Source organism: Hesperophylax consimilis, chromosome 19, assembly GCF_061612785.1.
Source record: "Hesperophylax consimilis isolate HC1 chromosome 19, BYU_Hcon_1.0, whole genome shotgun sequence".
NCBI classification, from domain to species: Eukaryota; Metazoa; Arthropoda; class Insecta; order Trichoptera; family Limnephilidae; genus Hesperophylax; species Hesperophylax consimilis.
Window position 1 is genome coordinate 712,877 of NC_142854.1, and position 51,491 is coordinate 764,367.

At 39.0% G+C, this 51,491-nt stretch overlaps 3 protein-coding genes across 7 annotated transcripts; 1 reads left to right on the forward strand and 2 right to left on the reverse strand.

Annotated features, from left to right (window-relative positions):
• Positions 1 to 1,445: 1,445 nt before the first annotated feature.
• Positions 1,446 to 3,649, reverse strand: GlyRS (glycine--tRNA ligase). The gene has a single exon (XM_089643248.1). The coding sequence runs from the start codon at positions 3,594 to 3,596 to the stop codon at positions 1,572 to 1,574; it is 2,025 nt and encodes a 674-aa protein (XP_089499374.1). The 5' UTR covers positions 3,597 to 3,649; the 3' UTR covers positions 1,446 to 1,571.
• Positions 3,650 to 5,235: 1,586 nt separating this feature from the next.
• exd (PBX homeobox extradenticle) lies at positions 5,236 to 12,631 on the forward strand. 5 transcript variants are annotated; one of them, XM_089643242.1, is made up of 6 exons: positions 5,236 to 5,760; positions 6,460 to 6,621; positions 7,960 to 8,138; positions 8,226 to 8,477; positions 8,660 to 8,756; positions 11,508 to 12,631. In XM_089643242.1, the coding sequence occupies exons 1-6, from the start codon at positions 5,502 to 5,504 to the stop codon at positions 11,675 to 11,677; spliced, it is 1,119 nt and encodes a 372-aa protein (XP_089499368.1). In that variant the 5' UTR covers positions 5,236 to 5,501; the 3' UTR covers positions 11,678 to 12,631. The 5 variants fall into 5 exon arrangements, with proteins under 5 accessions (XP_089499368.1, XP_089499370.1, XP_089499373.1 ...); XM_089643244.1 differs by having other exon boundaries at positions 6,460 to 6,615; XM_089643247.1 differs by having other exon boundaries at positions 5,238 to 5,760; positions 8,660 to 8,787; positions 11,508 to 11,648.
• A 3,040-nt stretch (positions 12,632 to 15,671) lies between these two features.
• Positions 15,672 to 42,951, reverse strand: Nup205 (nuclear pore complex protein Nup205). Its single transcript, XM_089642868.1, has 17 exons — positions 42,818 to 42,951; positions 42,478 to 42,629; positions 41,284 to 41,499; positions 40,659 to 40,829; positions 40,014 to 40,312; positions 32,792 to 33,014; positions 31,946 to 32,082; positions 31,424 to 31,606; positions 28,896 to 29,111; positions 28,248 to 28,435; positions 26,562 to 28,060; positions 25,434 to 25,676; positions 24,542 to 24,745; positions 23,277 to 23,882; positions 19,565 to 20,723; positions 19,325 to 19,449; positions 15,672 to 15,890 (listed from the first exon to the last, which is right to left on the reverse strand). The coding sequence occupies exons 1-17, from the start codon at positions 42,831 to 42,833 to the stop codon at positions 15,807 to 15,809; spliced, it is 5,721 nt and encodes a 1,906-aa protein (XP_089498994.1). The 5' UTR covers positions 42,834 to 42,951; the 3' UTR covers positions 15,672 to 15,806.
• Between the last annotated feature and the right edge of the window lie 8,540 nt (positions 42,952 to 51,491).

Consider the following 51,491-nt stretch of genomic DNA (forward strand, 5'->3'; position numbering starts at 1 on the left):
GTGTAGAGATATCCATTGGAAGGTGGGGTGTAGCAGAAAAAAAAAGTTATGACTCTTTAACTAATGCTTTGGGGAGTTTTCACCATATGTACGAGCAAATGCGCAAATTTTGAACATCTGTCGCAATTGCAGTTCATAATTTGACATACCCAAAGAGAGTATTGTAGCGCCCTTCGTGGCAACCGGACGAGTCTTAACGTGTCCTAAGCGTCAACCGCTTTGTGTTTTTTTAGTATTTTCAAGGGAAATGAGGCAACATCCCTTTGAAATTATTTTAAAATCAATCAATCAACATTTTAAATAAACTTATCAACCATTTATTAGATCTTTACAATATTTGATTTGAGTGCAGTGTATATAGTGAATATTTGGATATTTTGCATGAAATATTCGACATTCAAAACGAACGTCGATCGGTAAATGCACCCCAGATGTTTTCAACGGAATTCTCGGAACTCTGAAGGGCCTAGCAAGTGTTAGCAAGCTAAGCCCAGGGTAATTTATTATCCCGACCGTCGCTTTTTATTGCGGGCAGAATGCACTGCTTCAATAATCACCAGGATGGACTCGCCGAACGTCTATGTGAGGTGTCAGCGCTTTATTAGCAGCAGACACATACCTGGACGGATGACGAACCTCGTGCTGGCACTGTCGGTGGACGCGGTGCACTCTCGCTGCAGCAGCTGGTCCAGTTTCTTCACCACCTAGGATTCGTGCTGCAGAGTGTCCATCTTCTATCTTCGTTGAACGTCACAGCGGTGCTGCCGAGGTCTGGTATCTGTGAGATGATATTCTGTCAGCACTTTATCAGCAGCAGACACATACCCGGACGGATGACGAACCTCGTGCTGGCACTGTTGGTGGACTCTTTCGCTGCAGCAGCTGGTCCAGTTTCCTCAGCACCTAGGATTCTTGCTGCAGAGTTGCCATCTTCTATCTCCGTGTCACCTGTTCCTGTACTTACATTGCATTTTACTTAACTTCACCTCACTTTATTATTGTAATACCTGCATCAACTGAGGTGATATCTAAAGCGCCCCTGAGGTGACATCTCACAAAAGCAGCAATTTCTTTAGCTGTGTTAAGTGACAGGGCCTGAATATTCAGGTTATCCCAAACTTCCTAACCCCTTATCACAACCATCTACGAGAAACCCTAATATAGGGGCGTCATGAGTGCTTGTAAATTGAGGAGCGTTTTCACAAAGAGAAATATCTACCTCAAATGGTTTTTATTCTTATTCTCTATATAGGAGTAGGTGTTTACGAAAAGGGTAATTCAGATTTTCAGAAATAAACATGTACCTGCATTTAAAGAATATCATAAAATATTTAGTCCCGACTGATTATTCACTTAAAACTGGCTAAAAAAGTTTTTTTTAAACGAGTTTTCATATGTATTTCTCTTTGTGAAAACACTCCTCAATTAGAGAAATTAAAAATATGTTGGTTTTATTATATAATTTATTTAGTACACAAATAAGCTAAGCATGTGAAAGTGAAAATGCAATATTCAGTATTGATGGTGCCTTAATATTATTGTATAAGTCTTGTAGGCAAGCTGGTGGAGAATCACTGGGTGGCTTCTTGCTGCAGGAAGGCTGGATACTGAGCAGACACTTCTTCCCACGTCAAACGAGCTTCTCCCAGTTCTAACAGTACCATGGCGCACTTGTCCAACTCGAGACGGACTTGTGTCATGCTGTCTCGCTCCCTCAGGGTGACTGTTGCCGGGGCCTTGAGAGAATCAAAGTCAATGGTGACGGCGTACGGGACGCCGAGTTCGTCCGTACGTGCGTATCTCCGTCCAACGGAACCCGAGGAATCGTCCACCTTGTGCGACACTCCCTGCCCCGTCAGGAGCTTGCCCAACTGTCGCGCCAGACCCACCAGCTCCGGAGCGCCGCTCAATGGAAGTACGGCGCATTTAATCGGCGCCACTAACGCGGGAAGCGAGAAGTACGTTCGCTGTTCGTCTCTAATCTTAAAGTTCTGTTCGAGTAAGCAATACATGATGCGACCGATTCCGAACGACGGTTCGATCACGTTCGGAATGATTTCTTCGACATGCATCATCTTTTTGGTTTTCTTGATTGATAATAGTTCGAAAGCCAAAGAAAATTCCCGATCTTCCGCTTTGAGTACGTAGGCCTCCTTTTTATCGAGCGCGTTTTGTACATCTTCCAATTCGCTAGCAGTAAGCGTGGATAGAGATTCGTTGATGATCTTTGCGTCTTTCTTGAACGCTTTACCGATGGCCGCTTTGTCCGCTACGGCTTCTACGATCTCGACCTCGCGCGGTTCCGGGAGTTTCTTCTCGGCCGCCAGTCGCACCTTGGTGGCTTTAGCGTGTTGCGTGAGATCATATGCAGAGCGATCGGCGCAACCCACGCACTCTACCCAGCCGTAACTGCTCAGGCACTCGGCGTCCCAGCAATCACAGGCGTAGTGAGCCATCTCGTTGGCCATGTGTTGGCGGAATCGCAGCTTTCCGGGTCTGATTCCGACACTCAGCAAGAACATCTGGATCCTAGCCATGAAGTAGCCCAGAGTCTCGTTGTTGACAATTCCTTTGCTGACTGCGTCCCCTATGGAGACAAGGCTTGCGGAGCGACCGCCTTCCTGATCGTCGGCAGAATACAGGAGCAGTTGTGTGTCTTTTACGTCCTCAAACTTGGGGTGTTCTTTTCCATCGCAGAAATGTTCAATTTCGCACATTGTAAATTCTCTGACGCGCAATAAACCGGATCGAGGGGAAATTTCATTCCGGAAGGAGTTGCCGATCTGTGCGGCGGCGAAAGGAAGGCGGCCCTGGTTGAATTCCAGCAGACGCTTGAAGTTGACAAAGATCCCTTGAGCCGTTTCGGGACGCAGAAAGCCCTTGTTCAGGCCAGTGGGTCCTATCTGGGTGGAAAACATCAGGTTAAACTCGACAGGAGGGCTGAGGTCGTTGCCGCTGACGGGAGACTTCATGGCGAAGCGTTCCATCACGGCGGCCATCTCCGCCGCCGTCATGCCATCCAGGCGTACCGTGATATCAGTGCACTCGGCGCGGAATTCGGGAGTCGCCTTGGGATCGGACGCCGCCTTCTCCAAGTGAGCCTTGATGAGATGATCCAGTCGGAAACATTCTCCGGTCTTGGTGTCCTTGGTCATGAGGTCGGCGAAGCGCTCGACGTGACCCGAAGCCCTCAGGACCGGTTCGGGAGTCAGGATGGAGCAATCCACTTCCAACATCTGTTCTTCCATCACGAACATGCGTCTCCAGAGCTGAATCATGTTACTCTTGAGTGCGCAGCCCACGGGCCCGAAATCATACTGGCCAGTCGCTCCGCCGTAAATCGCAAATGACATGTCGTAGAAAAAGCGGCGCTTGAGCAGGTCTTCCATACGCGCGCGATCGAAACTCTCTTCTTGAGGGGAAAGACGCAGTTCTTCGTCTTCCAGAACCTTCTTACGCGCCTTCAGTTCCATGACAGCTTTCTTCACGTCGATAGCGGGAGCTCCGCCTTCCTTCAATTTGCGCAACAAGTCGCCTTGTTCCTTCACGTGAGCCCTCAGAGGAGCCAGTTTGGCTTCCATGGCGGGGTCCGCCATCGTGAACGTTTGCAGTTTTACTTTTCTATGTTTCTTATTACTCCCCCACTTTTCTCGTTCGGTAGCGAGAACACTAAAGTACCTGGGATTGTAGGTTACTTTTGGTGAAAGGACACTACGTAGACTAACTAAACGTAGTAATAATTTCATCCAACTGTTGTAATGAACCGCCTTGTTGACAGCTGTGTTCACAGTAATATGTACCGAGCTGGCTGTCACTGTTGACACATGACAAGCCGCATGCCACGAGAACTGATGATGCAAGATTGCAAGCGCGGCGAAGTTTGCATTCGTCGAATAGTCAATTAAAAGTATATTATTCCACGTCCCTATTGGTCGGAACAATATTAGACGTCACGCCAAAGCGTCAAAACTCTAATCTTATGAAAGTATGCTACCGCATTTCCACCGTTTTCAGCTCTCCATTCTCCACTGCTCCACTTCCACCGAAAACTTGAAAAATGAAAAAGTGAAAAGAAATGCACCATAAATCCACTCTCCAGAAATCCTGAGAAAAAATATGTAGAAAATTGCTCAACAACTAGTGATGGGCAGGATCGAAACATTAAGATGATCGAAATATTTTAATCCAAACATCAAAAGAATCGGAGTTGTCTCGGACTGCGTGATGATTTTTGACAGAATCGATTTGTCCATGTGAATGAATCGAAATATTTCTATAATCAAAAAGGTCGAGTAAATCATCGATGATTCATCGATTGTGCCCATCGCTATCAGCAACCAACGACAATTCACTTGTTCATCGTTGTTGGTTAAATTTGGTTAAGTTTTTGTATAGTGAAAAGCCGAAGAAAGTTTTATTTACTTTTTATTATTATTTTTTTTGAGTTTGTTCATATTACGTGGTTACAGGTTGCAGTCTGAAGGTTAAAGAAAAAAAACTTGGTAAATAAAAAAGAGTGCCACTAACTTAAATGAAATAAGTACCTCATTATTTCAACAGTATACAAAATTAGATTTGAAATACTTTTGGAGGTTGGAGGAAGGAAATCATAGCTACATAATTTTATTATAAGAAACATCTTTACTAACTACCCTCCGTACATATAGACAGCCAACATAAAATATTGTGTTCCAATTTTATTGAAATGTAGAAAAATTGCTGGAGAAGACTAAATAATACAGGCTGTCCGGGGGTAAAGTGCACTAACTTCGAGAGGTTATTCTGCATGATGGTAGAAATAAAAAAGACAAATAACTTAGAAATCCTTTAATCCGAAGAATTTTTAAACTAACAATTAAACTTTTTTACTTGAAAACTGACTAATTTCGAAAAAGGTTATTTCATTTTTTTACTTGCTCTTATATAGAATCACCTCCTGGAGTAAGTGCACTTTATCTCCGGACACCTCGAATTAGTGGATCTTAGCTTGAAAGTCTTAACTTTTCAACATAACGACGAAAATTATATATTTTGGGTTAATTTTATTAATAGGTTGTTTATTTTGTAGTTAGCTGTATCCCCGTTGATCATGTATATTGATAGTTGGAATTGGAAGTAATAATCATTTTCGCCAACGTGGGTAGGCTCAGAAAATCTTATTTTTTTCACCGGTAGGTACTGACATAATATTCAGTCCCATAATTCATTATTTATGGTGTTTGATGGAAACACTAAAATTGTACATACATCATAATTATTGGGTGCGGCAGTGAATTACGTTCGGTCTCTTTTTAGCACCGTAATAGTGCTACGATTTATCTGAGTTAGAACGAGAAGACGACATTTAATTATTTGTTTTCTTTTTTTGTAGTTTTGATTTGACAGCACAAAGAGTCGGCGACAGCGGCGGCCATCTTGACTCGAAGGACGCTGAGAGAAGAGGCGCTACTGTTTTCGATATTGCCGTTTTGTTTTGAGCGCGATTTGTAGTAGGTGTATGGATGGACGACCCCAGTAGAATGATGGCGCACGGTGGGGGGCTGATGGGGCCCCAGGGCTACGGGCTGGCCGACACGGGCGGCGGGGAGGCCGAGGCCCGCAAGCAGGATATCGGGGAGATCCTGCAGCAGATCATGAACATCACGGACCAGAGTCTGGACGAGGCTCAGGCGAGAAAGCACACGCTGAACTGCCACCGCATGAAGCCCGCGCTGTTCTCGGTGCTGTGTGAGATTAAGGAGAAGACAGGTATGTGTACGTGTAAGTGAAACCCTCCGCCCCGATGAGCTGAGAGCTCCCCCCGCCATGTCTGTATGAAGGTTCTCCACTGGAACGTCCGACCGTTGCTTGCGGGTTATTGCGCTGCGGCATCTCATTCTTTATTCGGCTTTTGGCCGGCGGAAGAGAGAGCGTAATATCCCCATTACAACAGCCGAATATTCCCCCATGCCTATATTTAGCATGGAGGTATCGTAGATAGTTGCAGACGTAAGCTTCTGTAGCCATTAACCTAAATGGCCACACAAACGATTCATATAACACTCTTTCTAAAAGGTTGTCTTAAGGTGAATGTCGAATACTGGTTATGAAGGTAGAAAAAGCGAGTCCTCAGTCATGGTATGCTGCCTCCATGGTATTAGGGCTTGCATGTACAGTTTAATGTTCATCAATTGGTTTTCGTCTCTGTTTCATTTCCGACTTGTGCTATTCTCTCATAACTGAAACAACTGTGACGCCAACTGGTGATCATACCCTTGTCATGTCTGAATTTTACTTATAACTATTTGTTAAATATTAGAAACACTAATCATTCAGCTGTGCATTCAAACAAATCCAATCCTTTAGGATATTTGATTAAATAATAATATAAAGGACTTATTGCCAGGTGGCAATTTCTTCCAACTTACCAAATTTTATATGAAGCGAGCAATACTAAATATTTATTGTGTCTATTTGCAGTCCTCTCTCTTCGCAACACACAAGAAGAGGAGCCCCCGGATCCGCAGCTGATGCGACTGGACAACATGCTGATAGCGGAGGGGGTGGCTGGGCCCGAAAAGGGTGGCGGGGCGGGGGCTGCAGCCTCGGCTAGCGCTGCGGCGCAAGCCGACTGGGGTGAGTGTACGTTCCATCATGCATTCCTTTCTTAGATTAAGACGTAACGTATGGCTGCCTACAATGCAGCGTTCTCCAGACACCCAACGCCGACGAGATTTTCTTTTGGTGCTGGACTTTTACAGTGCTTTCCTTTCAAAGATTTAAGGCTAGGAGACGTGTCTCTTGAATTTCTACCTTATTTTCATTCTTAGATTGAGATCTCTAGGCTGCCTAAAGCGCCACTCTTGTCCAGGACTGCTGATAGATGAAGCAATCTAACTGAGGGATGTCATGTCATAAATTGGCAAACCACAATACTATGCCAAATTTATTTTAGGAAAAATTCCTTACATGATTTTTCTTTTTTTTTTAACATTAACTCCACACAGGTGGCCCTGAGGAAAATAATTTCCCTCAGGGCCTATGTCATCTTTGGGGATGCTGTGTGGAGCGTCTTTTGAGGAGAGGAAGGAGTGAACATAGGTCTTGAAGAGGCCCATGTGTTAGGAGGGAGGAAACACAGGCCGGCTTATACTTCACAAATATGTAACCTTATATTTGTGAAGAAGTATAGGTTACCTAGCCTAGTTATATAAACATATTTTGTTGTTAATTTAATACAATATGATAAACCACATACATATTTTTTCACAAACCCGGTTGGACGAGCTCGTAAGTCAGGTTAAGGAAAATGCTGTAGAAAGGGTTTTGTTAAGACTCCTTTGATGTAAATACCTGTGATGTAATACAATGTTACCATAGGATTTGTGCATATTATTACACACTTCTATGTAGGAATATATTTATGTTACAAATAATTTTTATTCAAAAAGCATTGCAAATTTCATACAAAATATTGTATCATTGTGAAACGAAATTACCCGCTTTACGGAGTGGAGTTATAAAAAACCACATGTGAACATTGTGTTAATTGAACTTTATGCAACCATTTTAAAATTGTGTGCAGCACATTAGAGTTTTTATAATTTTATCAATATCCATTGGTTGTTTTCTAGATAACTTTTTTTTAATAATTGACTGTGACTATGCATGAGATATTTTTGTTACAAAAATTGTGACTTGTAGAGGTGAAAATCAATTTGAAAAAACTTGTCATAAAATTAAAACTGGCAGAGAATTATTGCCCTTGGATTGCAAATTTGGTTGACTTTTCTTAACCAGAGCAGAGCGTGAGTTGCCTCTGTAGTAAGATTATACCTCTACCTCATGCACAGTTCAGTCTTGTTTGATGGTTCAGTACTTCTGCTGAACGGGCGACTCAAAGCTATTGTATCCATTTGTTGCTTTCATCTCTGAGTGGTGTATTGTATGTGTAATGTGTGTTTGGTTGTGTGGTTGCAGGCGGTGCTGGGCAAGCGGACAACGCCATTGAGCACTCGGACTACCGAGCAAAGCTAGCGCAGATCCGACAGATCTACCACCAGGAGCTGGAAAAGTACGAGAACGCCTGCAATGAATTTACCACGCACGTCATGAACCTGCTGCGCGAGCAGAGCCGCACCCGGCCCATCACCCCCAAGGTAACACACCTAAAACAGACATATTCATGAACCTAGTCCCTATATACAACAATGTGCTATAATATACTGTGTTGTTTTGTCGTGCAGGAGATCGAGCGCATGGTCCAGATCATCCACAAGAAGTTCAGTTCCATCCAGATGCAGCTGAAACAGTCCACCTGCGAGGCCGTCATGATCCTGCGTTCTCGCTTCCTGGATGCGCGGCGCAAGCGCAGGAACTTCAGCAAACAGGCCTCGGAGATCCTCAACGAGTACTTCTACTCGCACCTCTCAAACCCGTACCCCAGCGAGGAAGCCAAGGAAGAGCTGGCCAGGAAGTGCGGGATCACCGTGTCTCAGGTTGGTTGTCTGTATTGAAACCGGTTAACGAAGCGATGACTATTCACCAACAAGTGACTAGTGAATTCGACTCGTTGGCTTGCCGACCCCGCAGTGTTGCCAGGTGGAATGCTATGCTCCCAGTCTCATTACATTATTTAAGTACCTCTGTGCGCAATGTACTAATGTGCCTGTATGTTTAGGTGTCCAACTGGTTTGGCAACAAGCGCATCCGCTACAAGAAGAACATTGGCAAGGCGCAGGAGGAGGCAAACCTGTACGCCGCCAAGAAGGCCGCCGGTAATGATGATTTTCATATGTTCGACTAAATGTGAGGATACCACAACATACATACTACATCTATCAATCTAACTTCACTAACCGATCAGTTGTCTATTGTCTACCGCTAACCCACCAACCAACTAACCGTCTAATCGTCTAACCGCCCGGGCTGACTGATAGTCTGTCAAATATTGCAACAACTGGAATATACTAATCCTTAGGCCTATCATACACAGGGATACTTGCAAGCTATTTGAGTTTTGTATGTTTCACTTGTCAGGATCCGCCATACTATTTGCAATGCAATAAGTCGACTACTTGTTTGACATCAGTTGCACGCTACTGACAGTGCTGGCAGCAAGCTACGCGAGTTGCATACGCATCTACTACTCGTTGTCAGAAATGAAGTCCGAACATGATTTGAACATTAAATTTGTCCTGGAGATGGGGAAATATCAATGTTTATATAACTGTATAATTTACCGGAATATCCAAGAAAGGATTTAGCTGATGAGGTGTAGATTGAATAAAAAAAGTCAATTTATAATAATTATCACGTAGTTTCTTGGAAGCGACGAATGCCATACAGTTAATATTTCTTTCATTGTATAGTATCATATCGGCAGACGACTTGTGGTTGCACCGCAGTCACGTAGCTTGTAAGTATCTCTGTACGATGGGCCGTAACGTCCTTCAGTATTTCGTGTCAAGTACCAGTCAGCCTGTGTCACTTTTAGTCTTGTCTTCCCACTGCTGTTGTAAAATGTTTTATATTTCTGTTAACTTCATTTACATCCACAATGAATGAGATTGTCAAATATTGCCATCTTAATTTAGTAAGCAGTTTTTAGTTTGCTGTTGTGATTGGCTACAAAAAGAAGCGGAGCTTTTTACTCCTAATGTGAATGGCGCATATATATCCAAAGTAGCTCCTGTAACAGTTTATAATAATTGTATTTCCGGAGAAGTAACATTATCAAAACTTGTTTGAGAATGACAATGCTCTGTTACTGGTGGCGCACAGTGGGCTGAAAATCGGCTTTCATAGACATAGAGACTTGAATTTTCAAGGGTATTTTTTTTGGCTAGAAATGGATTCTGCTGATCATTGCTATGCTATAAAATGTCGTACGAAGCAATTGCGTGTACAAATGAAGGAGTTATAATTTTTTTAAGAAAAATTTGTATGGCGCTGACATTAAAAATGAGGCTATCTCTGGAATCATAAGGTTGGCCGTTCTATCCTTACATACAGATAATACTACTATTTATTTGTATTTTTTTGACATACTTCATATTGTGGCGCAAGGTGCGATTTTTTTTTTAAAAATCCTCAAAGTTGAAAAAACCCTTTTTAATGTTGATGATTCATTTTAATGCTTAAATGCTTTTGGGCTTGCAGTGTAAATAAAATATTGTAAACTAGACAAAGCATACTCATATGTAAAGCATTTAAGCATTAAAATGAATCTTCAACATAAAAAAGTTTTTTTTTCAACTTTGAGGATTTAAAAAAAAAAAATCACAAGTTTCGCCACAATACGAAGTATGTCAAAAAAATACAAATAAATAGTAGTATATTTGTGTGTAAGGATATAATGGTCAACTTTATGATTCCAGAGATAGCCTCATTTTTAATGTCAGTTCCATACAAATTTTTCTTAAAAAAATGATGACTCCTTCATTTGTACACGCAATTGCTTCATACAAATTTTTATAGCATAGTAATGATCAGCAGAATCCATTTCTAGCCAAAAAAAATACACTTGAAAATTCAAGTCACTATGTCTATAAAAGGCGATTTTCAGCTCACTGTGCACAGTTTTTTGGCTTGGAGTGTAAATAAAATATTGTAAACTAGACAAAGCATACTCATATGTAAAGCATTTAAGCATTAAAATGAATCATCAACAAAAAAAAGATTTTTTTTCCACTTTAGGATTTTAAAAAAAAAAATCGCACCTTGCGCCACAATATGAAGTATGTCAAAAAAATACAAATAAATAGTAGTATTATCTGTGTGTAAGGATAGAACGGCCAACCTTATGATTCCAGAGATAGCCTCATTTTTAATGTCAGCGCCATACAAATTTTTCTTAAAAAAATTATAACTCCTTCATTTGTACACGCAATTGCTTCGTACGACATTTTATAGCATAGTAATGATCAGCAGAATCCATTTCTAGCCAAAAAAAATACCCTTGAAGATTCAAGTTTCTATGTCTATGAGAGCCGATTTTCAGCCCACCGTGCGGCGGTTTAATTTTAAAAGAGTGGTTGGTAATAAAATGATCAATTAATATGCGCATAATCGTAATACTTTACCATTTCTATGAACCAAACAAATTTGTTTCTTTCCAATCAATAAACGTATTCACTATGGAAATATCACAGGAAGGCAATACCGCTGTAATTGTCAAAACTATCATTTTACATTTGATTTGAAATTTAAAACCAGCGGTTGAACTAGTGTTTAGACGGGCGCGCAAATATATTTTTCCACTAAATGGTGGCCGCTACAGAAGTATCACTTTCCTGTTATAAAATAGTCATTCAGAGACTGAACTTGCGATTGGTCAGAGATCTAAATCACTATTTTCAGTTTGGAAACATTAATTTGTTTCTAATACTATGTATTATAATATTGCTCTGCCATTGGAAACAATTGATCATTTAATATAATTCAATCTTTACGTGCAGTGAAACACTGCAGTAGGAGTTAGGTTAGGTCGTCTGACTGTGCCCCGTGCGTGTGTTTGCCTGTTGCAGGAGCGTCCCCTTACAGCATGGGCGGTGCCTCGGGGGCCGCCACGCCCCTCATGTCCCCCGCGCCCCAGGACTCCATGGGCTACTCCCTCGGGGGGCCCTACGAGCCGCCCCCGCAGCCCTACGATTCGCAGCTCGCCTATGACCCTATGCACCAGGACCTGTCTCCCTAGGCACTGCCAGCTGTCCTCGGACTGTTGTACTTAATTATGAATACTGTCTTCTATTGTATTGTATCGTATCGTATCGTAAGAGAGGAGCGTCGGTTAGGTTAGGTTAAGTTAAGACGACAAGGTGGATCCTCGCCACTGGCAGTAATCATCAGTAGGACTCTAGAGATTCTATTGGATGTATTTCCGCTTGAGGAGTGCTGCCTTGAGAATAAGAATGATTCCGTGTTGTATTTGTTTGATAAGCTAGTTAAGTATTCCCGCGCTGACTTCACGGAGCCGCTTGAAAATATTATTAAAACAAATAACCATTTATTTATATACAAACTTACAAGAATAAGGAGGACTTGTAAATATTGTAATGCGGGAATGGCAATATTTAGATCTAACTAAAGTTATAGCGGCGCTTTGAACAAACTGTTCAAACCTTGACTTCGGTCGGTTGACTTGCGTTCGACTATTACGTAGACGTGGTGATATCGGACCACGCACAGATCGCCAACTCCAATGTATTATATTACCTATATGTCATGTAAGCCCTAATTGAAGAAGATTGTAAGCACCATTTTGTCAAAAATGTGAATATGTAGCACATTTTGTCACCATTTCTGCCAATAAATGTTCATTATTTTTCACAAGAACAAAACATTGCCCAAAACAAAATAATTGCCTGCGATGTATTTACCCGTTGCTGAAACGCGGAACCATGGATCTTTATGTGTTTGGCGTCACAGTACAGTCTTTTGTAAATTAGCCTTCCATATTGAATATGGCACCCCTATCCATAGATGTGAAATGGCAGCTAAAGATGCGTGCTGCGGTGTCTGGTATTCCCAGATATGTGATGTATATCTCCCCTGTATACGAACGGAGGTGTTTTGCGTGTGTCTGTCTGTCACTGTATTGTATACGAAGTCTCAACTGAGATACCAATAAAGCATTTTATTATTCATCTAATTATGGTTTTATTTCATTCATATGTAAAACTTTCTCAAAGTGGGCGATGATCCCCCTTGTGGGCGCTGGAGGACAGTAGAAGACTCAAAGAAAATCTAGCTGAATTAAATAATAATAGTTTGTTTTACTTAAAACTATATCCTGGGTTATGGTCGGTTTGATAGCATTCCCATCGTCGTATTTGACTGAAAGTGCATTTAGCGCTGCAGCATCGTTGCTAACTAAAAAGAGAATCAGCTACAAGTTACTCAACGCGGCGGCTTACGGCTGTGTTTAGTAAATTTGTGTCTGATTTATAAACAAACTCGTCGAAATGCATCAGTTTTAAATTCAAAGCCTTCTTTAATATTAATAAAAAAATACTTCTAAATATGATTGAGTATGAGTTTTATTTCCTTTCATTGAAATATTTTTGCATCTCAGAAATAGGAAACGGGTCACACCCCATCTATCCTATCCATAGTATAAGTGGGCACTTTTAAACAAGTTGTGTGTTATACTTTTAACCTTTCAGCGGGCGCGCTGTCGTAAAATTTACGACAGACGCGCCTTATGGCTTCCCCCACTCTTACCACTTAGTCGTAAGCATCGAGCTTTGAGCTATGCTATAGTCAAATCAAATGTCAAACATTTACCGCAAGGTAGAAGTGCTTTTCTCAAAGTGAATTACGGTCGGGAAGTTGAACCGATAACAGAAGAAGAAAACAGAAGCCTTCTAAAACGTGTTTGTCGGTTATGTGCACTGGATAAGAAAAGATCCTCAGCATCAATGAAATGTTGCCGTTGCTAGTCCTTTACATGCAAGAACCATTCTTCAGTTGAGGTGGTTTGTAACAATTGTAAGGATGAGAATATTGATTCTGACTAAATAGGTCGATAAAATAGTTTGTTTTGAAATATTAACATGTTTACCAGTGTTGCTTCGTTTAGAGAAAGTTTTAAAAAACTTTAAAGAAATTCCCTAACATTTATATAAAGAAAACACCACTTACATGGAGAAAACTCGATGACGTAAAATTTACGACAAGCGCCCACTCAATGCGCCCGCTGGAAGGTTAAGAAACAACAACTCTCAAAAAGTAATGGTCGGTGATGTTTCCGGCTGGGATTCAGGAGAGAGAAGAGAGCGCGAGAAACGGATAGGCAGTCTAGCCCCCTTCCAGGCCGCTTCAAGGTGGCCACCCGCAGTGAATTGTTGCGGTGTGTCCGGGATTGGTTGTTCTCCACACTTGTTACGTATGTTTAAATTTTTTTGCAATAACTGTTTTTAAGATACACAACAGATGGTAATGTAAAAAAGTAAGTTCAAAAATACAGGGCACTATATTTTTTTGTTAATCTCAAGTGGGCGGTGGTCGAAATAAGTTTGAGAACCTGTGGTTTAGATGATTGATGAATTTCAATATGTATAAGGTAAGGAATTGGAAGTTTTATTTTAAAATAACAAATAGTTCAGATGTTGTACAACATCATTTGCAGGGTAAGGACGAGTTGTTTCGGAGAATAACAACTCTTAAGTAATTCAAGTTAATTTTCAAGTTCTGTAATTATTTCAGTTCTGTCAAGCAACTAGCCGCCTATAATGATATATGTAATAACAGAACTTGAATAGGACTTTCACAAAACCAGAAAATGAACATTGAAATTAGATGAATTGTTCAAATTCTACAAAACAACCTGTCTGTTTTCGGTGTGGGTTGGTGAAAAAATGCCTGTTTCGCTCACGTGGTGCAAGCAGATGTGAATTAGTACAAGAAATATAACCATGCATAATCCAATGTGTTGGAATGATTGCACACCTAAAGAGGTTTTCCAAATACTTGCACATTCAGAAAGGGAAGAACTAAAATGATAAAAAAATAGATTAATTTTCTCCTATTCCGCTTCACTCTTAATACGCAATATTTCACTTTCAAATAAATGGATTTAGCTTTATTAATTCAAAACATGATTTATTATGTCGGGGGAGACGGAAATATAAGCACTTTTAATTTTAATTTCGTTTAGTCACTTACGCAATATGTCAATTAGTATGCGGCGCCTCCGACGGCGACTATATTCATATCAAGAGTTGGATTATATTCATAATATTGTAATTCATACCTACAAAATATTTCATAGACACTGCTGCCAACCAAAAAAAATTTAGTATTGCCATATAAAATAAATAATATCATCGTGTATAATTAATCCATATTAATATGTAAGTCAATGTATTATTTATAACAAATAATCAACATATAATTAAATTAAATAACCCGAATAACAAACAAATAGAATAAAATGTGATTAAACGTATTCCGTTTAGGTAGTTTAGGTTAGGTTAGGTTAGAACATTGTAAATAGGTATTAGAATTAAATCACAAACCAGTCTATACAAACCTAGCGTAGCCCACAAACTACTTGAAAACTGGGATATAACTCTAAAGGGGACGCGAGCAGGCGTTATCAAAGGGGCAATTTTTTGCTATAGAAAATCAGTTAGATTAGGTTAGGTTATAAATATTAATTTAATATTTTCAAGATTTTATTTTCTTTAACTGAATTAGTTCCGTAGGTAGGTACTGTACCTAACCCGCGCACTGGCTAGGTAAATAACTAGTTGTGGTAATTCCGGCAAATGTCACATTATTTTGTTTCTTTGAAATCTCGTGTGACATATCGCGTAAGTGACTTAATAAACGAAATTAAAATTAAAAGTGCGTATTTTTCCGTCTCCCCCGACATAATAAATCATGTTTTGAATTAATAAAGCTAAATCCATTTATTTGAAAGTGAAATATTGCGTATTTACCGTGAAGCGGAATTCGTAACCTTTACCAAAAATAGAATCCATGATTAAGTACTGGGATTTGGAAGTTAATATTCAAGTTCTGTAAAACAACCTGTCCATGAACAAAATAAAAAGAACTTGAATTTTAACTTTGAAATTTGCTGAATAAAATTCTGTGAAACCACCCGTCCTACATTGTTGTCAGTACTTGTTTAAAATTAAAATCTCGCAATGTTTTAAAAATATAATTTTAATTGAATACTAGATATACACAAGTTGTTAATATTAAATTTAATATATTTAATAACAAAACAGGGACATTTGACCAAAAGTTCCAACAAGTTGTAACAACTGGATTTGACCTTCCGGTCTGCCGGTCGCAGTAGAATAATTATTTACATTTTAATCTACGGGAACAAATTGCAGCAGGCATTTAACTTTCCTAAGGAGGGCTTCTGTGAAGGTTTTCTGGGCTGCGGGTTTGTCCTGAAACAGAAAAAAAAATTAACTTTCCGATGGAGGGCTGATGATGGCTACGCTGGGGTGCTGAGAATCTGCAGCCAATCAATAGGCTCCCAGAAGCGTGCAAAGCATGAGCTAGACGAAGTACGAACAAGTTTCAAGCAATATTTTAATATATTTTCTAAAACAAATTAAAATTGAATGCATCTAAGAAATTTCATAACATATTTATTATTTATTTCCAAAAAAAAAAATATTTACAAATATTAAAAAAAGAACAAATTTCACAAAAAATTCAGGCAGTGGTGATGACAGAACTTCAAGAACCAACAGGGTTTCCCTTTTGAATCTCTTCTCGTTCAATATCGGAAGAGATTTGGTTTAGGAGCAATATACTCCTCCCCACCCGGAGAACGATTGGCAGGTTGGTCCTATAGGCAGGCAGGTAGATAGAATAATCTACGATGACGCTGTCTAAGATAGTCATCAGGAACATAGAGACTTGCGCGCTCCAAAATAGCCGAGTTCTCGATATAGCCTTCGCAGCAGTCTGATTGATAAGTGGGTGGCGGCATACCCTATCTTATGGGCTGCAAGGAGTGAGGACCGAGCATGCCCAGTAATAGGCCTGGGTAAAACTGTTCTTTTGCGGTATTTCCAATACTGATATATTGGTCTGCCGGTATTAAGATATTTTCAGTGATCCCAGATATGGGTTTATTATATAAACATTCTGGAAGCGAGTCGCGGACTAAAGTGGTGCCATCTTTTGTCGACGTTTTCACAGTACATAAATCAAAATGTTTGGGTAGGTGTCGTAGGTACTTATTGTAGTGATATAATTATTGTTTAATTGTTAATATTTCCGAAACTTCTAAAAGTTTCCCGTAATTACTTTTCGACTCTAAAGTCAATCAATTATAGTACCTATCTAATGTACATAACAGTTTCAGATCTCACAGCGTATTGTGCAGAACAGGAGTTGAAACTTGGAATGATACAATACAGCGCTGACAGAAGATATCAAATATTGTACCAATACCGGCAATTCTAAATATTTCGTAATGTCAGATATTATATGAATACCCAAAGAATACTAAACCCTGAATGCTATTAATATTCCAGTGATATCAATATTTATTAATTTATTGTTTGAAACATTTACAGACTGTTAACAATTATTACATTTGTATTATTTGCGTGGGAATGTGCACAGATAACACCCCAATTAAAAATGTTCACAGCATGCGTAAACAAGGTTTAGTTGATATTAGGCGGAGATGCTAGTAGTGAAAAAAAAAAAAAAAACATAAATAATAATAATTTTTCGAAGAAAACTTCTTCTAACTGCTTTTCACTTTGTGATGGCATTATTTATTTTTTATTAAAACACAAATAACTTTGTTTACATCACTTTATTTCGATACAAAATCTCAACATGTTTCATGAACCAAGTTCACTTCATCAGGAGTATACTTGTGCTCCTGATGAAGTGAACTTGGTTCATGAAACATGTTGAGATTTTGTATCGAAATAAAGTGATGTAAACAAAGTTATTTGTGTTTTAATAAAAAATAAATAATAATAATTAAAAATAAATATAAAACATGAACATTTTTATAAATCCCAACCAGGAATTATTAGATTCCTGGTCAAATAAAATTTTACACGCAAAACACTTCAATTATCTCAACTAAACGTATGTTGACAAATTTTCGTCAAACAAATGGTTGAGTATTGGAGAGTTGAGCGCAGAAATAGAAGGATTTATGCTTGCCATTCAGGATAGAGTCATTAATACTAAAAATTATAGGAAGCATATAATCAAAGATACAAATCAAATTGATGATTTATGTAGAAAATGTTTGGCTTTTCCGGAAACTATAGATTATATTATATCGGGATGTTCTATATTAGCACCGTCCGAGTATACATTTAGGCACAATCAAGTTTTAAAAATAATTCACCAAAGTTTGGTAATTAAACATAACTTGATTGACTGCCGTAATATAATACCATATTATGAATACGAAACAAATTCATTTTTAGAAAACGAATTTTATAAAATATATTATGATAAAACTATACTAACAGACCTAACGATTAGACATAATAGACCCGATATAGTTTTACATGACAAAATTAAAAAAATAACTTATATCATTGATGTCGGTATTCCAAATTCCTGTAATATTCAAAAATCTGTTAATGAAAAAATAAGAAAATACACAGATTTAGGAAATGAGATTAAAAGAATTTGGCATTCTCAGACTATAAAAATATTACCGTTCGTTATTTCGGCTACTGGCATTATACCTAGCTCTCTCATTAAAAATTTAGGCGTATTTTTTTTTTTTCTTATTATTTCTGGCTTTCACCCTTCAAGGGTGTTCTTGGCTATCATTTAAAATTATTGAGAAATGAAAGGTGAATTTAAATATTAATTTTATTTAAATAGGCAAATTTCAAAATTATAATGAAAATTGGAGTATTAGATCTATCAAAAAATTTATATATAAAGATGCAAAAGTCGGTCATTTTGAATACATGTAGGATAACGAAAGATTTTTTAAATATTTATGTTGAGGGATCAGTAGGATTTATAGGCCCTGTTAGAAGTTCTACCAAGCCGAACCCTCTGATATGAAAATATCTGGAGTCGGTGAATTTTTTTTCCCATTTGATCTCTGGTGAGTTGACGTGTTGTTGTTCTTGTATTGTTTTGTATTTATTTTACTTATATAATGCACTTGCATAGTGTTGATTGACTAGCTGATCATTTGTGGAAAAGTGAGTGGAAGGGTTTAGTTTTTCCTATGGGGAAGATTTAACCCGGACAACAAAATCGGAAGCATTAAAAAAAAAAAAAGAAAAAGAAATATAGTAAATGTACAGAGAAAGGATAAGGAAGAAAAGTAAAGAAAATAATAAAGTATCAGAACATTATTCGATAAGCAACAACGCCAACAACACATACTTGTTCCTTTCGCCCCCGTTGTACGTACTACCCGTGGCAAGGAAGCATCGGTTCTCCCACTCTAACACTCAGAAATCTTTTGCACATCACAAAATATGTTTGTCTCTTTCGCTCCCGCGACATTTGGCAATGGAGCATCGGCTCTTCCGCTTCCACACTCTGATCGTATTCCGTAACACTGATATCTGTGAATAGCGTATTGAGATATCTTGAATATATGTTGAACCGTCTCCAATACAAGGGGAAACCTTACCTAACTAAACTCTGATCGAACGGCCTAAATATGCTATATATTTGTTAGTTGGGAATGTGCCTTGTGTGGACTTTGGATGAAGCTAATAAGATGCGACACGGTAGCAACACTGGTAACATCGTGCTGCCTGCATTCACCTCAAGTTCCCGTTTCTGCATCATAATACACGCAGTGATTCTGGTTTAGTCCCAGTGTAGTTTAGTTGGTGTGGTACACAGCAGTACTTACAGCGGAGATGTGGGCCAGTTGCAGACAGAAGGTGTCGTTGAACACGGAGACCAGGCCGTGCTTCAAGTCCGAGATGTCCTGCACCGATGACTGGAAACCAGCTTCCGTCGAGGTTATCACCGCAGCTGGAATATTAAAACAGTCAACTCACACTGATGTCACTCATATTACTCACAAAGGTTGCGCGGTCAAAACATCAGTCAAGTTATTATAATATTCTCCAATGAATGGATAACTCACATTTATTAGTAGTTGCATTTTGGTTAAAGTTCCCTCCGTTGACGGGCACCACTCTGAGCATGTAAAAGTCCAGGTGCGCCCAGATCAGGTAGAGGCAGTGGTCCACCACAAACCTGATGTCCTCCATCTCCCTCTTCTTGTCCTTGACCCTTGAGGCCAGCCTCTCACAGGTCACCAGCTTGCTCTCGTTGATGGAACCCTCCAGGATGTCTCTGGGCACAAGTTCTTCCAGTTCCATGGCACTCATATCTGGAACGCTCTTTAATTTTCTCGTCATTAATTCCAGCGCAAGTTTTTCTCGATTAAAATGCATTACAGAAGTGACCAGTTGCTGTATCAGGATTCCCAGATGCGGAGATGTGTCCGACGATTGGTTCGCCCACTGTCCTCGACGATCCAGACTGCCGGAACTTAAAACCGGACGGAATACCGCCCCGATGCTCCCGTGGTCTACTCCGTGACTGGCTGTGATTTTTCTAGCGTAACACGTTAGATTGCTCATGACTTTGAAATACAAAGAGACGCGGTTGATTCCCGACTCCGGATTGCTCTCATCGTCGTTTAGATTAAATATATTTTTGGAGTTTTCCGTCATATCTCTCAATAGTCCGTCGGACAGGGTGAATCTCGGGAACAGCGCTAACATCAGTTTTTGGATTCTGTAAACGGATACGACACTTTCTCGTAACGCCGTTTCGGAGCTTACGGAACTGAATACCTGTTGATTGGAAGAGCGTGCGATGACGCTGGTTAAAGATTCCAGTTCCAGGAGCAATCCGATGGAGACCATGGGTCCGCCGGCTCGTAAGATAGACTCCACTGTTTCCGAGTGACTGAGTAAGAACTGCGTTATCTGCAGCAGGCAACTGTGGTTCTGCGATCCTAGGCTAGTTATTAAAGCATCGCACAGTGCCAGGGCGGGTGTAAGGATCTGTCGATATCGGCTGGCAACTGACGGGATGAAGTCTCTGGTTGTTTGCGAGCCGCCCTGGATATCGGGATGACAGTCGAACACTTGCATATTGCCGAGACGAGCTAAAGTTCCGTGTTGGAGCAGTAGTTCTGCGCCGGATCGGGAGGAGGCGATTTGATTGATGAGGCTCATTTTAGACTCGTACACAAAGAGGGCTTTCATGGTCTTGGGGACAATTTGGAGAACCTGAAAATAAATTTGTTTCATGAAAGCTGTTGTTGTAAAAATGGTGCAAAATAATAAAAAGACACAAGATTAAAGCGAAATAAAATTTTGAATGTACAAGAATGGCAGCAATCATAAAATGAGATTATTTCATAGACGTCCAAATTGATAGACTTGCCCTAACATTAAATCGGAGTATGATTTCGACGAGCTGGAGGTAAATAACTTTGCTTGAATAAACTATGACATCAGTCACACACTGACCGCCGAAGAGCGCACATTGAAATAACGAGACCCAGCGCAGAAAAGTTCGCTAAAGTAAAGCAAGTTGTCAGGAAGAGAGTCCACTGTGGGAATTTTCTGAGCAGGGTCTGAATGTTCGTTTTTAAGCCAACCATTTCAAATCGGTTTGCGTAGGGCAGCAAAAGTGAGTGAATTGAGTAAATTATAACACATTTGAAAAGGTGTCTAACTAAATAGTGCAACAAAATATGCAATCGATTTTGGAAACAAGCCTAAACTTATTTTTACACCATATGGGATTTAAATTTATTTTTTATGTACCTCACAAGAGTGCCCCCGACTGTACAGTGTAAAGGCAGGGGAGCTATGTCGCCACCCAGTTGGGCAGTATTGTGAGGTAGAGGTGGGTCCTGTGAATACTTTTCGTTACTAGGTACAGTGAGTACAGGTACAAAAAAATACCGGTTACAAAATACTCAAAACTATTTTATACCGACCTGAGGATTATAGTATCTGGGGACAGAAAGTAATAAATACTCAGTCCTAGTATAAAATACTTGTGAGTATTTTGAAACCAGGTAAATAGGAGATTTGTCACAAGTACAAAGAACCACATGAAAATAAGGTACTTTTACTGGGTACGATAAATAAGCCTCTCCTCTATGGTGAGGCGGATTAAGGAAAGGCTATAGGGAGGGATTTATCAATGCGGGTCTTGAAGAGGTCCAGATCATATGAAGGAGGTAAAACAGATGACGGTAACTCGTTCCACATACAAGAGACATCTTACACAAAAACGAGTCGAAGAAGCGGCCCATTCTCATGAAGCCAACATCAACTGTGAACGGGTGTTCCGCTCGTGTGAGTCGAGTTTCGCTGCTAGCTCCTTAGAGCAGGCTCCATTAAAATACCCGTAGAACTGTCTCAGCATGCCCACACTGCGTCTGTACATTATAGATGGCAATCGGTCTGCTAACAATGGATTGTCAATCAGACGGACTACCCTCCTTTGCACAGTATCAAGTACTGTGGGGTATTTCATCTAGTTACTATTGAAGAATCTGTTAGCCCTTAGTTAGTTTTTGAGACATTGAAACTGACCAGGTTGGCTTTACCCCAGGCACCAACCTTCTCGAGATGGTGATCAATTTTTTGTCTCCAAACCTCCCGAGCTGTACGGACTTCAAGAGTGGAAGTGGGCTTGTCAAAAAGATAACCCTTGTGAACGGTGCTGTTGTCAGCGTAGTAATGAATTGGTGCACATTCAACGAGATTGTTGATGTGCAACATAAACAGCATCGGCGATAGCACAGATCCTTGTGGCACCCTTGATTTGGGGCGGAGTGGAAGAAGAGTCGTCAACTACGGTTTGAATTGTTATTCCTTTGAGAAAGTCCACAATCCAACTGTGCAAGGCTTTGAAGATATCCAACCTGACGGTTTGAGTTTCTCCAAAACACTCCAAGTACCGCCCCCAAATACGCGCTAAATACCCGAGCAGATCGTCACACGATCGGTTTCGATGAAATCCATATTACTGATGGCTTAGGATGTTGTTATTCTCGAGGTATGTGAGCAACTTGTTATTGAGAGTATTGAAGTGATGGCTATGGGGCGATGTGGTCGCTCTTAGCTATTAAAAGTTCTCTTGCCTTTTTTCCGGTGTGTATTATACGCCGTGTTTTTTAGTTTGACAGAGAAGGGAATGTAGTAATCCATCGCGTGATTACCTCTCCCACCTTGCGTACACAGATTGATGGGTCCTCTAAGCTAAAGCAGACCACACTCCAAGGAAAGGTGCTGAAGAATGACCGCATGCCGTCCCATTTCGCTGCTCTGTAGTGCGATACCTTCCTCTTTACATGATTGTCAGGTTGACTGTTCATGGAGGATGGGACAGAGGTGGTAATCAGGCAGCGGTCGGAGGATCCTAAAGGCGCTGTAACCTCCACTGTGTACCCGAGTGGCACACTGGTGTGAAACAGATTGAGCCAGTTGGCTCGATATGATGGGACGTCAGGTACTCAAGTTTTAATATAGTTTATAAAGTTAAGTTTTTTACGCAGCCGGCAATTTACGCGCCTTTGTAAAAATGACTAGTAATTCTTTATTTAGCAAATTTTATTTTGGAGGACTAAACAGTGATACATTCCTCCATGAGTGATACAATGAGAGTTGCCTGTATACTGTGAGATTAATTTATTGACAAATCGCAGAAAAGGGAGATGGTCACGCCACCTCCCGCACCGCTCCGCCCTTTCCCTATGGGCGAGACTATCAATTTGGATTATTTGAAAAGAATGCTTGAAATGGATATGCGTAAAGATTAACCTGTTTCAATGCGGCATCGTCCTTCAACAGCGAATCAATAAGATTACTCAGGTGCCCCGTGGTCATGAGCGCCTGTGTCCAGGGCTGCGTCTGTGTCCAGGGCTGCTCCTGCTCCAGGGCCACCAGCTCCTCCAGGCAAGCCAGGGCCATCACCCGACACACTTCATGGCTGGCTCCTGTCGCATCGCTGCTGATGCATTCCCTCAGCGCATTCCCACACTCGTTTACCGCTTCGATTACTGCCAACTTTATGGACATGGCTTCTTCATTACCACTCTTGACTCTGGCTATTGTAGAATCTAAACGGCTCACGTAAGTCGACTCAACGTCTGTTTTTACATCATCGTCTTCCGAGTATTTTCCATTGGCGATTCGCATGAAGTTAAGTAGTGCTCCGTAAAGATTGACTCGCGTCTTTTGCGAAGACGAGCCAGAGACGATCATCCAGTTGAGGATGCGTTGGAGGATGAACTTGTGGTTGAGGGTGTTGTGTGCCCCCACGGAGGACTGGATGAAGGAGGTGGTCTCCAGGGAGTTGGGAGAGAGGAGGGACTGGCGGCGTTCTGCGATGAAACTCTGACGCAGACTCAAGAGCAGGATGAGCACCTGGAAAATAAACATAAGGTAAATTATTACCATCACAAATACACATATTACCAGCTGGTTATGAAATGTTTTTCAGTCCGCCTATCGAATACTCATCAGTGCAAGCTGTATAGTTAGTTCAGTAGCTTGTCAAGTCAATATGTAGTGTGTAACAAGACTTGAGGAAGAGGTGAGACCTTCAGCAAGCATTTGAATCCACATCTCCCCCAATAAAACGTAAAAGTAAGACGACAGTTTGTTGGCAAGCACTCGATGCTAACCACGGTCAAAAAGGAAATGTCGAGTGCCAGTCTGGATTTCTCACCAAAAGATTCCAGGCAGCTCCCAAAAACTCATGTATCACTTACGCAAGAAGATCACCACACGAGCGGTATTATACAAAATAGTTCCAGAAGTTTTGAGGCCTCAGCACGGGTAAGCCATCCAGTGAGGCCAACATTATTAAATTGTACTAAGAAATGTAAAATATTGTACCAAAATAAAAAGAATGTTATAAACTCGGAAATCATGAATCCGGGCACCTGCTATATCATCGAACATAGCTTGCCGTTTGGGAAGACTTATTGCAGAGGAGTTTATTATCCAATGAATGAATCCCAGGATGGCGGAACCCATACTCGCCTCCTGACTAATAATAAACAGTTGTCTTGTATACTCACAGTGCCGGATGCGGTGTCGGCCAGGGGCGTGGGGGGTGCAGGCGGGAGTGCGGCGAGCAGCGCACGCAGAAGAGGCGAGGAAGCGTGCGGGGCACGCTGGCATACGCACAGGGACTCGGCTACGCAGCTCCAGGCTCGTGCCAGGTGCGCCGTGGCGGCCAGCGAGCGCTGGTAGCTATTCAGTGCCACCGTGTGGGCGAGAGCCTGGAACAAGGGGAGCGTTCACTGTGATCTATCCAATACATATTCCTATATTGACGCCGGGGCTGATTTCTAATGGGCGCTTTACACAACACTTATTTCTATACCAATCCTTTTGGAACGCCTTGCTCCCACTACCTAATACCTCTGTAGCGTGTCGAGAGTAAAAATTCCATAAAAATAACTTATTCTTTTTAACTTATTTTGAAGGGTATACCCATCAATGTAATATGTCATTGAAGAAGAAGATAATACTAATTAATCTAAATGATAACTGCCACAACTTCATATTTCAAATTCAGAATTAACAATATCATATTGCAACTAATTTTTGATAGCGTCTTTGTTTTATTCTATTTAGAGATACACCAATGAAAAACTCTGAAAGTTTATTCGATAGACTTCCAGAGTTTTTCATTGGTTGATTTTCAATCGGAGTTATACCCCCAGAACCATACTTTCATAATCAGTAATAAACACAGTCTAGTGTACTTATATCTTTTTACCTATTTCAATATAATATGAATACTGAAATAAACATTTCTACACAACATAGTTGATAATGTAAAACAATGTCAAAAAGAGAGCATGTCCTATTTTCCACACTGAAAGCATATGAACATAATATATAATGATTTGCGCCCATTAGAGCATGTGTTCCAAGTCCTAACAAATAGTTAGTCGCATTTACCTCTTCCAGCTCGGTCTGCAGGCGGGCGCGGTGGGGTGCTGCGGGACGCAGGGGCGCGGCCAGGTGTGAGGTGAGCAGCGCGCGCAGGCCCGCCACGCTGACGCCCTCATCCCCTCGCGCGCATGCCCGGCGCGCGTGGCCCAGCGCCACTCCGTCCAGCAGGCGCCACGTCGGCTCCACGGGCGGGGAAGGCGGCGTGCACAGCGACGGCAGCATGCGGATCAGCGCGCCGCCACCTTCTACCTGAGGGACGCAATAAGGTCAAACTATTAACAAAGCTGAAGCATGCCAGTAGTAAACATATATGTAAATTTGCTGGAACAGATCCTCTAATCCGTGGTTCATGCACCATATAGATTTAGCCTAGAAACCAGATGTTCTGCAAATCTTGCAATACAGTGAGACTCGCTTAAGAAGTTCCGGTCCCCTGAAAATCCATACAAAAACTAGTGGTGAAATATACTTGAAAATCACTTTATCACTTTGTTATTATTACCTGCCTCACGTTTAAGAGGTTTTAGAAGTTCGGCAGTAAAACCACCATAAACTGAAACTAGTGTCTAACATTGATGAAGCAGATTATGCGAGTTACACGGCAGTGGCAGCTCAAGATTTTTGTGATTGCTATGATTAAAAAAATACTGACTAAAAAAGTATTGATGTTGTTGTAGCCGGAAACTATAAAAGATTTTTAATTAATTTTCGTATATAATATAAAATACACATGTAATACAAATAACGAACTCCTGGAAAACTTCTTAAGAGAGTTTCACTGTACTTAGTTTTAATATAATGCATAATTCTATTGATAGCCCATTCCTCCTGGAATGCTATGGCTTATACGTGTCTGAAAACTTCAGCCGTAGTCGTCGCCACAACCTGTTCAAGATAACACAGGGCAGAATAGATGTTGTAGCAAAGCAAAACACGACAACAGGAATGGTGCTATTGAATGAAATTTAATTACTCTTTAAATAACCTTAAAACTTCCCAAATGTCTTGTACTGTAAATGGATAAATAATCATTGAAGAATTATAAATATGTGTTATCCATTCCATCTGCACTGAGAAATATTGACAATGTTCCCAAGCCAATTGACTACAAGTGCCAGTAATTCAATTATGTACCTTTTCTGGCGAATCCACCAGCATTCTCGCTACAGCCGCAAAGTGACTGGTCTGCCTTTCACACGCCGTGGCGTGCAGCTCCACTGCGCAAGTCTTCAACAGCCAGCTGGCAGCAGACAGGTAACTGGCGTCTTCCTCTGGCGGCGAGCGCAAAGCCCCAACATGCCTCGCTATGAACTCTCCACAAGCTCGAAGATACCGCAAAGTGGGGCCCATCGTACTCTGTTTTGAACACAGCATATACAACAGCTTGTAGCACGCCTCTTCCAGGTTTGTCGATTTGAAATCGTCGGATTCGGAGGATATGGAAGCGTCCAAAATGCCGATGATGGAATGCAGGCAAGTTCGTGGAAAACCCATTATACCGGGCTGGTGGAATGCCGTCTTTGTGATGTCTTTACTCAAATCGAACCCTAGTAAGTAATGTGATAAATTAGGTGGCGGGCTGTTTAAACAAGTCTGCAGCAAGTTGATGATAGATTCTTTCGTTTGTAACATAACCGTGCGTGTGGCGTCCTCTTCCGCAGTTGATTCTTCTACTTCCAAACATTCTACGAAACCGTGTCTTATCTCTGTTTGTATGGCAGTATCGAATGTTAGAATGCTGATTAATTGTTGGGAAGCGGAGGGTTGGGAGGCAACCATCGTCAGGACGATGACGGCGGCGCGAGAATGCTTCTGTAACCAAGAATTGTACGTCACAAACTTGGCGACGTTAAGCATGTGATCGGGTTTTCCACTTCTCGGGTTTATTCCTAATAGTAACTTATTCAAGCCGGTGACGAGAATTGAACAACCGGACTTTGTCAACTCGGACATAAAGCTATGCTGAGTGACGAGGGTGCGTTCGAGTATATTCAAACAGCTCAGAGCTGAGTTTTCCAAGAACTCTTTACCGGGGAACGGCTGGAAGCTATCGAGTAATGAAACGCTTTCATCCAAAATTTCCAAAACCAAACGCAAGAAGTCGGACTGTGTATTCATCTGCAAGGCGATGTGGAAACCTGGCGGGGGGTTCATTTCATCTTGTTGGTTGTGTTGCGGGAAATCAGCCACAGTGGGTTCGTACTGATTTATGAACTTATCGAAAAGCGCTAAACAGAGTGATGCCATTTCCCACTTTTCAACGGGATTTTTGTACGAACGTGTCGGGAATCGTAAGAACACGGAGTTAATTATGTACGTTAAGTACGGATCGAATCCGGGCTTCCTTGGTCCCGCTCCTAGAGTTCTAGGGATGCCGGAAGTTGAGAGGGTGTCGAATAGTTGGAGCAGAGCTCTGGTGAGAGGGAATTCTTCGTTTCTGGCTTCCACTTCTTCCAGTTCGGTTTGCACTCCGCAGGGGAGGAAACTGCGGGTGGATGGTACGGTATTGATAAGTTGGGCGGACTCCAAAGAGTTCCAGATGTACATGGCGGTTTCTGAACTCATGCCTAAAGTACCGAGTGTGAGGACGAGATCCGCTTTCAGAGGAATTGGGATGCTGCAGCCGACGAGTCCTGAAAATGACAAGGTTGACCGGTTAGTAACCGAGTGGATAAATGAATCGGGTTCCAGACGTAGTGGGTTCAAATTTTCTGCTAGCTAATTTGTAGGTGTATTCAATTAAAATCTCACTTCTAGGAATTGGCAAAATCTCCCAGAATAAGGTAGATAAGTTTATTACATAATATTTATGTATGTTACCAATGAGCACAGGAACGGCGGCCCAGCCCGTGTGTCCGCAGACGGCCTGGCGGGCCGGCCCATCATTGGCCACTATGGCCCGCACCAGCTCCAGCACGGCCCGCAGTGCCGTCACCTCCTCAGAGCGAATGGAGCGCCTCACGCTCGTCATGCCCGTTACGCCGGCGCCGCTATCCTGCCGCAGGTTGCTGGAAACAGTTACAGTATACTTTAATTAACTGAAGGTATAAGAACACGGACACGAGACACTTAGAGCCAGTTAGATGGGTCCACAGAGCAATTGGAGTTACGATACCCAGCAATATGCAAACGCTATAGATATTGTTGGTGATAAAGAACACTTTATATCACTTTTATTATTCCAATCAATGTACAGAAAGACGCCTTGGCCTTAAGCTGTTGTTCGATGAGAGTTTGAAGTTAGAAGAGAAACATTTGATTCTATACTGAAAAAAACAGTAAGTTACTACTATCGCTCTATTGATAAATCATAGTAACAACAGAGACATCTATTGACAATGAGTTAAATTATTCGTGAGCAAAAAGTTGATATCATAGCTTCAAATCTTTTTTGAACCTAATCATTCGTACAGATCTTTTAAATTAAACAGTTGGCTGGGAGGTTGGTTGGTTGTGTGTATATCTCACCTGTAGTACTTGCCCAGTGAGGCGAAGATGTGCTGGAAGCTAAGCTGCTGGGGCGCATGCTGCGCCGGGTTGAGCAGTGCGTGTGCGCGCGCGGCTGCCCCGGGCCCTCCCGCCAGCGAGGCCAGGGCATGCGCCCAAGGACACAACACGCGCGCCGGGCATGGCACCAGCGCCGAACGCACAAACTTCAAGAGGGACACGCTTCGCGCAGCGCCCCTGGAATCATAATTAAGAAGTGTGTTGACACAGACATCCCCATATTATATAGAAAGTCTTCCATAGACCTGTAGGAACTATAATAGTTGTGTAATATGGTGTATGCATTTGGTAAATGTAAGGAAATGACTAAATGTAATAAACATCTTCCACATCTTTACCTTCATATCTTAGGAGTTGTAAACTTATATCGTAGTACAAATTATATTAGTTTACAGTCTTTCATATTTTAAAAGAAAATTAGCGTGTTATTAGACATGTTGTAATTTACTTAATTTTTATTCTTGTAGCGACATGCTACTTGCAGTATTGCATTGCAGGGTTGCATTCCCGAAGCTTCTAGGCTGTAATGCACGCAGCGTGTATACGCCGCAAGTCTCAATGTCCGGAAGAATCCAGGGGCCTACTCTGTATCTTTTGAAACTTTCCTGCCGCCGGTTTAGCCACGTCACAAACACGTATTAACCCCTCCCTTATGGTGTTAAAAAATTCCACGTCCTCAGGTGCTATACACTCGGTAAATATTTATATATTGGAATTACTTAATGCAATACATAAATGTATTGCGGAGGAATACCAAAAATTTTAACTCTGTGTTTTTAGTATATTTGCAGAGATATTTTATAAATCAGAAACGATGTTTACTCAGTTTACAGCACCGGTAAGGAAAGGTTAAACCACGAACTTACTGGTTTGTTAACCCGAAAGATAGAGAGTAGGCCCCCAGGCTGTAATGGTAATGCGCGCTGCCCTTACTTCAAGTACGTGTCTCTTTCCATATCTTATAATATTATGCTTAATTTTTTTTTAATTTCTCTTTATATTTTTGTTAGTTCTCTTTGTTGTTTAGCATCTCTGTCTAGCGATAGATAAACCATAAACTATGTGAGCATTTTTAACTGGATTGTTAACACTTAAGCACTTTCCAATGCTAATTTTATAAATATGTCATGTTTAACCCTTAGCACTCGAGTGCCGCCATAGGGGCGGCATGCATGGTTTACCGTATTACGGGTACCGCCGCTATGGCGGCAATAAAATAAAGTCTTATTTTTTTAATATGTTGGTTTTTTTTTACTTTTTAAATATAATTTATCCAGAATCATATGACCAAAATTAACCACTCGGAACATTAGAACGTCAAAAGACGTAAATATGATAATAGCGGTCAAGACATTAGAACGTCTTTTCACGTAAACGCGCGAGATTTTACAAAAATCGATTTATTTCCATCACTAGTATACGGATTGCCATGATTTAAAAAACAGAGTATCGATAATGAATAACGCTACGCGTCTGTCTTCAAGAATATCTATGGAATTTAGAGGTGCATTATCTAAGTCGATTGAATCTGTCATCTTGTTCGTTCATAATTTATTGCGTTTTTAAATAATTTATTAAAAATATTTTAGTTTGGACGGTTAATATTTTGAGGTGACTAATAGTTTTTAATTATATTTCTTCAATATATAAAGTGTTATTTCTTTATGATACTCAGAAAAAAGTACATTTTTCACAGCTTTGAAATAATGGTCAGCGATTTTTACATATTTTTGACGTTTTCAGAAAATGTATATTTAGAAACGCAAATATTTACGTATAACAAAACAATACGATAGTGAATTTCATAATCTTTCCAAAACATTTTTTAGAATGAGGCTACGTTTCCCAAAACGTGAGTTATGAAGCTTTTAACAAAACTCGTGAATAACACAAAAATTTTTACGTTTTGACAGTTCGCAAAGGAACACAAAGTAAATAAAAGTCTTTTTCTGAGAGGTTAAATAGTAACGAGTTAATTTTACCAATAAAAATAAAAATTAAATAAAAGTTTATTTTTATTTTTATATTTATAATTATATTTCAATTCAAATGATTTATTTTCTTAAAAAATGCTTTGAGTTGGCGGTATGCACATACCAAAAAACTTTCGAGTGCAAGAAGTAAATAAATAAGTGTTTTCAAATTCCAAATGGAAAGAATATTAGAGAAATGCAGTTTCACATATTATATGTTCCACAAAGTTTCACCAAAACACACGGATTGTGTAAAACGTGTCACGTGCTGGTATGGAAGTCTTGTAATGGTGAAAATCAGCAAGAAAGGAAAAAGAGGAAGTGAATGGCCAATGACTGCATGGAGCAGGCATTGCAGACTAAGAGATGCATTAATAGAAATTATTATTCAAAAATGGTTTGTAAAGTCATGTAAAATGTGTTTATACTAAAACTGCAGCAGGAACAAGTGGCCAGAATTATCACTTCATCATGCAATGGAATGGACAGGCCTCACTGGAGTGCACAGATAGATACCTGTACGCTTGTGTGTTGGGATGATCCGCCATGGTCCAGTACTGCAGGCGGAGATTAAGGGGGTCCTTGGCGTAGAGGCGCGAGATGCCCAGCAGGAGAGCCTCAAAGTGGCGCGGCAGAGCTTGCGGCGCCTCCAGCCCTTCCGCTGCGTATTGTTGCGCCGTGCGCGCTGCTTCATCAGCCCTAAAGGATGGATACATATTTAGTCAAAGGTTAGGTTCTAACACAAGTCGGATATGCAGGATTATCTATTCTGTGTGTTTTGGAAAAGCTAGGCATTCACAATAGGCTATCTGCCACGTAGACACATGAGAACTCAAACCTGGAGAAACTTATGCTCACTGGCAAAGTGTTTGAAGAAGATCACAGATGCGTTAGAGTTATCAAATATCACCTCTGTCCGGAATTAGAGAGTCCTCGAGGAGTGGAAGAGCCTTGTTGGCCAGGGAAATTGGAGTGAGGATCACAATTCCCAGTAATGAGAAGTGTTTCGGTAATAAGAAGAGACTTGATTGTACTAACTTCAGTCTGAGGTCCATGATCTTGGAGTGCATGTGGACAATGAAATCCGTGTAGAGCGTGTGCACGCGCTTCATGTATAACTCCTCCTTGAAGATCACCGGGCTCAACAAGAACACCTCGTGAAGGTATTCAAACACCTGAAACCAATTTACACAGGTATTTACATGCACTACTAACAGAAATGTGTTGTAGCGGTAGCTACTAGAATAGTTCATAGTACATCGAACGCTTCCAGACTTTCCAGAGCAGTGTGCCGTACATATCTAGAATGAAAACAAAGCCGCCAGTGTATCTTGTGGTTGGGAAGATTCTCGATTCAACCAGGCGCGTGTGGCCTATATAAAACGGCGGTACATTGTGGTACCAGGTCACTCCTTGTTGTAGGAGGGAGGAAACACAGAGGCGGGGAAATCAAGTACAACACAAAGCAAAACAACAGCCGAGCTGTCAAACTCAAGAATGAGACATAGACACGACTTGTTCTCATATGACAAATGTCAACCATGTACAAATGTAAGGTGCGGTATCCCGACTATGCACCGGTGCCGACAAATACTGGTAGAATAAAGACAACATTCCCACCTGACAACTGTGCTCTAAAGATTGCAATCTGTTTATTAAGATAGGGGAATCTAACAAACGGACTGCCCGTTTCTGCACAGAAACAATCGTATGTTGGGGCTGCAGACCAGAGGATTTGTAAAGGGCAGCAGTTGTGTACCATTCAAATATTTATGGGCCCTGTACAGTACGCTCAGTTTCTGAGAGGCTAACTTCACTCTGACTTCTATGGAGAACAACTGCCTTATTGAGATTATGAGTGAGCGGTAGTGCATAATAGCTTACCTTCATGGAGATGGCAGTGTCAGCCGCCATCTCGGCCCCGTCCATCAGGCCGGCCCCCGCCGCGGCCAGCGCCCAGGCCAGCAGCGCCAGGGCGTGTGTGCCCGGCTCGGCCCAGCCCGCAGCCCCCCCGCGGCCCACTCCCAGCTCCTGGCCTAGGGCCGGCAGCAGCTCGGGGTCCGACACCACGGGCAGCGATTGGGCCAGCTCTTCTCCATCCTCGCGTCTGCAATCAATTACATTCACAAATTCTCAACTCATTCTAATTCACAATTAAGGTGGTCACATGATTATGGTTTACTAATTAATTCTAAAAAAACAAAACTGATGCATATAAGATCACCACATGCCAAGTATAGCGAGGCACCTCTAATCATATCTCACTCTTTTGACTGCATTCACAACAATATCACACAGCCCTGTGCGTGTACAAATATCGAACTGGTTAACCACTATGTCTATCTAGGAGTTACAGTAGATTGTAACATGAAGTGGGATGTACACATTTCAAAACCGTGTAAGCGCCTTCGGTCTATTGTAGGAAGACTGTATAAAATAAAATATTATGTGCCTTTAAAAACTATGAAATTGATTTATCTGTCTCTTGTAGAATCTACCGTAAGATATGGGATAACTTCATGGGGTCAATTGTGCAAAACCAACATAAAACATGTACAAATGATTCAAAATGCCATGGTAAAGTTGTTAGTAAGCAAAACTGTTTATAACCAGAGGAGAGACATTAGTATTATGTATAAATCAATAAATGTATTACCGATTCGTGCCCTTATGTGGCAAAAAATTGTATTACAGCATATATCTGACAGTCCGTATAAAACAATGGTGGATCATGTACACAATACACGTTTCATACAAAATAAAGGAATGAAAGTACCTGTGTTTCAAAACAAATATGGTCAAAGAACTCTTGAATACACAATACCTTTAATTTTTAACAAATTGCCATATGAATTAAAAGAAAATTGCTCCATTAGTAAATTCTCTTTAATATTAAAATCATGGCTACTAAGGAGTAACCTCATGTATTAAGACTGTTTTTTTCCCCACAACACTGTTTCTGTATTTTCAAATTTAAGGTATTACACAATTTTTTATTTATTTTTTTGGTTTTTTTGTAGAAATGTATGTATTACTACGCTAAAGCGTTGATGATTATTTTAATTTTATGTACTATACTCATTGATGTATTATACTAGATTGGCCCTGTCTATATTAAATCCATTTTAAAAATGACCCCACATAGCGCGTACGTCACAAATATGGAGATGAACTTAACAACCCAACTCTGTTTAAACTCTTTGTACAACCGTTCAAACTCGTAAGCGAAACCACGGAGAATTTGTTGTCAGAGGTGTTGTAATATGGACATAAAACCAAAAAGAAACTAACACTTACAGCAAATTTTATGTGCTGAATAAGGGCTGAATCAGGAAAAGAATTGATAAAAAACACAAAATGATTTTAATTTATTTTATTTGTGTTTTTGAATTTTATACAGGTCCTATAGAACCAAAAACGTTTATATTTTTATTACTGTGCATAGGTTTTTTTTTTAAATTTACCATAGTTTTTATATAGAATGGTATATAAATATTGAAGAAAGCAATCACTTTGTGACTTGACATCATTTTATTTTCTTTGGTTTTATTCCCAGTCGGGCTTTTGCATGCATTTTAATACAGAATATATCTAGTAAGCTATCGAAAATTATACAAAATAATTAAAGCTGATGAATATAAAATAATATTAGTAAAACGTTTAACAGTAACATAAAAATTATAGAGACTAGAACAACACTATGTAGCATTAAATAATTATACCACTATCATTCAATTAAAAGTTATTTTGTCTTCAACCACTTTGTTAGAATTGAGACATTGTGTCAAATAGTTTATCAACCTTCTTCAAGATAGCATTATTGAAAACTAACCTAAGTACTAAACGACTTTTCATTAAACATAATGTAAGATTAACATAAAGAGAGAGATAAATCATATAATGTTGCGTGTTCACAAGCGAGCTGAACCACGACTTATTAAGAAATATAAGATTGCTTCGTTCCTTTCCCATAATTCGTAGCTCGGCTCGCGTTCCGGTTCGCAAATGAATAAGCAGCAATGATGAGGACAGAGCTTCAGGGATCGTATTGGAGAGGGGTAAGGGGGGAGGGGGTGGAGGTTACATGATTACAATACATACTTATTTATTTATTTACGCCCGTTAAATAGAATTTTACGTGTTATTTACGGCATTCACGCACATTGGTTGTTGCAATTCTGGTAGAGGAACAACCGGCTTGTCGATTACAGAAGAAGTTTCAGCAGGATCCAGAACCAGTCCTGTTCGAGAAGAAAAAATGACGGTATCTCCTTTCGCAGGACCTGTGGCCATGGTGGACAGCAACTGTCCAATAAACAACGACATTATCAATTAAAACCTGTTTTAAAAAAAACTTAAAAATTAAAACCAATCAATACATAATAAACTTGCTTAAGTTTTCACACGAAAATCAAAACAAATAATTACCGGAATAACAGGCAAAGCTTTTCAGTCTACACGTCGGAAGCCGCTTGCAGTTGAATAAATATGTTTGGCGTGAAAATTATTAGAGCAAACGCGGTTTCCTGCTGATGGTACCCAGTTATTGTCACATAATTGAATGCGGATTGCTTCTAACCATTTCTCCATTTTTTTCCGGTTTATGTGGAAACCTAAGCGAAAATACACAAAAAATAAATGAAGTTATTAAATGACGCAATTTTATTTCTATCAATTCTTCTGCAAAAAATCGAAAAGGCGAAGCCCGAAAGGCAATGACGACTTAATACAACCCTGATTAGCAAAATGCACTGACCAAATAAATCACACATACACATGAGTTGTCGCGCCTCTCAATGCGTGTCAACGCTAGACGACTAATACATCCATAACTATCACGCGTTGGTTGCGTGATTTTCGTATGCTCACCATGTGATAATAATTAACTTGAATCACCCTATTGGTCGAATCACTTGGAGGTGTGTTATGCATGTGACGTCACAAATTTGCCGGAAATAAATCTAATCTCGTTGAATTTTTCACATTTGTTAATACGCTGCCCTCAATCGATCTGTAAGGTACTGATATATTTTTGTATTCAGATAGCTGATTACATTTTCTAAAATAAAGTCCGTGATATGTACAATCTAAAATATTTGGAACTTGGTTATTTTTGTGATTGAAAAAATGAACTTGCCCAGCATAGCTGACAAGCAAAATAGCTTAACCTTTTCTCTGCGGGAGACGCACGCCTGCGACGCACTGTACATGCCCTGTACGCGGGTGGCACATCTGTGCGACGCAAAGTTTCTTCGGCGTTATGGGTATGAAACATGCTTGAGCACGGTAAAACTTATACTCTTAAAAAATCTCACATCTTTACACTACTGACATCTTACGATATTTATCCATAATACGTATCCTAATCATCGATATAAAGATTTGAAGGGATCTTCCAACTCAGAGCGAAAAATGAATCAGTTTGAATTCTTCCCGCGTCTTTACACACGTTATTGCGCAGGCGCATTTTATAAGATTCTCAAACAGAGACGCTCGCCGTGTAGATTACATTGTTTTATCGAATTATTGTTTGCTTTTTCGTGGATATGAACTTTTTTAATTACAGTGTACATTCATCTGATTTATCATATTTTAAAATAAGTTCAGTTACATAAATTCATTCAAACTATTGAAGAAATATAAAATTTCGTCAGTGTTAGATTATTTTCAAATAAAAATACGTGGTTAAAACTTTTTTTTAGTGAAAAATCAAGTGTAAAGTTGTACAAGTTTGACGTTTTATCAATTTTTGAAAGTATTTTTATTGCCAAAATACAAAATGTCGGGTCGTGGTCTTAATGACGAAGAAATATTTGGTGCTACTTTAGAAATAGATTCAGATTTTGAAATTAGTGACAGTGACGTCGATAATAATTGCGAAGATGCTGAAATACATGAAAGCCATGATTCTGAACCCGAAATGAACATTGAAGAAGGAGAAGAAGTGGTTGAAAATCTGTGGACTGCCGGCCCTTTCGTACCCATTATTTATGAATTCGACGATTTCGCATCAGGTATCAATCCAGATACCAGGTTAACTGAAGACACGCCCGAACTTATGTTTTTTGAACATTTTTTGAATACAGAAATTATGACAAAAATTGTTGATGAAACAAATCAATTTTATCAATATAAAGTTAGGACGATGGATTTTACAGCAAAATCGAGAGTTACAAAATGGGTTGATACAACAGTCTCAGAAATGTACGTTTTTATTGCGTTAACATTTGCCATGACTAGGAACAAACACTTAGCTATCGAGGAACATTGGAGTACGAACCCCATAATCTTTTCACCAATATTTGGAAAGACAATGCCCAGAGACCGTTATCAGATAATATTACAGATGCTCCACTTTAGTGATAGTAATATTCAAACGCCTACTGATAGACTGCATAAAATACGTGTTCTTGTTGACCACACACGAAATATTTTTAAATCAACTATGATGCCCCATGAAAATCTATGTATTGACGAAAGCATCATCGTTTTCAAAGGCCGTCTATTATTCAAGCAATACATTCCATCTAAACGTCACCGATTTGGAATAAAAATGTTTGTGATGTGTGACGTCATGACGGGTTTCATTCTCGATTTTATAATTTATGTTGGTTCTGATACAGAAAAAAATGATACTCAAGGTATTGGTATTTCGGGAGGCGTTGTAACCACCCTTTTGTCAGATTATTTCGGAAAGGGTCATAATTTGTGGTGCGACAACTGGTACACTAGTCCAAATTTATTTAAATATTTACACGAAAAAAAAACTAATGCTTGTGGCACTGTTCGGAAAAACAGGAAAGGCATGGCACCTTTTGTTAAATTGAAGAAAGGGGAAATCCAATCAAAGCACCAATCACCGTTGTTAGCTTTGAAATGGCACGATAGGCGTGAAATCCATATGCTGACCACTCTTCATGATGGTTCTGTTGGACCATCGGGAAAAATAAATAGATCGACAGGAGAGCCCATTTTAAAACCACAATGTGTTCTAGACTATAACAAGAACATGGGTCTAGTAGACAAAGCTGATATGATGCTAAGCAACTTAAGTTGTATGAGGAAGTCACTCAAATGGTACAGGAAAGTTGCATTTCATATAATTGATTTGTATTTATTAAATGCTCACATAATATACCAAACTGTAACATCAAAAAAAGTCAGTTTGGCTGATTTCCAAATGGCTGTGATTGAGCAATTACTAGAGAAATATCACAAAACTTTGCCGAGTATTTTACGTCCCACAACATCAAGAGATTACCCGATGCGTTTATCATCGAAAATTGTTTCCAAACACATGCCCATTAAAGTTCCCCCTTCAGCAAAAAACACAAACCCTCGTCGAAGGTGTCGTGTCTGTGCCACTTCAACACTGAAGCCCAAAGTCAGAAAACTTACTAAATTTATGTGCTTAGAGTGCAATGTGCCGTTATGCGTTGAGAACTGTTTCAAAATTTATCACGATAAAAAAATATATTAAGTGATACATATTTACGGTGACATAATAACAGAAAAATTATTTCATTATTTTTGTAAATTTAAGTGTAGTTATTTTTTATTATACGAACCTTTTTAAGTGTGTCAATATTTCATGTATCCAGTCAAACGCGACATCGCACCCATAAATCAACCACTTACATCGCACCACAGTTGAAGAGCTCTACTCCGGTATGTTTATAAGCATGTGTATCGTTATCTTTGAAATATAAACATGGCCGCCCGGGTATACCGTATCAGATTACGAATATTATATACTTCGAATTTTTATCAAATCTCATTGATGTTCGGATTGTTTATTTATACTTGAAAAGATAATTCAAGACATAAGCGACGTATTTTTTAAAACAAATTTTAAAATCCATGCGTGATTATTGTTTAAAGTCATAAATTAGATTGATGATAAATAGCCCCGCGTGTGAACGAAGTGATACAAATTAATGACGCATAGAAAAGGTTAACTCTAGACCAACAAAAGGTAAAACGCAATGCACAGTTGCAATTTCGCATTGCGACACAATGCGTGCGCCTTTTCATAAATGTGCACGTGAACCAAAACAAAATTGAGTTGGTATTATTTTTCACTGGTTACACCTAGTCTAGTTGTATTTAGTCTATGACTATACTATTATTATAGGTGCAACTAATCTCCTGCTGACAAGCTACTTGCAGTAGCTTCTTCTTCTTCAATGGCGCTACAGCCCATTTCGAGCCTTGGCCTTGCAGTAGCTTAGCGGGTATAAATAATATTGTATGTAATCTTTATACAAATAAAAAAAATATAAAAAAATAAAAGTAGCAATTATTGAGGTGGCTTGGTCGTGTACTAACCCTTGGAATGCCAACTTAAAACACAAAGCAGCCCGCCGTGTACCGGCTGACACTATTTTGGTAAAAACTGATTTTTTCAAAATTATGTTTTTGTAAATTATATCGTCTTACCAGATAATGTGTTCACATATTTATTTATTGACGCCCTATCGGGCTTTTAAGTACATAACAATTACAAATTTCATTTTTAACAACAGTATAAAACAAACAATAGAAAATCGACACAAAATATAATGATTTCTCTTACATTATTTACATTTAAAAAGTAATATTAATGTAATATTATTATAATATAATGTATTTATAAAAATTGTATTTAACTATCCTATGTAGTTTCCCCAGAATAGCTACATATATTAAAGAAATATTTCTTTCTCTCTCTAATGTTACAAAAAAAAATAGTAAAATGAAGATTTTATTTTTATTTTTCCAGCTACATAAATGTTTTCTCCTGTAAATAAATTCAGTACTACGACTTTTGAAAATTGGAATTATGACATTTGACACGGAATTTGGATGTGATTTTTCCAAAATAAATTAAATATGAAGTGATGAAACGACAAGATTGAATAATATTAAGGTACATTCATTTCTTGCCAAGCGAATAAAATATATTTTAGTATGCCAGAAACATTTTTTAAGGTTCAAAATACCATAAAATTGAATAGGACAAGCGGAAGAAGACGTATGTACGAGCATGCTTCACAATATCTGCTTTCTACCCGTCGAGGTGGTTGTTGGCATTATAGGTTCCTGGAGTAAACAAGCGAGCGAATACCTGTGTATCACTGACAGATCTACACTATACAGCAAGGCCATCACGAGTGCCACCTGCGTGTGATCGGGTGCGCCCCTGAGGTCCCCCGTGGCGGCTCGTTGCCTCAGCGCAGCCGCAAGCGCCACGGCGGGGGCCCGGGGCAGCCCCGCCTGCGCGGCGAGGCAGGTAACGGCCCCCGCCAGAAGGGAGCGGGTGTCGCGCATCAGGCGCAGCACCTGGCGGCGGTGACGAGGGCCGCCCAGTGCGCGGTTTCTCTGCAGGATGTCCATCTGCTGATTGGTGTCCCATGTGTCCAGTACCTGGGATTCAGAAAGGTTGTCTTAGTTTCTTATACCACTGAGGTACTTGGTCTAATACTATTGGATTCTTCTCGTAGATACTATCTTATAAAACATCACTTTGAATTATTACACGCGCAACTTAACCTTTTCAATGTTACACCAGCACAATGTTTTAGTGAAACTTTATGGATCACATGTGCGACATCTAAGTGCGCGGTTAAAGATTAAGTAAAAGGAAGCAATGATTAGCACACCAAATAAGTTTTTGGTCAACTTGTAACATGTGAAGATTAGTGAACACTTGTTTAAGGAAAGAGGAAGTCAGTACCTATTATGTACAGTTTAATGCGCAGGGTGTAATTACCTCCAGGATGTGCTCCACTATTCCATCAGCGACCAGTTTGTCGATATATTGCGTCACATAGTCCACCACCTCGTCTCCGGCCTGACAGCTCCACAGGGTGCCGCGCCGCGCCATGCACAGGTTCTTCAAAGCCATGGCCAGAGCCTTCCTGCCGTCGTAGTATAGCAACACCTGTAGGATATAATATTTACGTATATACAGTAGAATCATTACAGAGATCCTTCTTTGTGTAATTCTTTGGGTGCGTGTTACCTGATTTTCATTTAAAAGTTTAATTTGAAATAATTCTATGAAACAACATTTAGTATTTTTAAATAAAAGTTTTAATAAATATTTTAATGTAAAAAAAAGTAAAGTGACAATATCCTACAAACCCCGGTAAAAATAGCCATATAATGATATGTGTGTGTATCAGTGACAACCATGGTTTTGTTTTGCATCTTGGTATAGATAATAATGCATTTGGCATCAAGTTTTCTCGCTGAAAAAGACAGGAAACCTTTGCACAACACTAGAGGATGTTCAACAGATCATCACAAATTCATTTGTTTTAACTCAAGTTGCACAGTTAGCTGAGAAATCCTGATTTTGATACATTTAATATCAGTTCAAGTAAAACACCCACCGCAACAAGGCCGCGCGGCAATCCAGGATGGCGTGGCATCTGTCTGACGGCGGTGCACAGCAGCGACAGGCAGAGGTATTCGTTGAGCGCGTACATGTCCGACACGATGATGACCTCATCCACCAGCGCAGCTGGCAGGATGGTGTGCGCGCCGTGCAGCGTCACGCCCTCGCATGCGCCGCGCTTTATCTCTTCACGGGAGGCGGGGGATTTGGGCTGGAAGGAATCAAAATACATATTCTAGTTACAGTTGGCCTTTTACGGGTCAAGCATTTCACCTCAGTTAACAGTCGTGCCACGCTGTAAGTGATATAACTCCATAGATAAACTGATTCTGAGAAACATATTGCACTTCGTGTTACGTTTGGATCCGGGTCCAATGGTGAGAGCTAGTATGTATTGTTATTAGATAAATCTAGTTAGACTGATTAGTTTTTGGGTTATTATGACGAAGATCAACATAATATAACTATTTTCGATTAATCTTTACTATGAATCGGTGTACAATTTGAATATGAATAACAAAAAAATATGATTTGTGTAACTTTTTCCTATCATTTCACTCGAGCAGAATTAAAATAAAATTGTTAAAATCTTAGTTAAAAATATAAGCGTAAAGTACTTAAAAATGTATTTTTTCATTAGAAATGTATGTCACAATTTTATGGCTAAGATTATCTTTGAAAGTATCTCTCAATTATCTTTTGTATAAAATTATTCACAAAATAAATACAAACTACTTTTACGATAAAATCACCATTTCTGGACTCCGTTCGCCGAACGATTTTTATGCCTATTACCTATATTCCTGGTTATATAAGGCACACTAAGAATGTACACATTTTTGGCTTGTGTATTCATCTTAAGTCATGTTTGGCTTCCTCCTTCTTTAGCCAAAGTTTCGGATAGCATTAGTGTCCATCATCAGACCAGATGTTCTAAATGTTGGGAAATAATAACCCAAACATGAATCACAATAATACTTTTGGATGTGAAATCATATCCTACATACACTGATACCGCTCACAAAGTGTTTTGTTTACATTGTTTTTATATATACTGCTAATTATGAAAATTGATACAACATAAAAAAATAGCTTTCCATCCGACTTATGGAACATTGATACATAAACTATAGTCATTCGATTCCCGTTGCGTGAAAAAGTATATTGACCGTCAAATCACATTACTTACAGGGTTTTTCATAAGTGAGAGAAAATTCTGTCGATGTCTTCTCAATGCGGCTTCAAAGGGGGCATAGGAACCCGTTGTGGGCTTCCCGACATACTGATTTACAATGGTAACCAGTTCTTTGTATGGCGTCCACATATCCTCGCTCTGGGTTCCTGTAAACATTCAAAATAACGCAATCAAACTCAGCTCCAAAGGTTCACCATTCAACAAAGCGTATCATTTTTAGAATATTCCTAATTTAACCGGTTTCAAGTTGAAATAAACTTATGAAAATTATGCCGGTTACATGTAAATAACCTAAAAACAAACTTAATGTAACTAGAATTTAGCGATGAATTACCGTCAATCAAATTCATGTCGGTGTTTCTTTTAATTCCCAGGATCGTTTTGACAAAATGTGTTGCGTTTATTAGAATTACTAATAAACATAAAAAGGCGCTATTCAACTGTCAAACATGCCCATGGCGCGTTTTGAAACGAGTGTTGCCAGCCTAATTTATAATAAAGTAATGTTGCTTGTCGGAATAATAATAGTCTTGACACCGCGAGGTACCTACTTCTAAATAATCGCATTGTAACTAACTAACTAACCATCACGCCTTTCATCCTCTCAGCTAGTAGCCGAGTGGACAAATGCCTCAAATTCCTACCCGGGCGTCGCGAGTTCATAGCACTAAGTCTCTCATAGCACAAGGAACATTTTTCGCTTAAATAAAGTCCTGTGTCCTCAATGTGTATTATTTTGGCACCTAGCCGGGCATTTTTTGACGTTGGGCTCCTGTGGAAAATTTTATTTGATATTTTAGAGACCTATGTTCACAATATGTATCATTTTCATAACATCCCCAAAGATGATGTGTTATGCCTTAAGGCAAGGCCAAGCCGCCGCGATCATTTTGCGTCCGCGATGGCGTGCACGGTGAGCGTCCTGTGTGCGTGCAGAACCGTTCACACCAAACTAGCGATCAACTAGCGATCAGCTGGCGTCCGTGGCACTCGTACGTTCGTGTCGGTTGTGTGGTAGGTATAGCTCGGAGCGGGAACCATTTAAATAATCATAATCATGTTTGGAGACGAATCTGAAGAAGAATTATTACTTCTAGCGGCTATTGCAGATGATGAAGATAGTAGCTTATCTACCCTAATAACGAATATTTACGATTTACGGTTTATTTATTTATTAAGTTGGAGTTTATAATTCGGTAATCGAACCTATGTATAGTGGCTACATATTGGATAAGTTGGCTGATTTTTTTAACCACTGCAAGTATTTTATTTTTATTTTAATAATATTCGTTATTAGGGTAGATAAGCTATTGGGAAGATGGTGAAAAAGCCCTGAAAAGTGTAAATTTACTTAAAAGACGGTTTGGTAAGATAAATAATTTCGACGGGTTGGTAGGATAAAATGAAACCCATAATGCAATTTTGTTAGAATTTATGTATATTTGAATTAACTATTTTTTTGAATTTTAATTACAAGAGTTTCTTTCGATTTCAATATTTTAAATGTCAGATTAATGGGGACAAAATTCTTAAGAATGGTTTACACTTACATAAAACAAATTAATCGAACACATATATAATAATTACAACTTCTTTTGTACAAAATATAAACAGAGAACTCTGCTAAAAAAAATACACGCGTTCCGGTGCTGTGTAGTCAATACACATCTCAAAATAAGCGATTTAATATCGGAAAAATATGAATATTCATAGCTAATCGATTATGTTTATTATATTTTATATCGAAAGTGATAATAATTGTAATTTAATTGCTGAAAACATGAAAAAACCATCGGCAGATGCTAATTTCGTTGATCATTATCTCTGTATTTGTATCCGACATCATGAGAAATACCACAAAATCAGAGATAATTACGTTGCGTGCAGCGTGCAGATCATGTGCAGATCCTGCAAGCAGCAACTGATCGCGGACGCGAGCGATCGCCGCGTCCAGACGCTGCACAGGACGCCGCGGCCAATCAGAGAACGCTTCGATGTGAACACGTTGCTACAAGTTCATACACAACATCTGATCGCCACCGTGCACGGGATCGCGGACGCGCTTTGAACGCGGCGGTTTGTTCAGGCAGGAAGTAATTTTCTATCAGGTCCTCCTGTGTGGAGTTAATTTGAAAAAAAGTTAAATCGGTCACCACACCTACGTTATGTCCCTAGTCTGGGGCCTGGCATATTTTGGTTAAAGAAGTGGGCCACGCCAAAGAGGAGTTTTACCAAATGTTGGAAATGTGCTTGCGCATGTTATGTAGGATACCAGCAGGGGTCGGTCCTCGGACCCGACCTATGGAAAATCTTGTGCGACGACTCCTCTAGGTTACCCTTGTCTGAAGGTTGTGCATCGGTCAACTACGCGGTCGATACACTGTATTTAGTCTCTGGAGACAGTAGAAGGGAAGTTGAATCTAAGACTGAAGAAGGTTTACGAGAGATAGTCGCAAGCCTGTGGGTCTCCTGATGAAGGACATACTCAGCCGAGGCAGGAATCCTGTCCCTGCATTAACCAAGGTGATGAATCCCCCGAGAAAGCTGTCGTACGATGACGCGGACTCGGTGCCCTTCCGCCTTGCCTCTGGTGACCCAATGCTCACTCTTTCCTAAAGGTCTTTGGGCATCTTCCCCATCTTTCTCACTACAGTTCGTCGAGGGCCAATCGGAAAGCCGGCTAAGGGGCGCGTAAACCGGGTCTCGCCTGCGGTCTGGCTGACCGCTGAGTTCATTCTCAATTAGCTATCTTGGGTACTCAATGAAGCAAGTTCATAACCTTGTATACTTACATAAGTGATTTCAGATCTCCTTTTTTGTCTTTTACGTTTTTAAATTATAATAACGTTATCTCTTGTTACTCTTTTATTTTCAGATTGTGGTGTCTGTAATATTATACTAACTATGTAAGTACTTGCATACTGCTTACTAACTCCGTGAGGGTCTAGAGTTATTACAAAATGTAGCTTCGTTAATTTTTTTTCTTTTACAACTTCGCAGTATTACGCGCCTGTGAGACGAATCCAAAATTTGGAAAACATATTAGGTACTCCGATGTTGTAAATATATTAAGCTCAACAATGTTCCAATATAGGTTCGCTTCAATTCATTTTATGACTTCAAATATACCAAGCAGAAGACTCTGGATGTGCAAAATGTAGTTATATTATGTAAGTACTTGACAAGACGACAACACAACTTTTTTTTTCTATTATGCAATTCACCCTAAAGAGAGTGCTTTGTGACAACCCAACTTGACGTGTGCGGTGAAGGAGGAAACCATATGTATCCTTAAAACGCCGTTGGGACAGTGGTGGGGTCCCCTCCAATGATGGAATATATTTAGGTAGATAGATACACATTATTTTTCAGAGTTCTGAAACAAAACTGGAACATAAGTTTTCGTGTTCGAAAAAAATCGGAAATATTTTTATTGCTTTCACTTTTAACCTAGCGAAATTTCCTCGACTTTTTCAGTCACAAGAACCAAAATAAATATTAAAAAAAGAAACAAAATGATTATCAAAAACCGAAACACCATAACGAAACTCAATTAACATTAATTTGCATCAAATTGTAAACTTTTCTTATTTAATTATTTTTTTCGTCATTGATTGATTGATTTTGATTGAATAATATTAATTTGGCCCGTTGTTGATTTGTTTGTGCCTACTGTAAAATTTGCTAAATGGAAGTTCGCATTCTACGAATTATGTCGTCGATGTATGAGTTTTACAGTGTATTTGTTAAACTTAAATAAATATTTTGTTTAATTATATATTTTTAGGATTAACAACATTTACCAGTGTGCGTTAAAGGGCGTAACTATTTATTAAAATATTGTTACAGAAACGGAGAAATATCCTAATGTCAGCCTTTTCTTCAACCACAAACTAGTCGACGCAAACTTAGAACAAGGCAGAGTAATCTTACTACAGTTAGTATTATTGCCCTTTCTGTCTTTAACGTGTTTAATATGTAAATGGAGGACAGAGATATCGGTAAATATCTCGAATTAATGGACACGGTTAATATGCATGAATTATTTATAAAAAAATACTTGTATCAGTTTAATGACAACGAGAAACAACTATTTAAGTCACCGGAAACAGAAAATAATGATTTTTAATAGCTATTTCCTAAAAAAAACGAATAATTTGACATTTCATAAAATGAAAATACGGTTTTAAGCTAGTTTTAATTTTTATATTAAAACCAAGCTAAGAATCTTTTTAGGTTCTTAATTTGGTTTAAATAAAATAAGAAACTAACCTTAAAATTATCATGTCAATACTAATGGCCGCCAAGCGAATAATTAAATTTAATTTTAACGAAATAATAACTATTGAAATGTATTATTATTTCCGGTACCTAACTGAAATAGGTATATAGTATTAATTTGTTTTTAAGCTTTTCTTTCGTGTATTCAATTATATTATTCTTCAATTTATTTAAAAAAAACAGTGCACTTATAAAATATAACACTGAATTGACAGTTTTACAATGCCTTCAGAAGGCGAAACAGCTGTCACGCGTAATAATAATTACACTGCAGACATTGTTTATAAATTAATTGTTTTTTTAATTGAATAATGAAATAAATAAATACACAGATATAGGAAATGAGATAAAAAGAATTTGGCATTCTCCAACTATAAAAATATTATCTACCATTTTTTATTTCGACTACTGGCATTATACCTAGCTCTCTCATTAAAAAGTTAGGCGTATTAGATCTATCAAAAAAATTATATATAAAGGTGCAAAAGTCGGTCATTTTGAATACATGTAGGATAACGAAATATTTAAAAAATATTTATGTTGAGGGATCAGTAGGATTTATAGGCCCTGTTAGGAGTTCTACCGAACCGAACCCTCTGATATGAAAATATCTGGAGTCGGTGAATTATTTTCCCATTTGATCTCTGGTGAGTTGACGTGTTGTTTTTGTATTATTTTGTATTTATTATGCTTATATAATGCACTTGCATAATATGGATTGACTAGATGATCATTTGCGGAAAAGTGTGTGGAAGGGTTTAGTTTTTCCTATGGGGAAGATTTAACACGGACATAAAATCGGAATATAAATCAGCAAGTTATCTAATACACGAAGCCTTTTCTATTTTGTCTCTGAAGGTGGACCGAAAACTGACAATTTCCCTGGCTAATGATTCAGATATGTCTTTTTTATAAATATCAACAAATTCTACAGCTTTTTTTAAGAGATCAGTGTCATTTAAATTTTGCAAAGTGGCAGGTTGCAAAATAATGAAATTGGAAAGAATTTCATTAATTGGAAGGAAACGCGATTTCAGTTGATTAATAATGATGTCTAATACTCGATGCTTATCAAAATGCGGGAATACCTCGAGCGTCTCTATTACCTATAGCTAGAGATGGCAAAATTTCGTTTTAACTAAAAACGCGAAAAAATATTTATGGTTCGAAAATAGGGCATTTATAAGTTTTCTTTGCGTTTCAAGGCATTTGAAAGTGTTTCCAGTGATTTCTATTTCGCGAATTAACGCGAAAAACGTGATTTTGGCCGAATTTCAGCTAAATTATTCTATTTAGCGAAATAGGCGCGAATTTCCCGAAAATACCGGGTATTGACTGACAGGCGTACGAGAATGAAGGAGCCCACTATTGAAACGTGCGCAATGCTATCATTCAATCAGTCAAGTGCCACATCCATTGTTTTTTGTATTTACCTGTATTTCAAATATGCCTACTTTATTTCATTTTTAGAAGCCTGTCCTACCTCTTTTTACAATTTTGTTACTATTTTACTTATTATAATATTTTTAATTTATACTGTACGCTGAATTTAAACGCTTTCCGAGAATATAGCGTATTTCAGAAGTCAAAGAACCATACAAATTGGAGAAGCTGATACAGTAATATTTAGTCCAGTAAAACTAAAGAAGAATTAAGAAAAATGCATAAGGAAGGTAGTTTCATGTGAATGTGCAGGGAAAAGTATCATGCCTACTTTATTTCATTTTTGGAAGCCTTTCCTACAATTCTTTATAATTTTGTAACTATTTTATGTGTAAATATTTAATGTTTTTGTACTTTAGGCTAAAATTGCTTTTTGACATTACACAATTTGCGCGAAATAAATGACGCCTATTGATGTTAATCGCAATTTGCATTTGTTGTGTTTGTGTTCGACCCGTACTTAGAATTTCCTTCCTTATTAATTTAATATTAAAATTAATTATTTATAATCTTTCACATGGAAATACTTGCAAATGAAGGTTAAACATATATTTTACCAAAAATACTTAAAATATGCGCTAAAAACATTAAAAAAATACATTTTTTTCTATTTTGCTACAAAACGCTAAATTATGCCACAAAATGCTATAAAACGCTAAATTTCCAATTGTTAATGCTAAAAAATCTGAAAATTAATGCTAAATTTTGCCATCTCTACCTATAGCATCTCATCTCATCGCATCCAAACAATTCAGCAACCAATGGATGCTTTCTAAATTGAACGACATCCTTTTATGAATGCGTTTAAATCTTAATAATTTGTACCTATATGGCCTTTAGTTGATTTTATGTACCTACTTATATAAAATTTATATTTTTTACTAAATTTTGTTAAAAATGTTAGGTTACTTCTGACTTCTGAGCTCGCGGCCCCGCGGTGGCATTTTGCCAGCCCTGCCACCCCATAGTTTCGCCACTGTCCACCGGTTCGTCGATCACTAATACAAAACTATATGTACAATGCATTTGATTCAAATCAAATAATATACAATACCGTAGGTACTTACCTGGAAGGTTACCTGTTGTGTTGGTATTGTATTTCTTCATACGTTTATATCTTCAGCGGATGATAATAATAACAATACTGAAGGTTTCATTCTTTATTTGAAACCACGTTTGCCGACTGTACGCAATTCAGATGAATCCAAGTGTTTATTGTTCAAAACGGTTTTTGATTGGTTTCTCTCCCTCCTTCTATTGGACCCCCAACACATTGGACAAAAGGGCATACCCGCGCGATAATTCACATCATTTCAACCTCTAAAACAACTACAAATAAAGCCTACATTTGATTGTCGATTTATCTCGCTAGTTTATCTTGCCCCCTTTGGAACTAAAACAGCTTAAAAAACGTAAATGCAAACGTTTATATTACTTAGTTTACATGGATCTAAGGCGTGTTTTCGCTTGAAATTTTCCCTTTACTTTGTCGAATGTTCTCAATTTCCAAAATGGCGTATGTTTTGAGGACATTAGGGAATTCGAACCGTATGTCAAAGGGTTTTGGGGTATGTTTTGGAGTGTCAGTTCACTATGACGATGTTCGAATGGCGTATTTTAGCATTGGTGGTTGTTGAAAAGTTGAATTGAGTCGGAAAATCCGCGAAAAACATTCCCTAATGGCGTACTCCATAACGGATGGCATGATACGCTCTAAATGCGGTTTGGGACTTCAAAACGAGGCAACAGGAAGTGGCAGGAATCTTTCTAAATTCATATTTAGTTTATTTATTTATTAATTAACGCCCTTTTACACATGAATATTAAGAAATATACATTATTTATTGTACATAACTGGAATTGCTTCATTAACAATATTTTATATTTGTTTAAAGATAAATTGAAGATGTCCACTGACTTGGTATAATTGTTTCCCTCCATTAGTATTCTGGCCAAAGAGGAATAAATACATATGGTAGTTAGTCCCAGAATTTCTGCACTGAAATAAATCCTGACTTCTAGTACCTATTACGTTGTTGAATCCGAAAGCTTACCAATTCTAGCAATACCGGACTATCAACTAAATCATTTAGAATTTTATATAGAAATACCAAGTCAGTGAAAAATCTTCTGTCTGACAATTTGAGCATATTCATATAACTTAACAGAGTATTGTAGTTCAGCATAATTGCTGGAATACCCATTTTAAAATTTATAAAACGTAACAATTTGTTTTGTATTCTTTCAACAGTTTCTACATGTAGGTAGGTACCTATATTATAATGTGGGTTCCAGACGGGAGAATTGTACCTACTCAAGTTTTATCATTGAAAAAGATAATACAAATAAATATAGGTAAACTAAACACGAACACAAAAAATTAAAAGGTAGGTACCGGTGACAACTGGGAATCGAACCCACAAGGAGAAAAATGAGTATTGCTGATTGTAAACTTTTGATACATTCATAACATATCGGAACATGTGTTCTGTGAATACAATGACGATAGGTGTCACGTGTTCCGACATCGCCTTAACATATTAGTGTTTTACTGATAGTTTATTAGGAAATCTGTCAATTCATTCGTTAAAGATTCGTCACATTTGGGGGTGCTGTGTGGGGGGATTGATCCTGGGTCTTACTTGAAGAAACCCATGTTGGATTACTAACCAAAGAGACTAGTAACTTTACAGATATTGCCGATCTGTCATTGTAACTAGACAACCTCCCCACGACGGATATAACAGCATTGCTTTATGACTAAAACCAAACATAGGCTGTGTGTCATTTTTGAAGTTCAGTTATGAATTTTACTGTGCATTTAATATTTAAAAATGGCTTCCGCTGAGTGACCAACTAAAATAAGCACAGGTTTTTTTATCACATTTCTATATATTTTTTTTTTAAATTATTCATTTCGATATAAATTTTAAATTTTATAATAATAATATTGGACAATTTTTATAGCGCCGCTTATGTGAGATATCACCTCAGGGGCGCTTTACAGATGATGCAGGTAGATATTACAAAAATATTAATATTAACAAAATAAATTGAAGTTAAGTAAAGTAACATGAAGAACAGGAACAGGTGACATGAAGATAGAAGATGGAGACTCTGCAGCAAAAATCCTAGGTGGTGAAGAAACTGGACCAACTGCTGCAGCGAGAGAGTCCACCAACAGTGCCAGCACGAGGTTCGTCATCCGTTCAGGTATGTGTCTGCTGCTAATAAAGCGCTGACACAGTATCCATCTAGTAAAAACCTTTTCTAAACCTAATATA

What these genes read in the sequence shown, in the direction of transcription:
- GlyRS (XM_089643248.1), bottom strand. Translation starts at nt 3,596, where the DNA reads ATGGCGGACCCCGCCATGGAAGCCAAACTGGCTCCTCTGAGGGCTCAC.
- Nup205 (XM_089642868.1), bottom strand. An exon ending in TGGTGGATTCGCCAGAAAAG is followed by an intron (nt 25,677 to 26,561) that starts GTACATAATTGA and finishes TGCGTCCCTCAG; the next exon opens with GTAGAAGGTGGCGGCGCGCT. An exon ending in AACTGGCCCACATCTCCGCT is followed by an intron (nt 15,891 to 19,324) that starts GTAAGTACTGCT and finishes TTTCTGTTTCAG; the next exon opens with GACAAACCCGCAGCCCAGAA.
- exd (XM_089643242.1), top strand. Translation starts at nt 5,502, where the DNA reads ATGGACGACCCCAGTAGAATGATGGCGCACGGTGGGGGGCTGATGGGG. An exon ending in GAAGACAGGTATGTGTACGT is followed by an intron (nt 5,761 to 6,459) that starts GTAAGTGAAACC and finishes GTCTATTTGCAG; the next exon opens with TCCTCTCTCTTCGCAACACA. An exon ending in GCAAGCCGACTGGGGTGAGT is followed by an intron (nt 6,622 to 7,959) that starts GTACGTTCCATC and finishes GTGTGGTTGCAG; the next exon opens with GCGGTGCTGGGCAAGCGGAC.